This window comes from Pinus tabuliformis, chromosome 1_2, assembly GCF_031772625.1.
Source record: "Pinus tabuliformis cultivar Carrire ecotype Pingquan chromosome 1_2, CPIR1, whole genome shotgun sequence".
In the NCBI taxonomy this organism is placed as follows: Eukaryota; Viridiplantae; Streptophyta; class Pinopsida; order Pinales; family Pinaceae; genus Pinus; species Pinus tabuliformis.
The window spans coordinates 604,197,995-604,270,083 of NC_142298.1; positions in this window are offsets into that span (position 1 = coordinate 604,197,995).

The window sequence follows — 72,089 nt, forward strand, 5'->3', positions numbered from 1 at the left end:
CCTATCCTTTCTAGAAGAATTGAGAGTTTTTCATATTCAAGAAAAAAAAGGGATTTTTTCATATTAAATAATATTGTTCAATGACTTGATTATTTGGGTTTGAAGGGAAGCCTTTTGTGCTTCCAATTTATGTATGTGATAAGTTTTTCTTGGTAGGAATTTGATGAAAATACAAACATTGGGCCATTTTCATTAATGAGAAAGGGAAGAAATAGTTCATACCACTCATTAAATTTGGCCACCTAAGAATCAAATGTATACCTTAGGTTCAAATTAAATGAATCAGAAGTAGTTGAGGGTTTTGAACCTAAGGCCGATTTCTTAGCTCATCTTACTTCTATTGGATATGGTCGCCCTTTTTTTGGGAAATGTGTGAAGAACGTGGGGGGTATAATCACATTTTTCCTAATACTCCTCAGGAAGTTCATGAAGGTGTCAGTTCCTTACAGATTTTGGACAAAGAATATAGAAAACATAGACATTATGTTACAAGTATTAATTTGAATCCACAACAATATCAGATAAGTAATTCTACATCACATGGTGGAAGTAAATCTAGAAATAAGGAACCAAGGAAAAATGTTGTAGTGTTGGAGAGGGTGGTGATGGTAAACACCCTAAACATAATTTGGAAAATACTCATGCTACTACAATAAATTCAAAAAGAAATAGGGACAATACTCAATTAAGAACTGAATGTTCACCAAAATAAATGAATGTACAAGTAATGAAAATTGATGATATTGATGAAGTTGTTGAAATACTAGAGTGATGAAAAACAATTTCCTAAAATCTTATTTATTATAGAGGATTTGGCTCAAGAAGAGGCCCCATTTATTTTAAAGAGGAATCATTCATATTACATGATGCAATGTATGATAAGAATTCTAAAAAAATACAAATTGAAAAGATGGATTTGAAGACCAAACAAGTTGTTAAGAAAACAAATTCAAAAATAGACATTAAAGGAATTAAACCTTTGAATTTCATCAAGAAATTGGAGATGCACTTTCTTATTCTATTTCTGAACAAGAAATAGAAAACACAATGTGCCTTGGCACATTCTTGTGACAAAGGAATGCCTCGACACCCTGATGATTGAGACCTACAATTAACTTGATGGTCGATGAATATTGATTCAAGGTAGATCCACACTTGACTGCCATATCTCTTCCTTCCTTTGTAGTACACTGTTGTGTGATTCTTAAACCTTAGAGCCTCGCTAACCAGTGCTAATGATATTGTACACTAAACATAACTAAGGCCTAAACCTTTAGCACCCAAAATCTAAACTAACTAAATCCCCCGAAGAAAATGTCATGACCAAGTGCTAACCATATCGATATATATGCGAACTGAAGATTTTTAGTGCATTTCCGTTTTTATATTAAGATGATATGACAGACAACACTAGATGACGATTTTTTTGTTGTCTGAAAACAACAACTTTGAAGGGTCAAACAAATGGGATATTAGTGGTCAACTGATATACAAACATTGGCATATCACCTAAATCCCCAAAAACTTGATATAGATTATATTCTACTAGAAACAACATTAAAACATGACAAAGTATCCCATCTTGACTTCTCATTAGTTAATGGTTGGAGGCTTGGGATAGTGGAACCTCGACGAAAATGAATATTTTAGGTTCAGGCTCCAATATGATTTTTCCTTCCTCATCATGTTCCGGAAATATTTTTTGAACTCCGAGCTTGTCACATATAACCTTCTTTAAGCATGAAACATGGAAAACTAGGTGCACTTGGGAAGATTCAGGAAGCTCCAATTTGTATTCCATAGTACCAATATTTTACAACACCTTTTAAGGACCACAATACTTTGGTGATAATTTATTATCTTTCCTAGCTTGCTTGAGGGAAATTTGTTTGTATGGTTGTAGCTGTAAAAATACCTAGTCGCCTACATCAAAACTTCTTTTGGTGCGATGTTGATTTTCCTATTGTTTAATTCAATTCTGCGCCAAAGTGAGGTTATCACTTAAGAGTTATATAGCTTGTTGTTGATGCTTGATATGATCTTCCACTACTTGAACCTTAGAATGATTATCCAACACTTTTGGAGATCTAGAGAAATAGATGATTTCATTGTTTGAACTTGTAGTGAAAATATTATGCCCCGTTGTTCTTTATTTAGAAGCTTTTCATGCTATTAGAGCTAATTATCTTTTCTATTTTCCCTACGATACCCCTTAATTCAACTTCCTTTCCTTCCTAAAAAAATTTCAAGAAAAAATCTTGAAAATTGAAAGCTATCATCCCCAAATATTGTAACCATTGGGCTTCTAGTACACCATCAGTACCACTCATTGGAATGGAAAGAATTAGACTATTGAAGACATATTCTCCCATGGATAGCTTGATATTATGGCACTTTCTAGAGCAATTTATGGTTCCTCCATTTGCAACCATTACATGACACTTTGGTGCTAGATATAGTAAGAAATTCAATTCCTTGGCTATATTACAATGAACAAAATTATGGGTACTACCTGAATCAATCAACACTATTACCATTTTCTTCTTGATATGTCCTTTTATATTGAGAGTTTGAGGAGTGGTAATTCCTATCAATGCATTACAATATATGGTCACATTCATTTCTTCTTTCTTTGGGGTTGGTTCATGGTGTATATCCCCTTCTTTTGACATTTCTTGCTCCTTTTCTTCCTCCTCTTCCCCATCTATGTAAATAAATTTCTTCTCATCACACTTATGACCTTTAGTGTATTCTATATCACAACTATAACAAAGCCATTTTTCTCTTTTTTCCTCCAATTGTAGTGGTGCCAACCTTGTAGGATGTGGAATACTAGGAGTAGCAACACTTCCATGTTTATAGTTGTGAATGGTAGACTTCCTTGTTGCCATAATTTTTCTTTCAACTTTTCTTGCCACCCTAAATGCCTTCTCCAATGAATCAGGTTCCCTAAGGCTAACCTCATATTGGATGTTAACATTTAAAGTCCCTATGAAGACTTTAATCCTATGCTTCTCTGGAATATCAATTACCCTTACATTCAATCTTTGGAAGTCCTCAATATGCTCTGCCATTGAACCCTTTTGTTTGAGATTTATCAATTAGTTAAAGAAGGTGTTTCTCTTTGTATCCTCATAATGTGCTATCATTTCCTCCATGAAAATTGACCAGGTGACAAGTGTTTTATGAGAAAAAATCCCTCTATACCATACAAACTGATTCGGTTCTAAATATAAAGATGCAATATGTACCTTTTGTGGCAGTTGCACATCATGTAGATCAAAATATTGCTCCATTTGTAGTATCCAAGTTACCGAATCCTTGCCATCAAACTTCCTCATATCTATTTTTGGAATATGGTGGGTCTTCAATCCAATATTAGATTCTATGAAATCATGATTAACATTTCTTTTGTTCTTATCATGAGTTTCCTCTACTACTTTTTCGCCATCAGGAAGCCTTTCTTGTAGCAACTTTGTCCCACCTTCCATGTCTTTCTTCAAATCTTCCATGTTGCCTTTAAATTTTTCTTCTAAACCATTAATCTTAGCTTTCACTCCATAGATAAATACATTTATCCTAGCTTCAAGCGCATTCTTCAAATCATCCATCCAATTTTGCTTACTAGGTATTTCAATTTTCTTGATTCGAGTCATTCTTTTTCTTACTTTTAGGAGCTCGATATTGAAACGATTGTAACTCTATCATTTCATATCTCTAAGTTCTAAAATTTTTTCCTATGGTAGCCCTCTGTGTCCTTTTTCTAACCCAACAATTCTGATCGAGATTGGATTCTCCAAGAAATCATTATACCTAATCTCCCACAATGGCTTGATTATAGATAGGTTCAGTAGAGAGAAATTGTACGAAATTCGACATGTCATTGTTTCCACCTTCATCCATGAAAACGATACCCAAAAAAATATAGTCTGTTCTCTTTCTCTCACATTTTACTAAATTTGAATCTGATGCTTAGAGAGAGTTATGATGATTTTCTCAAGATCACCTGTTTGAGATGGAATTTGGGACCCTGCAAAAACCATAACTTCCTTGGATCTTATCTCTAAAAATATAGTGAACCAAAATCTGAAATTTGTACACATTGTTCAATACGATTTCCTCTAAAATGGGTTTTAACTTCAGCTTCTTAAGTTTCGTAGAAAAAACGTTATAGCGAAACTTCCATGATGGCATGTTTGAGATGGAATTTTGGAGCCTCTACAAACCCTAACTTCCTCAGCTCATATATCTGAAACTATAACGAGAAAAAATATGCAATTTAGACATGAGATTCAGTAAACTTGTGAATCAAATGGGTTTTAGTTTAAGCTTCTGAAACTTTGTAGAAAAAAATTTATAGCGAAAATGCCACAATGATTGGTTTGAAATAGCAAAACCCTATAATCCAAAGCTCTGATTCCAAATGTTATGAAACCAACTCAAAAATAGAAGAAGAAATAGATCAACGACTTCACAATAAGCCTCTTCGAGGGGGAAACCTCCTCTACATTACACAAATGAATAATTCTTGGATGATACAAATGACAATACCTCCTTTCTATATATAGGAGTCTAAGGGGTCAGAATATAATCAAATTTGACATAACAATAATAATGTAAGGGAAAAATAATAACAATAGTGGACTTCAATGGGGCACAATAATACCAATATGGGGACTACATGGGCACAAAAATACAATAAGGGGGTTGAATTAATAACAATAAGGGGTCACACTAGTAGTATAGGGACCTAACAGAATACAAAGGAAAACATGACAAAATGATGAGACCTAAGAAGAATGTTTCATTGGAATTATTACCACACAATATAGCAGGGTCCTAAAGAGGGAAACCTATGGGACAACTACTAGACCAAGTGAAAACAATGGGACAATGACCCATTGCCACCTTAGTCAAAGTCCCCTTCTCTTTATGGACTTTCATCTATGGGAGGAATCTTGGTGAGAATGGAATCACTTAGAATGAGTAGATCAATTATTTAGGTGTGAAGTGATTCCACAAATCCCATTCAAGGAGAGACACCATAATGGCTTGATGCTTCAAGGAAGCTAACACACTCTCTAATAAAGTCTTGAGATACCAATACATAGGGTTTTGAATATGATGATCATAATAGGTATTCCTAAGGTCAGGTCTCTAAGAGTTGAGGTATGACCTATCAAAGAAGACCTATATGATGATTTAACTCTTCTAAAGGGGTCTTCCCTCTCTTTGAGAGACCTAATAAATACTTGCTCTCAACCTAGGGTTTTATGAATAATCATGGGAATAAATAATCCCAAGGTACTCACTAGGTCAAGGCAAGGGAAGAGAAATGGCTTCTTATGATTTATTCCAATGAATAATAAGCTCATACAACCCTCAAAGAAGTTACCAAGGTGAGAGAGAAAGACATAGGTTTTCCCTCTTGGAGTGGCACCTAGGGAAAGAGATTTTATGGATGAAACTTGGGTGGATGCCCACCAAACTTGGAGCTTAGGTAGCTTAGACCCTAGGCTTGATGTGTGAACCCTCAAATTTCCAAAATATCACCTCACTAAAATTTTTCTACAAGCCCTATATTTCTACCCTACCTTTAGGGGACTAAAATTAAGGAAGAGAAAATATGGAGAAGAAAAGAGTTGATCAACAAAACTCTTGGACTAGTTCCTAGCCCTTTGTGCTATGGAGTCTTAGATGATTTAAAATTATCCAAAATTTGTTAGGATATTCCGACACATAGGAAATAGTGAAGTATAACTTGGTCTAGTATAGAGTTAGGTAAAGTGTGTTTCTTTACTATGTACATTTTGTAACTTACAATCTGACGGTCACGATATGTAGTGATCCGACAGTTCATTCTCTCCTCGGTATTACCGACACTTGATCCATGGCTTAACACCCGATTGGTCCATGATCTCTATTTAAAGAGCATGGAGGGTCATTTGTAGGTTAACCATCCATGAGAGAAGCTTATGTAAATTTTCATTCTTTTATTAATAAATTGTCTGAAGTGGCCACGTTGGCTCAGGCCGTGAACTGTTTCCCTCTTTGAGGGTTTTAACCACGTCAAAAGTACTGGTGTATTGATCTATGATCTATTTGTGAGCGGTGTCCTTTGGTGTTCTGTCTGAGGAACTTACCCTGTAAATTCCTACATGGTATCAAAGCTATTTGAGGGCCGCGTCCGTTGGTGATCCAAATCTCAAGCCGGTAGAACTGCATCCGACTGTCGTTTCCTAGATCTACTATTTCTGACTACTTTCGGGCCGAGAGAACTACTCTATTGTGTTGGGAGCATCTGTTCCAGTGAGGAACCCCTTTCATTTCACGCGAAAAGGTTTCCGGTAGCCCTAGCTACGTCATTTTTAAGATCTGGAGGTATACAGTGTTTATTTGCAGTTTACAGTTATTTTCTCTTTGTTTATTTTGGTTTCGGTTTATTTAGCCTTTTTTATTACTGGACCTATACCTTTCATTTCTGCGTATGCTCTTTGCCCCACGACTCTGTGTGATCTGGGCAAATCAGAAACAGAAAGGAAGGATTTTTCTCATGCGTACGCTCTTTTCCGCTGCGCCTTAGTGTGATCTCGGAAAATCAGAAACATTGAGGAAAATATTTATTTTCCGGCTAAAGCTAACTTCGAGCCACAAGGTTCGTTTTTTTTGTATGTCCGTGTTGGGTTTTGTGTTTTTTGTTTTGTAGGGAAAAATAGCTTTCTCAAAGTAAGCACGCAACCCAAAGCTTCAACCCCCCCCCCCCCCTCTCTCTCTCTCTCAAACATTTTGTATAGCTCACTTGGTCCGAAGCTAATTTATGAGAGTAGAGGTCTTGAGTTCAAGTCTCCTTTTTTTGGCGGCGGATTTTTCATTTCCACACATTCCCGCACTTCGTTGGCATCTTCATCAAATTTTATTCAAAAAGCCATAACTTCTTCATCCGGAAGCCATTTTCCGAACCGTTTTTTTGGAACAGCCTAATTTTTCAAGATCTTTCCATTGCAACACTTAGTTTCAGCATCTATAGCTTTAGCTTCTATTAAAATGGAAAGTCCATGCCAAGTTATTCTTGACAGCACCAACTACTTCCAATGGTGGTCCTACATTGTGGATTTACTTTGAAGTAAAGGTCTCTATAGAATAGCCTCAGGCCAAGAAACCAAACCGAAAGATAAAGATAAGGCAGCTAAATGGGAAAATAGGCAAGATCAAGCACGTGGGTTGATAGGGATGTCTATTTCTCCAGATCTTAGATTCCATATTGCAGAACTTGATACTCCTGATGAAGCATTGAAACATATTACTAAATTTTTTGGAATAAAAAATGAACTTAGAGCCCATCAACTTGAAAATGAGTTGCTTACATTGGACCCCAATAATTTTTCTTACATTGAAGATTTTTTGTCCAGGTTCAAGACCCTTAGACTTCTCTTGGAAGGTGTTAAGGTTAAGAAAGAAGATAGTAACCTTATCTATTCCATTCTTACTAAGTTGGGACCAGCCTACTCTGTGTTTGTTTCCACCTTCCATTTTACAAGAGAAGCCTTCATTTCTCAAGGACAAGACTACAAGTCCCCTTCCTTTGATTCTTTTTGTGATTCTTTAATAAGAGAACAAGAAAAAATCTTACACCTTCGTCTTCTTAATCTTGGAAACTCTTCCAAGAAAGCATTAGCCGCCCAACAACAACCAAATCCAAAGAATCCTAAGAAGTTGTATCCTAAAAGGAATGGTCCTAAATCAAACAAGGGTCCTAAGCAATCTCAGACTCAAAATGAAAAATCATTTCAACAAAATGATAACACAAATAATAACAAAGGGAAGAAGACTGATAGACATTGAAACTTTTGTAATCGAGATGGCCACTTAGAATCCAAATGCTTTAAGAAGATGGAAGCCTTGGAAGTAGCAATGAAGAAGCATAACATCCATTTGGAGCACTCTTCAACTTCAACTTCATCTTCAGGAATAGCACTTTCTGCATGTGGCTGTCAAGTATCTCGGTCTGGCTATGCACTAAATGTATCTTCTTCTTCTCATTCTCATGAGTGGCTCATTGATTCTGGAGCTTCTTATCACATGGCCAAAAACAAAGCCATGTTTTCTTCTTTAAATGATTGTAACACCAAAAATATATATGTTGGTGATGATAGATCTCTTAGTGTTGTAGGGACTGGAACTGTTCATATAGACAATGGTCAGTTTAATGATGTATTATGTGTTCCAACCTTATCCTGCAACCTTCTATCTGTATATCAGATAACTCATTAAGGTGAAGGTAAAATCGTTGAATTTTCACCTCAAAATGTTGTAATTAAGGACCTAAGATATCCTAGACAGATTTTAGCTACTGGCATTGCTGATGATTCTAAAAGGTTGTATAAGTTTCACAACTTTGGGTCATCAAATCTTCCCTCAGTACTTGTTGCTCATAATGATGAAGTGAGCAAAATTTGGCATGAGCGATTTGGTCACTTAAACTATCGCTCTCTTAAGAATCCATGTAAAGAAAATATGGTGACAGGTCTTCCAATGGTATCTTGCAGAGATGGTATTTGTTCCGGATGTGTACTCAGAAAACATCATTGGGACAGTTTTGAAAAACGTGCCTCTTGGCATGCCTTAGCCCCTTTACAGCTTGTGCATAGTGATTTATGTGGTCCACTTCCAGTTGTTTCATTCTCTGGCTACAAGTATTTCTTAACTTTCAATGATGATTTCTCCAGACACACTTGGGTATACTTCTTAAAACTCAAGAGTGAAGTATTTAACATGTTCTTCGCCTTTAAGGCATTTGTTGAAAAACAATCTGAACATCAAATTCTTAAGCTAAGATCTGATAATGGCGGAGAATATGTTAACAAAAAATTCATCAACTTTTGCACTGAGAATGGAATTCAAATGCAACATACTGTTCCATATACTCCACAACAAAATGGTGTAGCTGAAAGGAAGAATCACACCTTAAAGGAAATGGCTAATTGTATGCTTCAATCTAAAGGACTTAGTCTTAATTATTGGGTAGAAGCAATTAACTGTGCAAATTACACAATAAATCACACTCCTACTAAGGTTTTAAAGAATATCACTCGAAAAGAAGCATGGAGCTCAATTAAACTAGATGTAAGTCACTTTCGTGTTTTTGGAAGTGAAGCATGGGCCCATATTCCAGATGAGAAACATAAAGCTTTCGAACCTAAGAGTGAAAAATGTATTTTTGTTGGATATTTTGAAGATGTCAAAGGATATAGAATTATTCCACTTAAGTCCAAAAATGTTATCATTAGAAGAGATGTAAAGTTTGCTGAAAATATATCGGCCTACGAGCCTAGTTTAGCAGATGTGCCACCTCTCCCTATCTCTTCTACTTTTGAAAATATTTCTTCTTCAGATGATGAAAGCGAGGATGAAAATCCTTCCCCACCTTCTCAGGATCCTCCTTCAGCTCCTCAGCTTCCAAAATGGGTCCGTGCTACTCGGGATGCAGCAGGTGATCTTGTCGGTGATCCTACATATCAGCGACGTACACGTTCTCAGTTTGATAGAGCCTCTTCTTTACTGGCTCAAGCTTCAGTAAATTATGATCCTGACACCTTTGCAGAAGCTTCAAGCCATCTAGATTGGGAAGCAGTTATGAATGAAGAATATCATTCATTATTGGCAAATGATACATGGGATCTTGTTCCTCTACCAAAAGGACGAAAACTTGTTAGATGCAAATGGGTTTACAGAACCAAGTATGGACCAGATGGGAAAGTTGATAAACATAAAGCTCGTCTTGTTTCTAAGGCTTTTTCACAAGTTGAAGGAATTGACTACACTGAAACCTTCTCCCCTGTTGCCAAAATGAACTCTATCCGCCTTGTTCTTTCCCATGCTGCCTCTTTCAAATGGGAAGTCCATCAGATGGATGTTAAATTTTCCTTCTTGCATGGGGACTTGCATGAAGAAATCTATATGGAACAACCTATTGGCTTTATACAAACAGACTCCAGCCTTGTATGTCAGCTTAAGAAATCCCTTTATGGTTTCAAGCAAGCTCCTCGAGCTTGGTATGCCAAAATGGATAACTTTCTTTTAGAAAATGGCTTTTCTAGGTGTCATTCTAACAATACTGTCTACACCAAGAAAGTGGGCAAGTCTCTTATCATTCTTGTTCTTTATGTTGATGATCTTATCCTGACTGGTAGTGATCCCAACCTTATAAACCATGTGAAGTCTAGCCCTAAAAGGAAGTTTGAAATGACAGATTTAGGACACTTGCATTATTTTCTTGGTCTTCAAGTCTTGCAATCCAAAGAAGGTATTTCCCTTTCCCAGTCCAAGTATGCCTGTGATATTCTACGCCATTTTCACATGGAAGACTGTAAGCCAACCCCTTCTCCCTTTCAGTCTGGAGTCAAACTTTCAGTCACTTGTACTTCTCCTGAAATTGATGCTACCTTATACCATCAACTTGTAGGAAAACTTTTGTATCTAACCCATACTCGTCCTGACCTTTCCTTTGCTATTGGCCTTGTTGCTCGGTTTATGCAAAACCCACGTGAAAGTCATTGGAAAGCAGCTAAAAGAATACTTCGTTATGTTTGAGGTACAGTTCAATTTGGGATTCATTACAGTGCCAAAGCATCTCCTCTATTGGTTGGTTTCACTGATTCCGATTGGGCTGGTGACCCTGATGATCGGGAGTCTACTGCAGGTTATGTGTTCACTCTTCGTTCAGGACCTATTACATGGGCTTGCAAGAAACAAGGTGCCATTTCTCTTTCTTCAGCAGAAGTAGAGTATCGTGGTGCTGTAGAAGCCAGTAAGGAAGCCTTGTGGCTTCGTCAGATCCTGTCAAGAGTTTGGCTTTCAACAGCAGCATCCGACTACACTTTGGTGTGATAATCAAAGTGCCATTCAACTATGCAAAGATCCAGTTCAACATTAGCGCAGAAACACATTGAACTGCACATGCACTTCATCAGAAAGCTCATCCACGACCATGTTCTTGAAGTGCAATATTTTTCAATAGATGATCAAGTTGTAGACATCTTTACAAAGGCTCTCACAGAGGCGAAGTTCACTAAACTTCGATTTATGGTTGGAGTTCAAGAAGTTGTCACTAAGGGGGGATAGGCTCTAGTGCCTCCTTCCTTCTCCTATTGTGTCATATTTGTAAATCCTTCAATCCTATCCCAAGTTGTTCTTAAGGGGGGATGTTAGGATATTCCGACACATAGGAAATAGTTAAGTATAACTTGGTCTAGTATAGAGTTAGGTAAAGTGTGTTTCTTTACTATGTACATTTTGTAACTTACAATCCGAGGGTCACGATATGTAGTGATCCGATGGTTCATTCTCTCCTCGGTATTACCAACACTTGATCTGTGGCTTAACACCCGATTGGTCCATGATCTCTATTTAAAGAGCATGGAGGGTCATTTGTAGGTTAACCGTCCATGAGAGAAGCTTATGTAAATTTTCATTCTTTTATTAATAAATTGCCTGAAGTGGCCGCATTGGCTCAGGCTGTGGACTGTGTTAGACAGCAATTTGTCACCGTCCCTGTTACCACTTCTCCCGCACATTGGAGGACTTATTCTGGGACCTGTGAGAAGTGACATATCTTGAAAACACTTGCATTGTATCCCCTTGAGTATGTACTTCATATGCCCTGAAGACACCTTCTGCAAAATACCCATAAAAATAGCCCTTTTTCCATTGGCGCGGTTCCACTGTGTATCACTCGCGCCAATGGGGGAAATCCTCCAAAGAGGGCGCGCCAGCTGGCGCTTTGTCTCAGAGTCACACTCGCGCCAGCCCAGTTGGGTAAAGTTTTTAACAAACAAACTTACGAAGGTTCTTCCTAACCTATTCATGAACTGATTCCATCTTGAGTTAGTTCAGTTTGGCTTCGAATCTCCATAGGAGGGAAGTAGTTCTCCACCTCTCATGGAAGCTTCTTAGTGATAAAGCCAATCCCATGAATCTTGTGGATGACCCTAACTCCTTCTCCTCTATCTACAAAGCTTGTCCTTTTGCCTTTGACAAGTTAGTCTCCAAGTTCCAAATTCCAAGTCTCAAAGTCTGAGAATTGCCAAGTTCATGCTACAAGGAGCCTTATTCATTCCCACCAGGCTAAATCTTAAGTGAGGAGATTCTTATCCAAGTGACCAAGGAGAGAGAGGCTTGTTCCCCATTCCCAACAAGCTTTGCAAGGCATGTGCTGCTGATCACCCAGCCAAAGGAGGATTTGACGTCAGAACTATGGTTGTATTCTTCTTTGTTTATCAATAATAGACGACTATCATTATGGTTCCACTCTTATTGTCTTTTGTAATGATGATTGAGTTATATCCTTTCTGACTGATATATAGTTGCATCTATTGGATTTTATGCTTATGTTTGTGTTGTTCTTTGCATGTGCAGGTGTCCATTCACGAGGATCGTGGGGATTGTGACTAGCCGGAGCAAAGGAATGGGAGCGATGACTCTTCTACAAATACTAGCATTGGAATCCAGGTAGGCCCTCATCATCGGTCTTTGATTAGAAATTAGGAACTTGTGTGTTAGCATTGTTTGATTGTTGCTAGACCCCATTTGGTCTAGTAGGGATCGCATTTGTGGAGGTAAATCCCCTCTACGGATAGAGGCGATCCCTACTAGCCCAAATGGGGTCTAGCAATAATCAAACAACGCTAACACGCAGGTTCCTAATTGCAAATCAAAGACCGATGATGAGGGCCTACCTAGATTCCAACGCTAGTATTTGTAGAAGAGTTGCCGCTCCCATTCCTTTGCTCCAACTGGTCACAATCCCCACGATCCTCGTGAACGGACACCTGCACATGCAAAGAACGACACAAACACAAGCATAAAATCCAATAGATGCAACTATATATCAATCAGAAAGGATATAACTCAATCATCATTACAAAAGACAATAAGAGTGGAACCATAATGATAGTCATCTATTATTGATAAACAAAGAAGAATACAACCATAGTTCTGACGTCAAATCCTCCTTTGGCTGGGTGATCAGCAGCACATGCCTTGCAAAGCTTGTTGGGAATGGGGAACAAGCCTCTCTCTCCTTTGTCACTTGGATAAGAATCTCCTCACTTAAGATTTAGCCTCATGGGAATGAATACGGCTCCTTGTAGCATGAACTTGGCAATTCTCAGACTTTGAGACTTGGAATTTGGAACTTGGAGACTAACTTGTCAAAGGAAAAAGGACAAGCTTTTATAGATAGAGGAGAAGGAGTTAGGGTCATCCACAAGATTCATGGGATTGGCTTTATCACTAAGAAGCTTCCATGAGAGGTGGAGAACTACTTCCCTCCTATGGAGATTCGAAGCCAAACTGAACTAACTCAAGATGGAATCAGTTCATGAATAGGTTAGGAAGAACCTTCGTAAGTTTGTTTGTTAAAAAATTTACCCAACTGGGCTGGCGCGATTGCGACTCTGAGACAGAGCGCCAGCTGGCACGCCCTCTTTGGAGGATTTACCCCATTGGCGCGAGTGATACACAGTGGAACCGCGCCAATGGAAAAAGGGCTATTTTTATGGGTATTTTGCAAAAGGTGTCTTCAGGGCATATGAAGTACATACTCAAGGGGATACAATGCAAGTGTTTTCAGGATATGTCACTTCTCACAGGTCCCGAAATAAGTCCTCCAATCTGAGGGTTTTAACCACGTCAAAAGTACTGGTGTATTGATCTGTGATCTATTTGTGAGCAGTGTCCTTTGGTGTTCTGTCTGAGGAACTTACCCTGTAAATTCCTACAAAATTGTCCTTAAGGAAGATAAAGATTGATGCCTTGGAAACCAACCTTTAACATTTTTCCACTCAATATTTATGGAGTTTCATGGAATAAATACAAAATATTATCCACTAGGAACATTCATCATTTGTCAAGTAATGAGTAACTTATGCAATTTCCAACCAAATAGCTTTCCAAAATGATATTCAATAAATTAGGGCACAAGAGCATTAACTAGTTGCAACAATTCCATACATTAGACATTATTTAAAAAAGTATCCAACAAGAAGTGCCTACATGATGAGAATGTCATCTATCCAACCACAAATCATGAAGTAGCTACAAAGAAGACCAAAACTTTCAGCTCCAAATGTCAAAATTCATCTAAGAGTCTCCAATAGCATCCAAAGAAAAAGTGTGAATTTATTTACAAGAGAAAGATCCAAGTGATGATGACAAGTTCTCACAAATGAGACTTGTCCCTATTTATATGAGTCTCTCCTAATTCGATTTATCCTAATGATCCCCCAAAATCCTAATATGATGTGTTAATAACAAGTCTTGGTTATAAGCCAACCAAGTAGTTACCACAACTTATGAAAAATCCATACATATGTGAGTTGAAATGATGAAATCATGGTGAATAAGGGTTTTTGGAGGGCCTCATTGAGTCCTCTAAGATCCATGATGAGAGAGAGGGCTCCAATAAAGATAAATTAAGGGATGGCCCCTAACTTTTAATGCAAGTCATCATTTAGTGCCCCATATTTGTTTTGGCGCACAAATGCTAATCTCATGGGTCTCCTGATGAAAGATAAGCCTATAGACTACTCCAAATGAGGGCTCTGATGATGGAACCTACCCTCCAATGTCTCAAGGGTGAGACAAACCTCCTTTGGGCCTTGGATCAGCTACCATGATCATGCTAAGTCGGTTGGGTCACGTTGTTCCAAGTACATCATCTCGCGAATAATGTGAGGCAATAAACAAACTATTGAAGGTGTTGAGGGTTCCCGTGGCATGAAATAATGCTCAAACACGTGATGTAGATCTTATGGATCTAAACACATCTCATACAAATTTCAATATGATCCTTTGGTGGGATTCATCCCCAATTAAGCTGCCCAACCCATGAGTGACCCATGATGAAACCACCTGCCAATTATATATAATATCTCATGTGCTTCCTCACCTTCATGTAAAATAATTCATTAGTGAATCTAAGTGAACAAATCTTGTTAATCAAGGGCACAAATGAGACTTCATAATGGCATTCCCTTCCAAATTTGGGGCCTTGAGCATGTAATAGTGTTACCTCCCTAGGTAGGAGTTGCTAATAAACAACCCTTTGATATGTTCCTAGACCCGAAGGGGAAAGAGAGGTCCAAGGTATGCCCTTAAAGTGATAAGGATCATGTGAATAATGATGAGGTGGATAGGAAGAAAAGGGTCTCAAGGAAAAATTCCAAGGGTTCAAGGGTGGTAATGATGAGGGATGTTCATATGTTTAGGTGTATAGATGTAGGAAGGGGAAATCATGGTACATGAGTTACCGTGGCCTTGGATTTTCCACCCTTCCTCACTTTCCTTTTGCCTTTTCTTGATTTATCTTTTGTGTTACTAATTGGGGCTCCATGAGATGAGAGCGTCATTAGATAAACCTTGAGGTCTAAAATGGGCCTCCTAAGGAATATTATAAAATAATAGTGGAAATAAAATAAGATTAGATTACATCATCAAATTTTAGAAGTAAAAAAAGAAAAAAACTATTTTTTCAACTCTTATTTTCAACCCATCACCCTATCGTTTTACTCAAATTTCAAGTAGGAACACTCATTGGATATAGAATTCAATACCTCATCCAATGAGTACCCATTTTGCATACTTTCAATGGACCCTGCTACGTGAAAAATGAGAAATACACGAAAAATGTGATTCCAATGACGTTTTTCATGTATCGCTCATTTTTCGAGTAGTAGGCTCCACCAAAAGTATGCAACATGGGTACTCTTTGAATGAGGAATTGAATTTCTCATCTAATGAGTGCTGATCAAAATTTGAGTAAAATCAGGGGAGATAAGTTGAAATTATGAGTTGAAAAAGTAGTTTTTCTTTTAATCCTTTTAATTTTTTACTCCAAAAAAGTTGAATCGTCATCCATGGTTGAAATCATCATCTTGAACCCTTTTGGTACTTATAAAGTTGATTATTGTTGTACATTTTTGTTTTGAGTTCCATTTTTTACCTCAAGATTTCTCTAATGGATGTGTATGATATAAGCAGTTATTACCACCATAAGGTAGGACAATTCATCGCTCACGAGGGGTTGGGGCATGCATGGGTTCCTTAATGATGTGGAGGTACTCATGGGGCCCTAGAAACTAGGGTGATGGCCATAATGAAGGGTAAAAGCTCATGTTTTTCTTTTTCCCGCGCACTCATATAATACCCGACCATATTTTTCATTTTATAATATTATTTTCCTTTATTTCTCGCATGTGGTCATGATATGGTTTTAACCTTTTTTTTAAGTTACATCAACCTCTGAGGCAACATTTCCAAGATAAAACCAAACAAGTGGAAAAAGGGAGGGGGTGTATTAGAGCCTTGTGGACCTAATGGTCATGTGGACTCGGAGAGGGAATATGATGAAATAGGGTTGTAATGTGTGGAGGGGGGATGAAAATTGTGAAATGGGAAAATGGTATGTACGTGCTACCAAAATTAGGGTTTTCTAAGTAGGTAACTTCCTAATGCCATAATCATATAGGGGAGATCCCATGGCACTAGAATTCAAGATTAACCCCCCATTTAAGGTGAGGGAACAAAACTGCAGTCAAAACCCTTCCTTCTTCCAAGTCACCAAGTAATCCATACCCAATATTCTCGAGTAAAAAAACATAAGCACCTAATTGCATAATAAAAAACATACCTTTAGGATTGGATGAACCACCTTCAAACACATTCTCTCGAAATATGGGCGAGTGGAAATATGACTTTCTCAAGGAGACAAGATCAAGTGGCACAATATATCAACCACAATGGTGACTATTAGGGGTTGCTAGTTGTCAATTGAAGATAAACCTATGAGAAAAAAATTTCTATGGAGTCGCCCACTTTTGGTGGGTAACAAGAACCAAGAAAACGATGAAATCATGAAAACATTAGATAATGATGTGATGGAGCCACATGTATGCCATGTGTCACTCAATCGGTATGCCAAATAGGCATAGGTGTTTGATACATGGCACATGTCAACAAGGGATGACATCATGGTAATGATATATGATGATGTGGTAATGTCACGAGTATAACATGTGTCACCCATATTTGATGATTTGGCATGTTAGGTAGGCATATCTGAATGACACATGGCACACATCAACAATTCCATCTGATAGGGACATGCTAGTAGAGGAAATTTTCCAATTGATGATTAGGATTCATGGGATGAGGTGGTAAGATATGATGCCACATCAACATATCAGAATACCTGTAATATCCCCTAGTTGATTTTCCATGTAAATAAAATAATATGAAGGTCATGGGACATGTATTCTAAGTTGAATAGTGGGAAAAACACTATAGTGGGCATCAATTGTGGCTTATTTATGGCTATGGAAATTGGAAAAGGAAAATAGGCAATAAATGGCAATATAATATAAGAAATAAAGGAAAATAGGAGAAAAGGAAGGTGAATAGACACAAGTTTGTATGCAAGGAAAACTGGAGAAAAAAGTGAAGGAAAATGAAGAAAAAATGAGATATCAATAATGAAAAGGCAATCAAAGAAATAGTTGATGGATTTTGTCAATTTAGAATTTGGCTCTCATACACTCTTTCACACTTAGAGAATTTTTGGAGATCCTTGGAGCACTCTAACATTAATTTTCATTTGGGGAAAGAAAGCAAGGAATGTAAGGAAGCACAAGGAGACAACTGGATCAATAGCTACAATGTGCTTACATTGTAGGTAACAGGTTACATGTGTGATCTCCTTGATTTTTTTTGGATGCATGGTATATGCATGTGCTTCCAAGTTTTTTTTTCCATTGGCATGGATATTTTCTTGTATTAAAATTGGTTTCAACCCTACTTTATCATTTCCTGGATAGCCATGGTGTAGTGGGTTTATTATTTGGTTTTATGATTGGTTCTCTAGTTTCCTATGGTTATAGGTTGGAAAAAATTCTCTAGATCCTAGAAACAACTTGGGTTTCCTAGAGGTTGTGGGTTGAGTTACTAGTTCCTAGAGCCTGTGGGGTGGCACAAACACTTTGGAGCCCTGAGGCAGCTTAGGTTCCCTTGAGGCTATGGGTTGAGTTACTTTTTCCTAGAGCCCTTAACATCTTGGGTAGAGACGATTCTGGTTAATGCTAATGATTTCAGATTGTATAGGTGAAATCACTATGGTTGAGGGTTGAGGCGGTTTGGCCTCTGGAAGCCCTAGTTGGTTTTGTTTTGGTTTAACCCTTATGATCCCACATTCATGCTTGGGATATGGCACAGAGTTGATTGGATAAAAGAGAGATTTGGTTCAACCCAATATATGGTAGGGTGGTACGTGGAATACCCTAACTTGGTTGGAATTTTCATATGTTAATATGAGTTATTTTCCTATTGTGATCTATGAGAACTTGTACTAGTTATTATGGTAATCTTATGGTTGATTTGTTATATTTTCTAATCTCATTATATGTTGTTTATATGAATGGTTTTTATGGTGTGCCCTTACTATGGATATCTCTCATGATTTGATAAGTTGTTGGGTGGTTGATGAATGCATGGGCTAACAAGTGTTGTTGCAACTCGCTTGAGATGGCATAGATCCTTCTTGGTGATTTTTAGATGAATTTCACAAGTTTATGATCGAATATGCATTCATAACCTATAGCTTATATGTTTACCATGTGCTTGACGAAATGTCTCTCTTGCATTAGGCATGTATTTTTTTAGATCTTGGTCAAGTTTGATTTTTTAGCATTTTTATCATTATTGTCATGATTCTATAAAGTTACAAGTAGTTATGGGCAGTGGTCTAGATGCTATCCCAAAGAGGTTGCATAGATATCGTAACCGCATGCACTGAACTAAGTAATTTGGGTCATAACCATTGGAAGCAAAGCCTATGCATGCGGTTATAACCTCCCAACCACATGCATGCATTCTTATCGGTGTGGTTGGGGATTTTCTCTTGTGAAAAAGAGTTCTAGCACAAGGATTGATCATCTATGGTGGCTTTTAGACTCCTAAGTGGTTTGTACTTGCTTAGGGATGACTATAAGTTGTCGGTTAGTCGGCCCCACTTCCATAACTGGAACTTAGAGGTTAGTTCATATCATCGTGAAATCATCTCATGATTACCCTAGACAACTTTTAAAAATAGGTAAATGTGGGAGGATGCATTACATAGTGGTATCAGAGCCAAGTTGCAGTCCTGGACCTCGAGGTAAATATGATTGTTATGCATGCATGGTATACAATGCATTATGATGGTTATGATTATTATGCTTATGGTCATTATTGTAGTTTTGTGTCATCATGCATGATGTCGAGATCTTGATATGTTAATGTGTTTATGTCATTATATATATATATATATATATATATATATATATATATATATATATTTTATATATATATATATATATATATATATATATATATATATATGTATATATATATGTATATGTATGTATGTATGTATATATATATCGTTCTAATCTAGATTGATTTTTGTTGATATGATAGCCTCACCTGAACTTCATTAAGGTATGATTTCGATTGTCCCTATTTGGTTTATCTAACGCGATATGTTTTCAGGAGATAGAATATCATAGACGAAGAGAAAAAATGTGGACTACATTTCACATGATTCCCATTATAGGCATGATGTGAATTCAATGGAATGGAACATGTAAGTTGAGCAGCAAGGAGAAGAGTGTTCTCCTAATATAGCAGATACACTGAGAAGTTTGAAGGAAAAAATCAAAATTCGTAAGGCAGATAATAGCAAGTTAACTGAGGCATGAGAAAGGCTTTCCAAAGCTTAATAAAAGAAAGAAGAGGTTAATGTAGTCATCCTTCAGAGCCTTTCATATTTGCAGAAGTAGGGTTATTTGAGGATCAGTCATGGACAAGAAGAAAATACTAATGAGACATATGGTAGCAAGTCTCGATCAGGATACAAGTTAGACAGGGATGATACAATCAGAGGTGGAAGATATCTGGATACACTTGACAGGCAGGATAGCACTAATGTATTTTATTTCAACTCTGGTTCTAAGAGATATCATCGTAATTACCGCCAACATCCTTATAGGAGAAGTGAGAAGAAGTATTTTCCATAATAATTCAAGAAATTCAAGCCTCCTACATTTGATGGGTATGTGAAGAAGGCAGAAGCTGCGGAAGCATGACTTCTTGGGATGGAGACATTCTTTGAATTGCATGATTATTCATAGAATATGAAATCCAAGATAGTGATATTTAGTCTCAAGGGAAAATCAGATATCTGGTGGGATGATGTGAATTGTGTTAGAGGCATTTGTATAGAGGAGCTTAGTTGGCATGAGTTTAAAAGAATCTTCAGGAGGAAGCACTTGTATGAGAGATATTATAATGGGAAGGTCAAGGAGTTCTATGAATTAAATATGGGTTCCATGACAGATGAAGAGTACATGACCAAGATCTTGGAGTTATTGAGGTATGTGCCCTACCTCAAGGATGAGAAGACAAAGGTCCAAAGGTTCATCAATGGATTTCCATTAGAATTTAAAGATCGGATTGAGTATGATGAGCCTAGGTATTTGGAGGAAGTCATCGGGAAGTTGAATCATTGTTATGAGCAGTGAAAGAAAGTATGATCCTAAGAGGGATTGAAAAGGTAATGAGAAGACTAAAGGAAAGTGGGAAAAGAAGCGGGGAAGACCTCAGGATGTAGGTGATAAGGAGAATGTAGCATCGTACAAGAAGTTTAATGTAGTTGAAAGAGGACATGGATTTCAGCTTGAGGAGAAGAATAAGGGAAATGGTAGGAAGCATTTAAGTTGTTAGACTTGTGGGGGAGAGCATCATAGGAGTGAATTCCCATCACACCAGGGTGGCAACCCTCATATTTACAGTGCTCGAGAGGCTCATATAGTTGCGGATGTTGGTCAGAGCATTCCTCGGATTTATTAAGCACTGGATAATAGGTAGGTTGATAATCAAGCATCCTTTATTAAGATGGAAGGTAAGCTTTGTGATCAATTTGTTTCCATTTTATTTACCCTAGATATAATTATAGTTATATTAGTCCTAACTTGGTGGATAAGTGTTTCTTGAATAAAGAAGTGCATGAAAAATCTTGGTTGGTGTAGTTGGCTATAGGGACGAAGAGAAGAGTTCATCATTGAGTGAGATCTTATGAATTTGAGCTTAATGGTATGCCCACATCATCACATCTAAATGTGTTTCCTTTGGGTTTATATGGTATGCTTTTGGGTATGGATTTGTTTATCATTCAAAGGACCAAGGTAGACTGCTATGATAATGATATTGAGTTCCTGGATGATAATGGAGAAAGGAGAATCTTGCAGGGAAAGAAGAAGCCTACATCAATAACGATGGTTACAACCATGGAAGTTAAGAGTAGTTGCAGGAAAGTATGTGTATTTTTTGTAGTTCATATTTCTAGTGACAAAGGGAAGGATGTTGAGGATGACGAGGTCATGAAGAGGTGTCATGTTTTGTAGAATTTTTAGGATGTGTTTCTTGTATATATTTTAGAGTTTCCTCCTCATAGGGAAGGGGAATTTTTTATTGAGTTGATGCTGAGAGCAACATTAGCATCTAAATCACCTTATAGGATGAGCACTCCAAAGTTGGAGGAATTAAAGTTCTAGCTTAAGTAAATGCTTGATAGTGGATACCTAAGGCCAAGTGCATCGCCTTGGGGTGCACTAGTATTTTTTGTAAGGAAAAGGGAAAGTACTCCCTTATTGTGCATTTATTAAAGAGATTTGAGTAAAGTGATGATCAATAATAGGTATCCATTGTCATGGATTGATGATTTTTTTTATCAGTTGAAGGGAGTTGTAGTGTTTTCAAAGATTGATCTGAGATCAGGATATCATCAAGTGTGCATCAAAGAATAAGACATCTATAAGACTGCATTTTGTATGAGGAATGGACATTATGAGTTCGTGGTGGTTCCTTTTGGTATTAATAATTCTCCATCCACTTTCATGTGTTTGATTAACAGTGTCTTGCATCCTTACTTGGACAATTTTGTGATAGTGTTTATTGATGATATATTGATAACTCTAAGAATGACGAAAATCTTGTAGAGCACCAGGCAATAATGTTGATATTATTGAGAGAGAATCAATTGTACGCGAATCTCAACAAGTGTAGTTTCTTTCAGTCTCAGATTCATTACTTTGGATATGTTGTTTCCAAGGAATTCATATCATTGGACCAGAAAATATTAAATCTGTCATGGAGTGAACATATCCTAGGAATATGGATGGGGTCAGATCATTCATGGGACTAGTAGGTTATTATAGGCAGTTCATCAGGAACTTCTCACAAATTGGATATCTTATTACTTCTTTTCCGAGGAAAGGGAGAAATTTTTAATGGATTGAGGATAGTGAAGCTAGTTCTGAATAGTTGAAGCATTCTCTTACAAATTCTCTAGTTTTCAAGATTGCAAATCCTTATAAGGAGTTTGTGGTTTGTAGAGATGCTTGCAAGGAAGGACTTGGTGGAGTCTAGATGAAGGAAAGGTAGGTGGTATCTTATGAGTCATGGAATTCGAATGAGCAGGAGCGGAACTATGTGACTCATGATCTTGAGTTGGCAGTTTTCACTCATGCATTGAATATGTGGAGATATTATCTTCTTGGTGATAGGTTCGTCTTGAGGAGTGATCACAGTTGCCTGAGGTACTTGTTTGACCAACCCAATGTAAATTCGATGAAAGCTAGATGGTTGGTTACCCTGAGTGAGTTTGAATTTGAGATCTAATACATCAAGGGTAAGGAGAACAACGTTACAAATTCTCTTAGTAGGAGAGTGTAGGTGAATCATATTTCAGCTATGAGCTCTCATGGGATAGACTTACAGGAGTGGATATTTCATGTTTGGCATCATGATGAGAGGTATCATTAGCTGAAGGAAATATTGCAACAACAAAGTGAAGGTGATATGGATGAGGAGTATCACCTCACAACATATAGCTTTGTGAGATTCAAGAACAAGATTTATGTGCCAGATAACAATGAGCTCAAGAATCTTAACTTAAAGGAGTTTCATGTCAAATTATATTTAGGCCACTGGGTGTATCATAAGACTCTCACATCTGTTAAGAAGTTATATCATTGTCCAAACTTGAAGAAATAGGTCGTTGAGTTTGTTGTAAAGTTCTTGGACTATCTACGGATGAAAACAAAGTGTAAGCATTCAGCTGGTTTATTACATCCTATTTCGATTCCAAATTGGAAATGGGAGGTCATTTCCATGGACTTCATTATAGACTTTCCGAGGGCATAAAGATAGCATGATTCCATCATGGTTGTGGTTAACAGGTTGAGTAAGATAGCTCACTTCATTGCAGTGAAGTCTACAAATTCAGCTAGTGAGGTAGCTCAGATCTTCATCAGGGAGATAACGAGATTTTATGGTGTTCTCAAGAAGATCATATTAGACAGAGATGCCAAGTTCACTTCCAAGGTTTGGAAGGAGTTGCTTGCAGGCTTGTGGACAAAGTTAGCTTTTAGTACAACTTATCATCCCCAGAAATATGGATAGACAAAGAGGGTTAATAGGATTCTCAAGGACATGTTAAGGATGTTTGTCATGCATCAACACCAAAAGTGGGAGGAGTATCTTCAATTGGTATAGTTTGCATATAATAATGGGTATTAGGAGTCCTTAAATATGCATCCATTTTAGGCTCTTTATGGGTGGAGTTGCAATACTCCTATTAGCTGGAGTGATCTAGTGAACAGAATGTTTATTGGACTAGATATGTTGGTTCAGATGGAGCAGGAAATGCAGGTTATTAAGAGGAATATAAAGGTAGCACATGACAAGCATAAGAGTTATGTGGATTAGCATAGACAATTCAAGGAGATTTATGTTTGGGAGCATGTGTATTTATGCATCAAGCCCAAGAGGAGCTCCTTGAAGATTTGGTCATGTGCCAAGATGGCACCTAAATATTTTGGGCCTTTTGATATCCTTGAGAGGATTGGACCATTGGCCTACTAACTTGCAATGCCACCAACAATGGAATTCCATGATGTTTTCCATGTCTCAATTCTTAAGAAGTATGTCCAAGATATTGATCATGTGATTCATTCCTTTGTATTGCAAGTGGAACCTAAGGGAGAGTTCCATATAGAACCTTAGTTAATTTTGCAATGGAAACAACTCATGTTGTAGAACCAAGCAATACAACAAGTTAATGTGCATTGGAAGCACTTCCATCTCAATGAAGCTACATGAGAGATGGATGATCAATGTAGAAATTTTGAATAATAAACACATATTCAATGGAGATTATCCTAATCATGTACTATTGTGGAATACATACACAATGCATAAGCTCCTCTATGTTGATCATCAATTTAGCAGCATCAATAACAATAAAACATCAATAGCATGCACACATTAACACAATATGTATCTCGGGGAAAGCTTATAGCTGAAAACCCCACACTATCTATATATTAATGATTGAGAACATGTAACATTACATAGTCAATACTCATCACAAGTGTCCAGCACTATCTCCACCTGTTACACACAAACCATCGCAGACTCAAACAAATCACAAGTTCAAATCTGCTCCACTGCTTTGCCTGCCTCTATTGTATAAACCTGCTGAGAATCACTCAAATTGGAAATCACGTGAGCACAGGATATTCTGCTGGGTAAATCAACACAATACTCATTGGCATACTCAATACATTGCTTGTGCAAATCCTCATGCACAACTATAGTCACAACTGGTAGAAATCTCATCCTCTAACACCTGTCCCTGTTGAACTGTACATGCACTGACATGCAACTGAGTTAACTGATGTATTATTTAGTTTTTTTATGAGTTAATAATTAGTTTAACAACTCATCATTAGTCTATTTACAGTTAGACTAATTACAACTAGTTTAACCAAGTCAAACTAAACACAACTCCATCAACTCCACAATCAACTCCACCAAACTCAACTGCTTGAGTTCTAACTGAAGTCCAGCATGCAACAACTCAACTGACCCACAAAGAAAGCGTATTTCCTTTTGACAACTGCATGTGCCACCTCTGTAGCTCAAACTAAAGTGCTCCAAGAGAATAAGATAAAGTTTTTAGTCTAAATATTATTATGAGACAATAATATTTGACTTTTCTATTTTTGACTAGCAGTCTAAAAATAGACTCTGAGTGCCACGGATCTCTGCTTCCTGTTGTACCAAGAAACTGTTGTCGACCCAATAATGAATACCCCTCCTGACGTGCTCTTTCTGTCCGTTGGGCTCCCTGCCCAATCTACATCCGTGAAGCCACATAGCTTCACCTCATGCTCCTGTCTATACCACAATCCATATCCCAATGTGCCTCTCAAATAACGCAATACATGCTTGCTCGCCTTCCAGAAGAGCTTGGTAGGCTTAACCATAGCTTGTGAAAGCTAGTTAACTGCATAGCATATATCGGGTCGTGTATTGACCAGATACATAAGCGACCCCACCAACTGTCGATAAACAGTGGCATTCACTTCTTCTGCCAAAGTGGCATCCTCCTTCCTCCAACCTCCAGGAAGAGGAGTATCAACAGGCTTGCGGCCATGCATGTTGAACTTCTCCAGTATCTCCCGAGCATACTTACCCTGAGAAACAAATAGTCCACCACTGCGCTGCCAAATTTCCAATCCCAGGAAATAATGAAGGAAGCCTAAGTCCTTCATTTCAAACTCCTTAGCAAGATCATCCTTGCATGAAAGTATCAACAACTCATCACCCGTTAGAATCAAATCATCTACATACAATACAATGATGAGCAACTTACCCTCCACCGCAATCTGGTATAGATTAGGATCCGCCTCACTCTTGGAGAATCCAAGTCTGGTGAAATAGCTGTCTATCCGTGTGTACCAAGCATGTGGTGCTTGTTATAACCCATACAACGCTCTCTTGAGTCTGCACACATGCGACTCGCTGATGAAGATCTCAAAACCTTCGGGCTGCTCAATGTACACCTCCTCCTCAATGACTCTATTGAGGAACACAGTCTTCACATCCATTTGATGAATGTTCCATCCCATCTGCACTGAGAGAGCAAGAATCGTCCGTATGGAAGAATACCTTGCGACAAGTGCAAAGGTATCCTCATAATCGATCCCCTCTATCTGTGAGAAGCCTAGGGCAACAAATCTTGCCTTGTACTTCTCCACACTCTCGTCAGCCACCTGCTTAACTTTGTAGATCCATCTCGAAACCACCACTGATTTCCCTTCCGGTCTAGGAACAATCTCCCATGCACTGTTTCTGACAATAGAATCATACTCTTCCACCATGGCGTCTACCCATGCGGAATCCTCCACAGCTTCCTCAAAAGAGGATGGCTCAGTCACAACACACTTGCTCATAAAAGCCATGTATCTAGTGTACCGATGATCTGACTGTCTCTGCCTGCGTTGGGCTGTAGGTAGTCCTACAGCTTTCTCTGCATCTTGAGCCATTCGCTCAGCTTCTGTCAAGCGCTTTCACCCTTTGATGGTTGGTGCTGCATGAGTGGTCTCTTCCACTCCATGAACCTCGTCCTGTGGCTAATCCACGTCCTAAAGCTCATCCTTAGGAACTAATAGCTCCTCATCTACATGTAAGTGTAGCTCCTTCTCAAGCGAACACTTCATGGATTTCTCCTCCTGAAATTTTATATCCCATCACACAACAGTCTTACCACTGTCTGGAAAATACACACGATAGTTGTGGGGCGTATTAGTGTACCCCACAAATATCCCAACCTTTGCGGTCGGCTCCAACTTCTTCCTGGCATCCTTCATCACATGCATGTAAACATTAGCACCAAAAATCCTCAAATGAGAAAGATCAGGCTTCTTACCAGAATAAGCCTCCTCGGGTGTACTCATGCCAAGTATCTTGTGAGGACAACGGTTCTGTACATAAACTGTTGTATTGCATGCTTCCGCCCATAAGTGAAGGGGTAGGTCCTGATCATGCAACATCGCCCGTGTAGCACCCATGATCATTCTTTTCTTCCGCTCAGCAACCCCGTTCTGATGTGGGTTATGGGGAGCTATGAGCTCTCTTCAAATCCCTTCTGCTTTACAAAACTTCGTTAGAGATGTATTCACCACCATTATCGCTCCTAAGAGCCTTCACCTTCTTCCTCGACTCCTTCTCGACCAGTGCTTTGAATTCACAAAACTTTGAATATGTCTCACTCTTCTTCTGCATGAAGAAGATCCAGCACTTACGAGAGAAATCATAAAAAAAATCACATAATACCTGTGTTTTATTGTCGAAGCAACTGAGAAAGGTCCACACACATTTGTGTGAATTCTCTCAGGGATCGTCGTGGCATGACTATCCTTCTTGTCAAAGGTGGCTTTCACAAACTTTCACAAAGTACACCCCTTGCACTAATCTGACTTTACAAGAGTGCCTGTAGGAAGCCCTGTAGTGATCTGCTGCAGTATCCTCAAGGCTCCATGGTGAAGGTGACCCAACCTCCTGTGCCACAACTTGCCATCATCCCGACTCACCAATCCTTCTGCCTTGCATGCCATTGGTGCGCATCCATCTACATGCAACTGATAAAGGTTCCTCACTCGAACCCCTATCTTCCGGGTTTCACCAGTTGTCTTGCTGCGCAGGAAAGCCTTTCCCTCGCTGAAAACAACATCATACCCCTTGTCTTCTAGCATCGCCACAAAGATAAGATTATTCTTCAATCCTGGTACATGCATCACTTCCTTCAATACGAAGGGTTTACTAGACTCCCTCTCAAAGGAAATGGTACTGATACCGGTCGCACTGTATCTACCATCATCGCCCATCTCGATGTGCACTCCAAGATCTTTGTCCTCCAAATTAGAAAACAAATCTCGATCTCCCGTCATGTGAAAAGACACACCATTGTCCAAGAACCACACCAAATCCCATCACACTTGAAACTAAGCATACGATCAATGAAAAATCAAGCTCAAACTCTGAGGCTAGAGCCTCTCCCGCTGCAGATCCAGCAGCTTGCTTGTTCTTCTTCTTCTGCGGACAATTAGTGGCATAGTGTCTGTGCTGGTGACAGTGAAAACACTTCACCTTAGACATGTCCTGCTTCTTGCCTTTCACACCAGACTAAGAAGCTTTCTTTCTCTTCCCATTCTTTGCTTTGGCAGCCAAAGTGCAATTTTCTTCATCAACTCCCTTTGATGAAGATCTGTCCCTGGTACTCCGCCTGATCTCCTCCTGCACAAGATCTGACCACAGTCTTTCCCATCCTGGAAATTTCTCCCGACCATTGACAGAGTCCTGATAGGAATGCCAACTCTTCGGAAGACCAAGGAGAGCCAAGCTCACCAAGTCCTCATCATCGACAGTAACCCCCACACTTCCCAACTCGTCTCGACACTGAGTGAACTTCGTGAGATACTTGGGCATACTGTCACCCTTCTCGCATTTGATGTTTCTGAGTTTATCTTTGAGCGCCAGCTTCCTCTAATCGCTCTTTCTTTGGAATATATCTATTAAAGCCTTCCACATCAAATATGGAGAAGTCTTTCCATGCAGGCTGGACACAATGTGATCCTTCATGCCCTCCAACAGAATCCTTCGACATTTTATGGTCTTCTTTTGCCAAGCATCATCCTGAGTAGCATCAGTAGGCTTTGGGACATTCGTCTCTATGAACTCCTTTAGCCCGTTATCATCCAATACTGCCTCCATCCTATCCTTCCATGCAATATAGCTTGAGCTGCCCTCAAGAGCATACTCCAATCGCAATCCGTTGAAAGACATTGCCTCGTTAACACCAAGAAAACACTGCTACAAATTCGAATTCCACTAGCTCCAAACTCAACCACCTCAGATCTAAGATTCGTGAGAACAAAATATTTCTTGTACAGAGATTGACTATATGGGCTTTTACCGGATATCTCACCTTCCCAAGGAAGGATGAATCTAGAGTCTACCTGGCCCGATTACAGACTCTGCCTGAAGAAATAAGATGTAAACACTTCCTGAATAGTAGATCTGATGATCAACAGCTCTGATACCATAAGCTCCTCTACGTTGATCATCAATTTAGCAGCATCAATAACAATAAAACATCAATAGCATGCAAACATTAACACAGTATGTATCTCCGGGAAAGCTTACAGCTGAAAACCCCACACTATCTGTATATTAATGATTGAGAACATGTAACATTACATATTCAATACTCATCACAAGTATCCAGCACTATCTCCACATGTTACACACAAACCAGCTCAGACTCAAACAAGTCACAAGTTCAAATCTGCTCCACTGCTTTGCTTGCTTCTATTGCATAAACCTGCTGAGAATCACTCACACTGGAAATCACATGAGCACAGGCTATTCTACTGGGCAAATCAATGCAATACTCATTGGCATACTCAATACATTGCTTGTGCAAATCCTCATTCACAACTATAATCACAACTGATAGCAATCTCATCCTCTACACCTGTCCATGTTGAACTGTACATGCATTGACATGCAACTGAGTTAACTGATGTATTCTTTAGTTTCTTTATGAGTTAATAATTAGTTTAGCAACTCATCATTAGTCTATTTACAGTTAGACTAATTACAACTAGTTTAACCAAGTCAAACTGAACACAACTCCATCAACACCACAATCAACTCCACCAAAATCAACTGCTTGAGTTCTAATTGAAGTCCTGCATGCAACAACTCAACTGACCCACAAAGAAAGCGTATTTCCTTCTGACAGCTACATGTGCCACCTCTGTAGCTCAAACTAAAGTGGTCCAAGAGAATAAGATAAAGTTTATAGTCTAAATATTATTATGAGACAATGATATTTGACTTTTCTATTTTTGACTAGCAGTCTAAAAATAGACTGTAATCACTCCTGCTGTGATAAAAAAATAGAAGTCCATCTATTTTTTCCCAGCATGACCAATCATCCATAAACAACATTCTGCACTCATAGACCTTGATCCATATGTCTGAAAATAGACATAGTCTAAAAATAGACTTTGCGCCATAATTTGCCTGTGGGCCCACTTAGTGAAGGCGACTCCTTTCCACTAAGCTCCATCATCTTGTTGCAATCTCAACAATCAAAAGAGGGTCTTGTATCCTTCCTTGTTTACAATAAGGGGGTTGCACTAATAACAATAAGGGGCTACACTAGTAGTATAGGGACCTAACGTAAAAGGATGCTCCAAAAATAATCGAAGTGTGCAAGAGTGTATGAGAGCTTGTTGAAGCCCCGAAAATCGGGTCTACAACAAGGGGGATACCCACCTGGTCTGGACCTTGGTTAGCAGCTCCTTTTCCCTTTGGTATAGTGGGTCCGATTGGGGATATGGGACCTGTTTCCCAATTTATGTGTGTGTGTGTGTGAAGAATTGATATTTCCCTTCTAAAAGTTCCTAAGCGAGATGCTCTAATTCTAACTCTAATCTAATAACATGCAAATTGTATTCTAATAAGCAAAAATATCTAAGTCTACACTAACACGGGGTGTAATCCTTCCGTTATGCAATCTAAAATGATTTCAAATAACAATTGGTAATAAAGATCATTCAACTGTTATGAGAAAAGAATTCAATGAAGATGAACCACTCCGTATAAAAAGTTAGACGAAACAGTTGCGGAAAACATATCACATAATAAGGTACTCATACATTAAGCATAAATAAATAGCTATCACCATACAAAAGTGCCAAATGATAACTCAAACATTTACGCATCAATATATAAACAACTAAACTTGAATATCACTTTAACACAAAGGCGGAAATAGTTAAGATATAGAAGTACCATTTATAACTAGTTCTACTCATGAGCTTCAAGCGATAATGATTTATCTCTTCGTAATTCAACATCCACCAAGAGTACAAAAGTGCAACATCGGTAGCAGATACTAAATACAAATATTAATAAATCTTGTTCCATTCATTCATCAAAACCTCCTGAGAGGCTACAAAAGTGCATGTTCTGGGGATACGTTTTTGACAAATTTCAGGACCCTTCTCTAAATGCATGAGAAGGGTTTAAATACTACTAATTAAATCTAAAAATAACTTATTACAAAAATGTAGGATGCAGTTTAAATGACCATCCTCATTTTAGGCAAAAATAAAACAAAATTAAAACTAAAACTGAATCTAAAATTGAAACTACTAACTAATTATTTCTATATCTGCTCCTTGAAATCTCACGCGTTCAGCATTTGTTTGAGAAGAGTCGGCTGGCCGACTTCCCATTTTAGCTGTGCTACGAAAACATAATCGGCAAGAGCTGGCACCATCTTCTCGGTAGAATTGATGATACACTTGAGAGTCATCCACTGGCTGTGTGGTTTTACCAAGTATGCCCAGTAAGAATCCCAATTCAACCTGGTTAACCTTTGGATTGATTCTTCCTTTTCTTGAGCCTTCTGTCTCCAGTCTGTTTGCAATTGTTGTTCATATGTACATATGATATTAAAGATGTTTCGGACAATCACTACTGGTTTTAGGATTCAAGTTTTACTTTTTTACCTCTAGCGTTGCTTTCTTTCAAATTTCTGGGCTTATAGGTGACTGAGCAATTAGAAGTTTTCCTTTTCAAGAAATTTTTCCCAGTGATGTATGATTAGTGCTAGGCACTAATCACACATTGGAAACTACCTCCGTTTCTTGATCCGGGCTTCCTTGGTGCATTTTTCATCCTTTGCATGTTTTCTTTTAGCAGATATAAAGATCAAATTTTGTGAAAATAATGATTCCATAAGCTCTTGACCTTGAGTCTTAAGCTGTCTGTTTCTGATATCAGCACTGTCCAGTATCCATTTAACCATGTCTTTGTATGGAAGAATTTTGGGCCTTGCTGCTATCCTGTGTAAGAACGAACAAGCTAGGTCTATAATGGATGCCTCAGAAGAACTATGTGAGCCTACAGTAGCCTCAACCTCCATTACTCTGGGATTCTCTTCCTCAAGTAGATTATACATGCCTTTCCAAGTAGCAATACCAGCATCTGTATTACAGGTAGTGTCTGTATACAAGGGTGCCATTTCTTTGTGTTTGGAACTCAGGCTTTGCCTTTCTTTCCCATGATATCCTGCGTACTGCTTTGTATATTTCTCTGTTCTTCGTTCCTGCAATTCACAGGTAAAGTGAGAATAATGATAAGGAAAGGTGACGAGAAGGTTTTAAATGCCGAAGACATATAAAATATACCACCTTACGTGAAATAGCTCCTTGATAAGCACAAAACCATACTCCATTAATGACTGGAAACTAACTCATTAATTAGCATTAAAGCACATAACCAGGTCTCGGTTTATGGAAAATACTTTTTTTTGAACGACGAGCCCGAAAGATTTGCGTGAAGCAATTTTGAGATTTGCTTCGCAATATCACAAATCGCAACAGCACAGAATCGCAAAAACACAGAATCACAACATCGCAAAGTTGCCAGCTTGCTATATTGCATTATCGCATTGCCACTCCATCGAAAAATCGCAATATCGCAAGATCGCAGGAGCGTGGCATATGACAATTTTTGTTAATCTGTTTTCTACGAAATGTGATTTGCGATATGCGTCATCGCATATCGGTAGTTTAAAGTTTTTCAGCGTAAGTGGTCTTTGATGCATGCGATGCGATAAATGTTTTCTTAATGTGTAGTTTCGCATCGTGATCTCGCAAACTTAAACTTTGGCTTGGAAGGAGGTATCCATTATCTTTTTGCGATGCGATATTTCCTAAGGAATAATTCTACTTTATCATAAAACTTAGGCTTTTTTTATTTTTCAAGGATATTGTCATAAGTTTATGATGGTAAGTTTTATTGAAAAAGGAAATTCAAGCACTAATTGATTTTTAAATTTTTTACTAAGGGTCCCCACTTATTTAGTATTAGTAATAAAACCAAATAAGAAGGGGGGTTGTTGCTGGCCACAACAACTGGCGATTCACTTGGAAGAACCAGTTATCTCTGCTTTTCTTTTGGATTTTCTAAACTTCCAAAATAGAAAATTAAACTTTATTATAGAAAGACAAAGTACATTATGCTTTTACCTGTCAATGATATTTTGTTTCTTCTATTTTCAACTTTGATTATTTACTCCCTCAAGCTAGTCCTTGTATCTACATCAATCATTACTTGGTTTATAAAGATAAAAACAAAGCCTTCTCTATAAATCAGTTTTGAATATGCTCATTTGTCGTAGGTAGAGCCTCTGCTGCTAGCAGGTGTTTACATCCTCGACAGGGTTACCTGTTACCCAACAATGATCATGTATTCTACTTAGAGAAATCTACAACTTTCAAAGAGAAATCCATATCCACACTTATTGATTTTCATTTTCATTTTACCTTTAAAGAACAATGTCTTGGTTTGGTAGCCAATTTATGACATAGTCATTCACTGATTTATAGCTTTGCTGAACAAGCTGGCTCGTGATGAGACCCCTTGTCTTTTGATTGCAACAATCTTGAGTCATTGCCCTATAGTGGTATGCAGTATTGGAAAAGTTAGCAAGCTATAATATCTATGATCATGATAAGTCGGCTCGTGATGAGACTTCTTATTCTTTAAGTTAAAGTGTATCTTTGGATCATTCTTTGAACATTGTAGTTTCCTAGGTGGGGAGGAAGTCATTGTTTCCTTAAGACAACTTTGGACGACAATAGTAGCGTTTTTGGAAAGAGCTTTTCTACAGAGAATTTTCATTTTTGTTATTGATACCTTTCATTGGATTGATACAAAACAATTTCTTACTAAAGGTCGTTTTTCATCAAAATTTACAAAGTCGAAATTAGCATCATTTCTAGGTGTAGAGTCTTTAATTGTATCTTTCAATAATAACAACTAATTTTCTAAAAGAATTCTATTTATACAAGTGAAAAAGCAAAATCTAAAAGAGAATTTGTGTCTTTTTCATGAATTCTGAATGCAACTGGTTTTATCATGAAACTAAAACAACTACTCTACAAAATAGAAGAATGATCTCCTATGGAAAATATTTTTTGAGGATCTATCCGTTAACAGGTAAAGAATCTCTTTTTCCTGTTAAATCCTATAACATAAAAGTAGATGGACCTATGAATTCTACGATTTGAAAAGGGCCAAGCCACATTCTTTGAAATTTTGTATGTTTCCCTTTTTCCTCATGAGCCTTGTCCCATTTTAGAACTAAATCTCCCATCTGAAAATCTTTTCTGGATATCATGTTTGAATCAAAAGAAGCCTTCACTAATGCTTGATGATGAGCGTGAGATATTTTGGCTTGTTCTTGTTGTTCTTCTAACTTAATTATATCCAGCTTCCTTATTTGTAAGGAGGAAGTTGGTGCTTCATCGGTGTATTGAACTAAGGCTAAAGAGGGAATTGCCAATGAGTTGGAAGAACCACTTCTTTCCCATAAACTAAATTGAAGGGGGAAGTGCCGATGGAGGCTTTCTGCATTATCTGGTCTGCTCATAAAGCATATATTAAAGACTTGTGCCAATTTTTATGATTTTGGTCAATGGTTCGATTAATAATTCTGATTAAGTTCGCCTAATCCATTCCCCTGTGGGTAATAATTAGCAGAGTATTTAAGCTTGAAACCCCTTTTGAGTGCAAATTCATTCATTGCATTACCAGAAAAATATGATGCATTATCAAACATTAAAGCAGAAGGCAACCCAAACCTGGTGATTATGAACAGATCTGTGAATTCGATGATATGTTCAGCATTAGCCATCTTGAGTGGAACTGCTTCTACCCATTTAGTAAAGTAATTTGTTGCTGTAAGGATATATCTATGCTATTTAGAAGAGTGAGGAACGATCTCACCTATTATGTCCAATCCCCACTGATCGAAAGGTTGCTCAATGTTAACTGGTTGTAGTGGCAAGGATGGTTTCTTTTGTCTCCCAGTAGCGGTTTGACGGACTTGACATTTCCTCACATAGTTATCTAAGTCTTTGAATAATGTGGGCCAGTAATAGCCTGCCCGTAAGATTTTATGAGCAGTAGCGTCTCCAGTATAGTGTCCACCTGCTGGCCCATCGTGGAGTTCCCACAAGACTTTTTCAGCTTCAGATTTCTCAAGACATCTAAGGAGAACAGAATCATAATTTATTCTAAAAAGAACATCATTCACGAGCTGATATTGTTTGGCTTTCAACCTTAGAGCTCTTTTCTCGGTATGATCGAGGTTTGAAGGAGTGCATCCATTCTTTAAATAATAAATGATATCAACGTATAATGACTCAACATCGTTTAGGCTTACCTTGTACATTCATATCTTTGAGGATGGAAATTCGAACATAAGCGATGCTCCGGCCAGCATTTTGCAAAAGCCTTGACCTTTTACAATCCTTTTTGGTTTTATTTCTACGTCATATTCCTATAAGGTAGTAACCCAATTGGCTCTTTTCTCACCCACATCCTTCTGTACTAGAATATTTCTTACCGCTAGAAACGGTACTATGATTTTTGTATGTGTTTTGAGTAAAAAGGTTTGAAATATTTAATTGCTTTGAAAACAGCATAAGCTTGTTTCTCCACATCTGAATAATTCAACTCAGCCCCTTGTAAATTGGAACTAAAAAAAGCAATTGGGGCTTCTGCCTTTTCTTGATTTGCTTGAGTGAGTATCACAGCATATGATCTATCAGAGGCAAATGTATATAAAACAAAAGGATTGGAAAATTTTGGAGTTACTAAAGATGGAGCATTAACAATTGCTTGTATGATTAGATTGAATGCTTCATGTTCATCTTGGCCCCATTTAAAGTTTGAGTTCTTTTTTATCATTGCTTGTAAAGGAGACACGATTCTTGAAAAATCTGGGACGAATCTCTTTACAAAATTAATCTGGCCAAGAAATATTGCATGGCTTTCTTGTTGTGAGGTAGGGGTATTGCAAAAATCTCCTTGATTCTATCAGGATCAATGTGAATTCCAGATTTTGACACTATGAATCCGAGAAGTTTTCCTTCACTTAATGCGGAAAAGGATTTTTTTGGGTTAAGTGAAATTCCATACCGTTGACAACATTGGAAGATTTGTTTTAAATCTCTAAGATGATTGTTTTGTTTCTTGGAATATATAGTTATATCATCCAAATAGATTACCACTGATTTATTAACTAAACCCTTGAATGTGATGTCCATGGCTCTTTGAAATGTGGCAACAGCGTGAATTAGAACGAATGGCATCTTTTGATATGCATATGTGCCCCATTTAGTCCTGAATGTGGTTTTTAATTGATCATTGTGATGTACCAATACTTGATTGTATCCTGAGAATCCATCCAAGAATGACATTAACTCTGACCCTGCAACTGCCTACAGTATTTGTTCCATGGGAGGCAAAGGAAATTATCCTTTTGGCAGGCTTTGTTAAGATTTCGAAAGTCAATGTAGATTCTAAAGTCTCCGTTTTTCTTTCCAACAGGGACCATATTGGAAACCCATTTGGAATGTCGAACGGGAAAAATGATTTTGGCTTTCAATAATTTATTGAGTTTAGATATAATCTGGTTTTCTAGATTGGGATGGATCTTCTCAACTTTTGTTGGACAGGTTTTTCATCGTCTATCATTGGAATAGTATGTTGGATGATGGAGGTGTCATACGTTTTGAGTTCATCGTAATTCCAAGCAAAGACACTTTTGTATTGTCTCAAGAGACAAATATATGCTAATTTTTCTTCAGGAGCTAGACCAAGGCCTAGATTGATATTTTGTGGTTTGGTATCAGTTCCTAGATTTAATAATTCATAGTTCAACGTTGAACTTTGGAGTTTTGAATTGGTATATCTTTTAAACCGATCTTTCAAATCATAAAGGTCTTCTAACTTGACTACTGACTTAGGTATAGCATTGTTAGTACTATCTTGTTGCAATTGTCGGTCATGTTGGTCTTTGTCAATTATTTGATTGGTGTAGGATCCTTCAGATGTGAGGAAACTCACGATATCAAGATCGCCGTTGAAAATCCTCCAATTGGTAATGTTATCAGGAATAGATGGTCTAAAAATTAATTCAATTGTAAATCGATCAGGGCTAAAATATTCTGAAGGAATGAGCTTGGAAGCTACGTTGGCTAAGAGGTCTGCACTAGCATTGTGGAGTCTGGGAATTGATGAAATATTAAATGATATAAAGTGTTCAGTCAGATCTTGAACTAAAGATTGGTAATGTTTTAAATGACCTGATAAACAATGTATAGTATTACGTACCTGTCTGATTACAATTTCAAAATCTCTGAAAACTTGAAGGTATTTGACGTCTAATCTGATTGCTTTGTATAACCCTTGGACTAAAGCCTTGTATTCTGCAGTATTGTTGGTGCAATCAAATTCGAGCCTGCAAGTTAACATAGTTTTATCTCCCTCTAGACTTATTAACACGCATCCTGCTCCTGCTCCTTTGTTAGACTTAGAACCGTCAAAAAATAATTTCCAAAATAAATATTTATTTATAGGACTATCTATAAAATTAATACATTTAGAACTATCTGTTTGAGAGAAATTTTCGACCTGAGATAAAACAGAATGTTCTAAGTAAGGTGAAGTATGAGCATTAAAATTTCCTAGGAAAGAATCTACTAAATAGTTGCCAATGATGTTATTGTTGTATGCTACTGGTTCATTTTCTCCCTCCAGTTCTGTTACTATTTATTTCAAATGTCTTTCCTACTCAACTTTTATTTGATTTGGTTTACCATTGTAAGGGAGCCACATGTGGGACCAGTCAGTTGCAAAGTATCCATAAAGTTTTTCTGACCAATCTCTACTAAGAATTAAGCCATAAAATTCCGAAATATCAGCAACTAAAATGTCGATAACTTGACATACCTTTGGGTTGGATGACAGCCTTATGGTAACCTGATTTAATTCACCAATCACTTCGACTTGCGATTGATCTAATTGGACTATGTGCACAACAAATTTTTGTGGTTGAACGTTCAATTTTGTACATATTGACTTTGGTAAAATATTCAATGAAGCTCCAGAATCCACTAAGCAATTATGCAATTTTTTATTGAAAATTTCATAGGTAAGAAGAAATGGGGGAGTATGGGATCTCGATCTTCCTCCAATTAAGGCAATATCGTGTGGATCAACTTTATTAATTGCATTAGCTAGAGGTCTTCCCATGTTATGGGAAGCTTGAGAGATTACAACAGCGGGCAAAGGTGCAACTGGCACAACATGTAATTCTTTCAAAAGTATCTTTTGCTGGTGTTTTAACTTGCTCAATTCGTAAAAAGTGATATTGGCCCTAGTCTTTTTCATGTCTTCTATGATATTATACTCCATTTCATCTGAAACGATCAGCGTTTTAGATGGAGTTGATGGGTCTGTTTGGACTGGGCTGGTTTGAGTCACTTTAGGTGTAGTTTTCTTGGCTGCGACTTTATCCTTAGTCATTGAGCTTGCGCTCTTTGGCTTAGGCGTAGGTTGAGGAGGATCAAGCTGGTTTCTACTGCAAGTACTAACCAGGGATGCCTCTTGATCCTCTCCGTCTAGGAGGATGAAATCCCACATACCTTGTAACTCTAAAACTTCTTCTTCATCAGTATGTTCTTCAGTGGCGATTTCCTCTTCTTCTTCTTCGAATTCGGCACTTGTAATAGTGTTAGGGGGTTTGGAATCAGTCGAAGGGTTTCTTTTAAAAGTCTGTATGGATCTTTAGAAGAAGTTTCTACCACTTGTTTCTTAATGTCGACCATCTCATTAGACATGGTCTTCAAATTGTAATCCTTCTAAATCAAATGGATCTTTCGATTGTTTTTTCTTGGGATCTTCCTTGAAAGTAACCTTCTTGGATTTTCGTTCTTCTATCGCGTTTATCTTTATAAGGCTGTAATACGTTTCTCCACTGCTATTGCTTATGTAATATTTTCGACTAAAGTTGTTTTGTTAGCCCTATCAACAAATATTACTATGTTTGATGGTAAAGCAGTGATGTACCATTCACTTCGCACTTCTTCGCTAGGCTTGGAAGCAGTAGGAATTTTGTTTAAGATTTTATTGAAATGTAAATTGAAATCTTTGATATGTTCTTTTGACTCGGCCCTAAGGCTAGACAGGTCATTGATCAGTGTCGCCATAGACCTATCATCACCAAGCTTAGTTAGGAATTGTTCTTGGAAAATTTCCCAACTAGCAATAGATCCATACGGTAATGAGAAATACCATGATCTGGTTGTTCCTTGCAGAGCATAAGGAAACAGTCGAACAACAATGTCTTCATTGGTAACTCCATTGAGATTTATGGATAGCATAAATTTATTTATATGTTCTTCTGCTAGCATGCATGCCTCAGGATTAAACTTCGATAGCCATTTTTCAGGATGGACTGGTAATTGACTCAAGGGCGCAGGCATTAAGACTGCACCCGGGTTATTCCATGGATATTGGGCCATCGTTGAACTACTAATAGAGGAAAGTGCAGAAAATGATCCCTGCGATCAAGAAGATGAGGATATTACGACTCCAGATGATTGAGAAGGAGATGTGGGAGTACCGGTAGATTGATGGACAATGATCTGAAGCGGAGGAGTAGATGGTTTACTTCACGGTGGAGAGGTTGAGATGGATGATGATGATGAAATGAGTCTCACTATTGGACCCTTTAGGAGATTTCCTTGCTCGTTTCCTTGTAGGTAGAGGTAACTCAGTTGGCCGTACGCCAAATTTTTCGCTCTTTAATTTGGTAAGAGGATGAGCAGGGTTATATTGTGAAGTCACACTGCCTTGAGATTTATCAGATCTTTGAGGTGATATAGAAAAATTGTTGAAGTTTGTGAATCAAAGATTCAACTTCAGGAAGTTTAATAGTAGATTGTTCTGAAATGTCAGGTTTGTAGCAGCGGCTGTTGCTCCTGTGACTTCTGGCTCTGGATTTAACGATTCTAAATGCAATGGAGAAGTCGAGGGAGATGGTGAGGACAATGGAAAATACTTTTTTTTGAACGAAGAGCCTGAAAGATTTGCGATGAAGCAGTTTTGTGATTTGCTTCGCAATATCGCAGATCGCAATAGCACAGAACCGCAACATCGCAAAGTTTCCAGCTTGATGTATCCCATTATCGCATTGCCGCTCCATCGCAAAATCACAATATCACAATATCGTAGGAGCGTGGCATATGACACTTCTTGTTAATCTGTTTTCTACGAAATGTGATTTGCGATATGCGCCATCGCATATCGGCAGTTTAAAGTTTTTCAACGTAAGCGATCTTTGATGCAAGCGATGCAATAAATGTTTTCTTAATGTGTAGTTTCGCATCGTGATCTCGCAAACTTAAACTTCGGCTTGCAAGGAGGTATCCATTATCTTTTTGCGATGCGATATTTCTTAAGGAATAATTCTACTTTATCATAAAACTTAGGCTTTTTTTATTTTTCAAGGATATTCTCATAACTTACTGATGGTAAGTTTTATTGAAAAAGGAAATTCAAGCACTAATTGATTTTTAAATTTTTTACTAAGGGTCCCCACTTATTTAGTATTAGTAATAAAACCAAATAAGAAGGGGGGTTGTTGCTGGCCACAACAGAGCTAAATGCTAAACTCACAAAATTCATTAATTGTTTCTCTGATTCCTTTTTATGTTTTATGTCCCCTTTTTTCTCCATTTTCCTTCATTTTTCTTCTAATTTTCCTTGCATGCAAATTTGTCTCTTCACCTTCCTTTTCTCCTATTTTCCTTTATTTCTTATATTAAATTTCCATTTATTGTCTCTTTTCCTTTGCCAATGCATTTGCCAATTTCCATAGCCATAAATAAACTACAAGTGATTCCCACTATTGTGTTTTTCCATCATTCCATTTGGAATATGTGTCCCATGACCTTGATTTCATTTTATTTACATGGAAAATCAACTAGGGGATATTAAAAACACCTTCCTCTGGGGGAACATCGTCCTCAGTGTCCAATGATGCTTACAACTAGTAAAACATGCTCCCCATGGATCTTTATAACACAACTTGATATAGTATTTACAACATATTGCTGATTGGAGCTTTATAGCACAACTCATTGTAGTTTTTTCAATAGACACACATAAACACAAATACAAATATATATATATATATATATATATATATATATATATATATATAGATATATATGTATATGTATATATATATAATATATATATATAATATATATATATAATATATATATATAATATATATATATATATATATATATATATATATATATATATATATATATATATATATATATATATATATATCCCCCCTCATCTAATCAATGGTGTACATCCAATGGAGGGATCGTTTATTCAGATTAAATGAGGGACCCTTACTCACTGACATCACTATCTAAATTCCCTAGGATAGAAGCCCTCTTCCATCACTTATTGGGAAATTGCTTCATTTCCTTGAACAATTTACCTTGGGCATTTCTCATTTTCCCCCTTTTCAAAATGTCAGGGTGATGTCATTTCCCTATCATTCTAACTTGCCTTGGAACATTTTCCCTATGCATTTTCTTGTTTCCCTCCTTCTAAAACCGCCAGGGTGATGAAACTTTGATGTAATATCGATGTCACACTCTCCACGTGTCCTTTTCTAAGAGTGCCATGTGTCACCTATTTTTGGGCTACTTGGCCCCTCCAAAATTCCAAATATGACTACCACATGGCATGCCACAATAGAAACATGTTTCTTATAAACCTATGTCATCTGCCACCTGTTGGGCCATACAATGGGTATAAGTTTACTCTTGATTACACTGTCTTTCTCCTTCTTTTTATGCATTTGTGCCCTGATATAGTAAGATGTTGATAAAACTTTGATGAGAAATGAATAAAATTTCTTTTGATACAGTTCGACTAAACAAAGTTAACTTTTGTTGTTTTTATGCAGAAATTGGCAAAGGGAACAGCTGCTATTCAAAAGATTGAACAAAAAATTCTAAACAGAGGAAAAGGAGTGCGTCTTATGTGGATGAATCAAGGAATAAATCAAGAGGATTAGCGAAAGTTGGAATGTTGTCTGATAATAGCATTTAGTTACGAATTCCTAGCAAAAGTTGGAATGTTGTCTGATAATAGCATTTAGTTACGAATTCCTCAGGATCTCCTGATCCTGAGGAATCACATTTATCTCTTTTAATTCTTGATTATAAAAGGGAACTTCTCACTCTTTTGAGTGTGTGGTAATTTAAATATATGAAGTCTAATATTGAAGAATATAACGCGTTGTAATGGCATTTGAATTTGATGATTAATACATGAATTGAGTTGTTGTTCACTCATGATATTCTGAAGTAGTTAAGCAGTATTCGCTAGTGGCTTGGGCTCAGTCACTGGTGGATTCCACTATTGTTCCCTGTGTTTTTACTTTTCCTTTACCGCAAGTTTAATTACTCTGCTTTACAGTTTTACAGACGATTTACTTTCATTGGTGTGGAATTCGTGTATGTATTTCATTACTTCTTAATTCTGCCAATCGATTTCATTTACTTATGTTGTGGATTGAATTAATCATTAGGAGAGAGTTATTTCCAGTTCATTAAAAGATAGAAGTGTTATTGATTGGATTGGATGCTTTATTCCTCCGCAGTAGTTTAGAATCAGCTAGAAGAGCTCTGTTATTGCTACAGTGCACTCAGTTGATGTGATTGCAATTAGAATCTCTTGATTAAGATTGAGTCTTGGTTCTGATTAAGGTTGAGTTTTGATGCTTAGATAGATTATTTTCCCTGAAGTTACAAGCTTGAGATTTATGATTTAATCCGTTTACTCTTGTATTGAATTTAATAAATTATCTCAAATCATTACTCTCCATAGATATATCATTTGCACATATTGTGTACACTCTTGGAACAGAAAGACGTACCCAGGTTGATGATTAATGTGAGGCAATTAGGAGTTTTTAAAGACACCTTATAGCACCCAACATTTTGGCGCTGTTGCCGGGGAGAGTGTTGCCATTTCATAGAAGAGTGATGTATGTTTGATAGTTGCTACTGGGAAAGAATTGGGTATTAAAAACGGAAGGTAAGAACCTGCGTACGAGTAAGTAAAGTGCTTGCTCCCTTGCCCGCTTTTCAGCACAATTGGGTAGGAATTGAAAGTAGAAATAGAAATTTGATGTTTATTTGCTGTGAAAGAATTGGGTATTAAAAACGGAAGGTAAGAACCTGCATATGAGTAAGTAAAGTGCTTGCTCCCTTGCCCACTTTTTAGCAAAAATTGCGTAGGAATTCAAGTAGAAATGAATATTTTTATTTTTGTATGAATGACTAAGAAGAAAAGAGCAGAAAAATATATAATTCCTCCATCCAAATCCGAAAAATCCAAGGGACCGGTGACCCTTGGACGATCAACCTTCATTGACGAAATCATAAGAAAAGCTGAGTCTCAGTCATCAGTAGGACCCCGAATCGTTTCCACAAGAAATCCTACTGTAACCCTTTAGGCTACAGGATCACCATCTGTAGCTAACGCTGAGATTCACAGCAGGACTAAAGGGTCTAAACAGAGTTTTTAGAACACTGAAAATTTGCAGTTTATCCCTTTACAAGAAGGGAATTCTTGCAACCTCCATGAAGGAGGAGGAGAAACAGGTAGTACTAAATTATCAGAACCCAAATCTCCTCAAATAGTGGTTGAATAGAGGACCCCCAGTATTCTGGACCAAGGAAGTGTTGTTAAAATCATTTTACAAGTCTCTTCTAGCCCCCCCAGGAACAAATCTCTAGCTCCGGAAATCCCTGAAGAGTATTGGCATATTTTTGACCAAATGGCCAATAATCAGCGACAGCCTCAAACCTCTACATTACAATATCCTATTGTTGACACAACTATCAATGCTCCCATGAAAGCCATCCCGTTATAGAATATTCCTACCTTTCATGGGCTAACTTCAGAGGATCCCGATGCATTCCTTTTTGAATTCAATGTTTTATGTAGGGGTTACGATTACACTACTGACCACTAGAAACTGAAGTTGTTTCCTTCTACTTTGAAGGGAGTAGCTCTGCGTTGGTTTATGGGGTTTTGTGGAGGTACCATTAATGACTAGGAACAAATGAAAACATCCTTTCTGAAAGAATACAAAGATTTTTTCCGAAGTAGAGAATTGAAGGATGAAATCTTTCAAATGGTAGCTAAGACTAACAAGACTCTTGAAGAATATGTAGAATGTTTTCAATATAATATGCAAATATCTCCTTATGCAAATCTACCCCGTGAAGTTCTCAAAACCATAATGATTAAAGGTATGAAAGACCAATGGGTAGAAACATTAAGCTTAATGGGGAAAGGGGATATTTATCAAGAGGATTTTGACAATATTGTACACTTGTGTATCAGGTGTTCCAGAGGTAGTACAAGGCTGAAACCAACCGGGCGCAATGCGATCACTAGAGATAATAGAACCTTAGAAGGAAGCATTACATGAGTTGAAATTGGTAAAATGCTCAAAGATTTGAAGACTGATATCTTGGGGACCCTAAAAACATAATTGGATATCATGCAAGCCAAACAGAAACAGGCCAAAGCAGAACAGAACCTAGCTATTTTTTGTCCACGATGTAGGAAGAAACACCATCATAGAGAATGTCTGCTAGATATGATACAGACATGCGCCATTTGCACTAAGGATCATGCTACAGAAAGTTGTCCATCGCTTCCTGGGTTAAAAGTAGTCTTCAAGGAAGCCGAAGAGGAAGTGGAACCAATATATCTGATGAACCAACACCGTCAATGGCAAGCACGACCGACAGGTATGCCTACAGACCCTTCTTCATTCTTTCCTTCCTCACAATATAATTCTCAGCAGTATCCAGGGACAACATGGTAGAACCAACCACCCTTCTCTAATTGGCCACCTCAAGCCTTTTTTATGCCATCATGGCCCAATCAATCAAATTGGTCAAATTCCTCTTATCCTCCACCATTCTAGCAGAGTAACCCCTATCCCTCACAATGGTCCCCTTCTACCTCGCAAAATCAGAACTGGCAACCAAATTGGCAACGATTAGTAAACCAGCCTACTGGAACAGTTCCTCCATCTCAACCAACCTTACCAGCACCTTACACATTGCAGCAAAATCCTCAATCTAATATACAACCACAACTCCCAGCCCAACCAAATCCAAATCCTAACAATAGACCCATCTAGTTAGTACAAATTATTGAGAGTCTAGACCCTGAAGTTGAGTCGAGAGAATGTAATGAACTTAAGTTAAGATCTGGATGCATAATTACCCCAGATGAGGATAAAAATCTACAACCTGAAACCAAAGAGACATATCCGGATAAGCCTTCGACTGTAGATAGCCAGCAAACAATGCAGGGAGAAGATACAGTCAGGTAGAAGGATCTCAAGAAAATATTTATTCTTCTCCCCCATTCCCAGAAATATTGATAATACCTCGACCAATTGAATATCCTGATTTTGATCTTCTAGGTGAACTCAAGAATATCTGTATAAAAATACCCCTCCTCCAGGCTATTCAAGACATTCTAATATATGCTAAAACTATTAAATAATTGTGTATAAAGAAGTCTGTGAGGAAAACAAAAATAACCCCAACTGTCCATGTTGTCGGGACTTTGTCTAATTTATTACTAGGCAAAGAGACACCTGTAAAATATGAAGACCTAGGAAACCCCATTGTCACAGTCCAAATAAATGGCCACTCTTTTCCCAATGCTTTAGTCGATTTAGGGGCAGCCATTAACATTCTCACAACAACAACTTGTGAAATGCTTGGCATCACAGCCTTGGAACCAACAACTACCTTGTTGGAACTTGCTGACCACTCAGTCATTAAGCCAGAAGGAACATTACTAGATGTGATGGTTTCTGTAGACACTTGGGAATATCCGGCAGATTTTTTGATTATTAACCCTAGGAACTAGCTAGATGGACATCCCTTAATATTAGGAAGGCCTTGGCTAGCAACAGCTGATGCTTATATCAGCTGTTGGACAAGCAGTATGACCATAACCCGAGGAAATGATGTAAAGAATCTAGTCTTATACCCTCCCGCTTAGCCAAGCCTAACCATTGTAAAAACTTGGAAACAACCTGTAACATATTTAACATAAAATATTCATTCACCATTGACTATGGCAGATGCCCTTGAATTCAAAAACCAAACAGAAGACGATGTCATTAATACTTTTATCAATCACCCTGCTACGGTGTCTAATTTGAGATGTCACATGATTAAAGCAGTCCTTGACAATGAGATTGAAGAAGATTCCCTGAGAGATATCAATGACCAACCAATACCAACAACCACTATCTATAATAGAAAGCCTATTGAAATCGAGCAAGGGAAGATCCTAAACATCAACAGTAATCTGAGTAGTGACCAGCAACAAAAACTTATCCAAGTCCTTAGGAAATACAAAGGGTCTTTTGCAGCTTTTTCATGGGACAACCCATACATGAAAGGGATTGACCCTCAATTATGCATGCACCACATCTACACTGAAAAGGATGCAAGACCCATTCGACAACCATAGCGTAGATTAAATCCTCATCTAAAGGATATTGTGAAAGAAGAACTTCAAAAATTATTAGATGTGAATTTTATTTATCCTATATCTGACAGTAAATAGGTTTCCCCATTAGTCGTTGTCCCCAAAAAGAATGGAAAATGGAGGATATCCGTTGACTACAGAGAACTCAACAAAGCAACACAAAAAGACCATTTTCCCCTTCTATTTATCAATTAGGTCTTAGATACACTGGCAAGGAAGAAATTCTTCTCTTTCCTGGATGGCTTCAATGGCTACAACCAAATTCAGATTGCCCCTAAAGACTAGGATAAAACTACTTTTGCCTACCCGTGGGGAACATTTTCTTACAAAATATTTCCTTTTGGATTATGCAATGCACCTGCTACATTCCAAAGAGGCATACTCAGTATTGTCGCATACTTGATAAATGAAGGATTGGAGGTGTGCATGGATGATTTTACACCCTACGGGGATGACTTTGATTAGGCATTATAGACATTGGAGAAAGTCCTAAAATGGTGTATTGCTACTAGGCTATGCTTAAGTCATGAGAAATGTCATATGATGATGACAGAGGGCCTGATTCTGGGTCATTACATTTCAACAGCTGGAATTCAAGTAGATCCAGCAAAGATACAAGTAATCCTCTTATTAGCTACTCCCTGCACTCAAACAGAGGTACGTAGTTTTTTGGGATTTGTTGGATATTATCGTAGATTTATAAAGAATTTTTCATAGATTGCTGCACCTTTATATGTCTTGACAGGGAATGTTGATTTTATATGGACTGATAAATGTGACACTGCCTTCACAGATCTTAAACGGTTAGTATCGACAGCACCAGTATTACGAGGGCTGAACTGGGATATACCTTTCCAGATTTCATCAGATGCATCAGATACAGCTATTGGAGTTGTTCTTGGCCAAGAAGAAGACAAGAAACCCTACACTATATATTACATCAACAAAAACCTAACTCCTACTGAGTTGAACTATACAGTCACAGAAAAAGAGTTTCTAGCTGTTATTTATGCTATAAACAAATTTAGACACTATATAACTGGATATCCTGTCTTTCTGTATACTGATCACTCTACTATTAAATATTTAGCCAACAAACCTATCACAAATGGAAGAGTGACACATTGGTTACTACTTTTGCAAGAATTTGACATAACTATAAGGGATCGACCAGGGAAGGAGAACCTTGTGGCAAACTTCCTCTCTCGATTACCAAGAACAGATGATACAGTGGAGGTGGAGGATCAGTTCTCAGATGAAAATTTGTTTTTTGTGTCCATAAAAATACCATGGTATGCAGATGTGGCAAATTACTTAGCAGTGGGAAAATTGCCCAAACATCTGACATCCAGAGAAAGGAAATTGATTGTGCAGCGCAACACTCATTTCTCCTGGATTGGAGGATATCTTTTCCACACAGGGGCTGACATGCACATCCACAGGTGCATCAAGGAGGATGAAATTTATGATATCTTAAAAGCTTGCCATGAAGGACCTTGCGGTGGACACTTTGCAAACCGCAGAATTGGACATAAAATTCTACGAATGGGCTACTATTGGCCCACTATTTTTAAGGATGCTAAGAAATTTGTTCAGGCATGCGATAGTTGCCAAAGGATGGGCCACCCTGGGCAATCTGATGAAATGCCCCTGCATCCACAGCTGGTGATAGAACCTTTTGAGCGTTGGGCATTAGATTTCATTGGGCCGATCAAACCATCATCCAACCAGAAATCATATATATTGGTTGCAACAGAATATGTAACTAAGTGGGTGGAAGTAGTAGCGTTACCAAGAGCAACAGAGCAAACTGTTATTATCTTTCTTTTCAAAAATTTTGTGCGGTATGGTTTACCTAGAGAAGTGATTACTGATGGGGGCCCACAATTCGTGGGTCACAAGATTGTTTCTACACTGAAAAATCATCACATTACACATAGAATTACCTCTTCATATCACTCGCAGGAGAACGGGTAGGTAGAGAGCACCAACAAAGTTATCTAAGCTATTCTAACGAATAGAGTCTCATCGCATAGCCGAGACTGGACTGCTTGACTGCCAAAGGCCTTGTGGGTGTATCGCACAACTTGGAGAAACACTACTAGATACTCTCCATATCAACTAGTATTTGGTAAGGAACCCATTTCCCCATAGAATCTGAAATGAAAACACTAAGTACAGCGTAGGAGGTAGGACTAGACTTAACAGAAGCCTAGGCTAACAGGTTACAACAAATGAACGAATTAGATGAAATTCGACTATTGGCTCTACAACATACTACACTTATTCAACAAAAAAGAGCCAAATGGCACAATGCCCTTATTAAGAAAAAGACATTTCATGAGGGCAACTAGGCACTTCTATATGATTCCAGGTTCCAAGACTTCCTGGGAAAACTACAGACTAGATGGCTAGGCCCTTACGAAATAAAGAAAGTACATGACAATGGCACCCTTACGTTGGCCACCATTGATGGGTCTGGTTCTTCTTTTAAAGAAAATGGGCATCGGGTATGCCTCTACCAAAAACCACTGACCAAAGAGTCTTTCTACTAGCAGATACGTGAGGACCCCACCTTGCAAGTTTTAGCTGAAGAGGGCAATCCCTCGGTAGCTTCATGATGATAAAAGTTATTTCTTCATTGTAAAATATGTAAATATGATTGCTAATTTGATTTTCTTTTCTTTCTTTTTCTTTTTTTTTCTTTTTCTGTTGTTCAAACTTTTGAACAGCTGTTGTTAAAACTTTTGAACAACACTTCTTTTGCGTGTTTTTGTCGTTCAAACTTTTGAATAGTTGTTGCTCAAACTTTTGAACAGCTGTTGTTCAAACTTTTGAACAACACTTTTTTTTGCTTGTTTTTGTTGTTCAAACTTTTGAATAGCTATTGTTCAAACTTTTGAACAACACTTTTCTTGCGTGTTCTCCTATTCGAACTTTTGAACAACACTCTTTCCGTGTTTTGCTATTCAAACTTTTGAACAACACTTTTCTTGCATGTTTTGCTGTTCAAACTTTTGAACAACACTTTTTTTACATGTTTTTGTTGTTCAAACTTTTGAACAGCTGCTGTTCAAACTTTTGAACAACACTTTTCTTGCATGTTCTGCTATTCAAACTTTTGAACAACGCTTTTCTTCCATGTTTTGTTGTTCAAACTTTTGAACAGCACTTTTCTTGCGTGTTTTGTTATTCAAACTTTTGAACAGTTGTTGTTCAAACTTTTGAATAGCACTTTTCTTACGTGTTTTGCTGTTCAAACTTTTGAACAGCTGTTATTCAAACTTTTGAACAACACTTTTCTTGCGTGTTTTGTTGTTCAAACTTTTGAACAACACTTTTTTTGTATGTTTTGTTGTTCAAACTTTTGAACAACACTTTTTGTGTATTTAGTGCTGCTGTTCAAACTTTTGAACAACACTTTTTCTTGCGATTATTTTGTTGTATAATCTATTGAACAACACTTCTTTTCTTTTTTTGCATTATTTGTTGTTCAATCTATTGAACATCACTTCTTTTCCTTTTGTGTGATTGCTCTTAGCTTATCTCAGCCCCATTTTGTTTTCTTTTCATGGAATGAAGTACACTACTTTCATGAGGGCAAGAAGTATGGATCCTATTGAAGGGAGTTAATACTATTGACGTTATGATCTTTAACAGGACAACCTCTTGATGATAGATTCTTTTCAAGAAAAGGGACACAATTATTTATATACTACTCTACTGCATTATTTTCTGTTGTACCTAATACTGATGGATCATCTTGAATACCATGTTGGTTCTACTTCTCCTGGTTATAAACTTCTCTGTCTATAATAAATAAGACTATGGGTATATTTTTTCTATTGACATATTCAACTTTTTCCACCATCCCTGCTCTTAAGGAGTATTGAGCCTCCCTCTATTTATCATAAAAATATGTAATAATAGAAAAAATTTGTTTGCAGATGGAGGATAGGGGGTCTCATTAAGAGCCAACCTACCATGTTCATAAGGTTGTAGCAAAGTGGCATTCCCACTATGGCCACCACACCAGGGTTATGATCCATTGGACAGCTAGAATATCCTTGGAACAGGAGGTCTCATCATGAGCCAACCTGATCACTTTTGCTACATCCCAGTGAATGGCAGTGTGGTCATCTAGTTACCATGCCAGCACACTGATCTCTTCTGTAGAATAACAATGGAATTTTCCACTTATAAATTGAGGATCCTGGCTCATAAGGGTTAAAAAGCAACCCTGCTAAGGCTATGGACACCTGCTGGCAGCAGAGGCTCTGCTTATGGTATTGAAGTGATATTTTAACATCAATAATCATTATAATACCCTCTTCTTATTCTTTCTTTTTTTGGAGAAATTATTTCCTTAATTTTTTTTAGAACCTTTATGCATGAGATAATGTTTTTTTGATCAATCGTATCATTCCCAGCTAAGATACCATCAGCAGAGCATCTTTTTGGCATATTTCTGTCCTTTTTCGCATAACCTATCATCAACCCAAAGTGTCTTATCTTTTATTCATAACTACCTTTATACACTCCACTCTCATTATAACCATACCTCTTGTCGTCCCGTCATTGATATGCGTACTCTATCTCATTTACTATCGTACCCTTCACCCTCTTTCCTTGTCGTCAGAACAACACTTCCCTGTCTATTCGGTCGTAGGCAACCTCTCATTTGAAGGAGGGGGAGGACTCCCATTACACCCTTGCATGCGCTATATTTATTTTATTGGATTTCATATGTTGCTACGGTATCCCATGATTAAACGGCATGTGGCAATATGATAGTCCTCGAATTAATAATATTAATTCTCATGGAAATGTCGCTTAACATCATGAAACTTAGCCATTACATCTGCTTGTTGTTCTATCTCACCATTGTTGTTCTCTGCTGCATGTTTCTTGCTATTGTTGTTCTCTGCTGTGTTTTTCTTGCCTGTTAATCTTTTGAAATTGTAGGAAGAATTCAAGCATTATGGGTGGAAAATCAGTGCGTCAAGAACCTTTAGTATTGGAAATTTCAGACAGAGCCAGGGAGATTCTGGTGCACGCAGGATGGATGTCATACTTCACCAGGCTTCAGGCCCCTAACAGTGAAGTTTCTCTCGAATTCTTACAGCATTTATGGAATGGGCAATCCATGGTGAAAGGAAGAAGAATCATAGTATCAGAAGCTATGATAGCTGAAGTATCTGGGCTATCGGCGGAAGGAGTTGTATGGCCTAAAAAGCACGTAATGTTGCAAGATGCGATGGAGATTTTCAGAGATGCAAGCGAGGAATTAACCAAAAAAGGCAAGGGCATTCAACCGTCTTCTCTGGGAGAACCATGGCATGAGTTGGCAAGTGTTGTCCAGAGGTACATTACCTGTGATGGACAATGAGATGTGGTAAGACCACGACAACTCAAACTCTTAGCATTTTAAAACAAAAGCTCACTGTTAATCTGCCATCTTTCTTGAATTCATTGCTGCATGATACTGTTGATAGAATAAGACGGGCTAGGCACCCTGAAACTGTAGTTAGCCACCATGGTTTGATTAGACTAATTGTTAGCCATAATCTCGTTCAACAAAAATTAACTTGGGTTGGTCTCATAACGCCTCTAGAGATTAGTCAAGACCCTGCAATCTTGGAAATTAGCCAATAAAGCCCTGTTCCGAAGAGGAAAAGGACTGCTCATTCAAAAATTGAACCCCATAAGTGCAGGCGATCTACAAGGTTAAAACTAGCCCAGAGGATGTTTGTAAATCCTTAGGGTAGCGTCGAATGACCAGCGGAGCCATCCAGACCAATTAGTGTACAGGACTCTGAGTCAGAACCAGAGGAACAATGCAATTCTGAGCCATAACTTGAAGAAGAAGCCAATTTAGAACAAGAACCTAAGGAAGAACATAAGTCGAACTCAGAACAAGAGGGAGTACATCATTTTGATGATGAACTAGGAAATGAAGCAGATTCTCTTCAAACACCACCTATGAACCCCCAAGATGATATTTTGTAGGATTTTGAGGAAGGGATGGCACGGGTCCTAGAAAATTTGAATGCATACATGCAACCTAGAGGATCACTCAATCCTAACCTTATGGAAGCTCAATCCTCAGGAGATTCTGGTCATACAGAAATTCTTCCTTCTCCAAAAGTTGTAGACCAGGAAGAGGGAGCAAGCACAGAAATTATTCACGAATCCGATAACCAGTTTGGTGACACAGTTATATTGGAGCACACCCATGATGAGCACCAAGAACCCTTAGATACAGAGGGTATTGAAAAACCTATTATTACAAAGAAGGCACCTCAGAAAAGGCGAGTAGTTGAAACAAAACTAAAGAAGATGAGGAAGAAATACCAAAATCTCCAGAAGACAGTTAGAAGGCTACGTCGGAAATTGAATGAAACTGCAAATAGAGAAGCCCAGAGCACTACTCCTGAGGTAGTCACTGTGGCCACAAAAACATAAATATGTGAGGGAAGGGCAACTAAAACCTAGACCAAGCCTATTTTTACTCAAATGGTAGCCACCCAGACAAATTTTGATGCAAACTTACTGGATACAACTATTCAGACAGAGGGTTGGTCCTCCCATAATAAAAGAACTCAAATGGAGGGTTGGTCCTCCCATAATAAAAGAACTCAGACCGAGAGCATACCCTCTCACAGCACAAGCACCCAAACTGAAGAAAAATTCAAGGACACCCCTTCAAGCAATGATCCTATTCTTTGGAAGTTATAGGAGGAACTAGCACAAGCCTAGCTTGATTTAGAGCAATGCAGGAAGGAGACAGTTCCTTTGCAAAATTATCAGGAGTTGCAAAAGAAATTTAGACAATTGACTATAACAGAGGATGAAACTTTTGCTAGGTTTAGACAGGTGGAAGAAAGGCTGAAGAAGGTAAAGACTAAGCTGGACAAGGTCATGGATCAGATTGACACCATTTGCTCGCTATATTCGGATGTCTTATCTTGCAGGTCTCCTGCTACGAACTATGCCCTGTTTCTATTGGAAAGATACTTATTATTGAAGATTAAAGCCGTAAAGGCTGGCAAACCAATAGAATTAAAAACAACTGAAGAATTAAATAACATGGGGTAAAAGTTTAGTGACTTCTTTGTGAATTTTATTTACATAATTTTGTATTAGAAGAAGAGGTAGATAAGAATCCTAGCCATTTTGTTGGGGATGTTCAGTTTCAAGATTTTATTTCCTTCGTAGTTAATCAACTTAAGTGGTTTAAGGCCTATAACTCTTTCTAGAGAAAAGAACATGAAATGGATTTATGGGTAAGAAGCGAGCCTACTCACCCTTTGCAACTATTTATTAAACACAAAAGGCTTATGACACAGGAGGGTGTAATTAAGATTTTGGGACCTATACATAAGGAAATCGTGCAAATAGGAAGGGCATATTTCCTCTCCATTCAGGAAAGGTCCTTGATTGCATCCAAGATGAGATGGACAATCTCAACTAATAGTGTCAAGAAAAGAGAACCATTTAACTACAGGAACTTCAAAGCTGTTGTAGGCTGTTTGGTCACATACATCAATATTATCCTAAGAGGACCATATTGGTTGGGATTTCGATACAGGAGCCCTATTATTTGGTACCCTACGGAAGGATATTGTTCCGACTATGAGTTGCCTGAAGGACAAGAAGAAACAGCCTTTGCCAGTTTGATACAACAGCATGGTTTTAGGTCTGATAAAGAAACAGGTTTTCCAGCTTACTCTCTAACTGCACTACATAGGAACTACTTGTTTTTCATGAGGACATGAAACAAGGTAAGCAGGGGAGTATGTTGGGCCATACAATGGGTATAAGTGTAGAAATTTCACCTGTAGATCAAATCGATATATGCAATATCCTAAAGAATAATACTTGATCTAGTTCGACAAAACATTAAGCAGAAGCATAATCGATTTCATGAGCAACATCAAGCATAAACACATATAACTGATCAAGAGAAATAATCAACCATAACACGAGATATATCACTGGGGAAAGCACCAGCATAAAACCCCTATCTGTATTATCAATCAAGTGGAAATCCTCTTCTATTTACAAAAAGAATCAGCTCAAGAGCTATCATGTACTCTCTACAATCAAAATATGAAGATCATAGACTACCTAGGCCTTAATATATATGCCACAAGTCCTCCAATCACCTATAATACGAATTTCTCTTCGAAATAGATCCTTCTCCATGCAAGGAATACTTACTAGAAATATCCAAGAATATGATAGTACATTGTCCCTCATCTGAACTCAACTGGGTCTCTGTCTGAACTGACATGCATCAGTTGTCCATGAGGGAATGCTCAGTTATCTGAAATAATAGTTGTCACATGCATGCAAGCATTAACAAACTATATTTCATTAATTTAACAACTTGTTAAATTAATCTAATTGGACTTGACTAAGTAAAACTAAGTCAATTGATCCTCTCATTATAGAACTCATACTTGATTCCTCAATCAATGGAGAAAATCAAGGATAAATTCCTCAATCAGTGGGACAACTAATTGCATGTTCTCACAAAGACCTCAAGTTTAAGTTTCCATAATTAATTAACTCATGGAGATTAATTAATTAATATTTTAAACTACTGTTAAGACCAAATTCGTTTTTTTACTTTGTATAGTTAGACCAGGGACTGCTAAAAATAGGAAGGGACCCAGAAATGCTATTTTTAGAAGATTCTATTTTTAGCAGTTTCACCTCTCACCTAAGGTGGCCAAAATGCTCATTGGCCAAACTGCTATTTTTAAAAGTGCTATTTTTAGGAGTTATATTTTTAGCACATTCTAAATTTAGCATTTCTTGTTGCACACTTTTCAACACTCCCTCTCAACAAGAAAGGGATTATTAGCAACCCCGATCCTGTCTCTATGGAACTCAAACTTGCCCTTTGACAATGCCTTTGTCAAAATATCTGCATCCTGTTCCTTGGTTGAAATGTATAGCAACATCATGATCCTCTTGACCACACAATCCCGTAGATGATGATAGTGGATATCTATATGCTTGGACCTATCATGAAACACTAGATTCTCAGAGAGTTTAATGCAACTCTGATTATCACAATATATCACGGTAGGATCCATCATCTGACCAAACAATCCCACTAGAATCTTCTGCATCCAGATGGCCTCACATGCAGCCTGACTAGCAGCCATGTATTTAGCCTCCGCTGAGCTAAGTGCAACTGATCTTTGTTTCCTACTATACCAAGAAACTACAGCTGACCCAAGGTTGAAGATTCCTCCATAAGTGCTCTTCCTATCTGATGGAATACCTACCCAATCTGCATTCGTGAAGGCTTGGAGCTTCACTCCCTCTGTCTGCATGTACCATAATCCATACTATGTAGTGCCTCTAAGATATCTCAGCACATGCTTTGCTGCCTTCCAAAATAACTTGGTTGGCTGAACCATAGCTTGACTCATCTGGTTCACTGCAAAGCACAAATCTGGTCATGTGTTCACTAGATACATAAGTGAACCCACAAGCTGTTGATAAACAATAGCATCTACTACCTCACCTGAAGTAGCATCCTCCTTCCTCCAGTTCCCTGCTAGAGGAGTCTCCATGGGCTTGCACATCTCCATGTGGAAGCGCCTGAGTATCTCATTGGCATACTTGCCTTGAGACACAAATACTTCCCCATCTCTTTGTCACACCTCCATGCCTAGAAAGTAGTGCATGAGGCCCATGTCCTTCATCTCAAACTCTCTTGCAAGGTCCTCCTTGCAAGACTTGATCAACTTATCATCACCTATCAAAATTAGATCATCGACATACAGTACAATAATCAATAGCTTACCTTCTACCACGATGTGATATAGGTTCGCATCCGCTTCACTCTTGGTGAAGCCCAACCCAGTGAAATAGCTGTCGATCCCAGTATACCAAGCACGGGGTGCTTGCTTTGGCCCATACAATGCTCGCTTGAGCTGGCACACATGCGACTCACGATCGAAGGTCTCAAATCCCTTAGGCTACTCTATGTATACCTCTTCCTCAATTTCCCCATTGAGGAAAGTTGTCTTCACATCCATCTGATGGATCTTCCAACCCATCTATACTGATAGTGCTAGAATCGATCTGATCGATGAGTACCTTGCAACAGGAGAAAAGGTGTCATCATAGTCAATCCCCTCCACATGTGAGAAACCACGGGCAACAAACCTTGCCTTGTGTTTCTCAATACTGCCATCAGCTGCATGCTTTACCTTGTAAAGCCATCGGGAAGTAACCACTGACTTGTCCCCCGGTCTAGGGACAACATCCCACACACTGTTCCACATGATAGAATCATACTCCTCTACCATTGCATCTACCCAAACTGGTTGTTGCACTGCCTCCTCAAAAGAAAAAGGCTTGGTTGCTACACACTCCGCAACTAGGGCCATGTAGCCAGTGTATCTATCAGGAGATCTCCTCTGTCTGCACTGAGAGAATGGCTGCCCCACACTCTCTCTTGCATCCTGCATGAATCTGTCAGCTTCCCATGAGCGTTTCCGCCCATCTCTGGAAGACTCTCCAATAGTGGTGATCTAAACTACTGGAATCTCTGCATGTGGCTGATCCACATCATCAGGAGGCTCCTCCTCCTTAGGAACTAATAGTTCCTCATGATCACCATGCAACTTAAGCCCCCTCTCAAGTGACACTCACATGGCTCGCTGCTCATCAAACTTCAGATCCCTGTGCACTACGGTCCTCTGACTGGCAGGAAAAAACACACGATAGTTGTGAGGTGTATCTGTGTACCCCACAAGTATTCCCAACTCAGTTATTGGGTCTAGCTTCTTCTGAGCATCTTTGGTCACATGACAGAAGACTGGTGATCCAAAGATGCAGAAGTGACTCACATCTAGTCGCTTCCCTAAAAAAGCCTCTATATGTGTCTTGATCCCCAACATGTGATGATGACTTCTGTTCTAAAGATATACTATTTTATTGCATGCCTCAGCCCATAGATGAAATGGTAGGCCTTGGTCATGCAACATCGCTCGAGCTGCTCCCACACTAGACCTGTTATTCCTTTCAGCCACCCCATTCTGTTGTGGGTTATGAGGTGCCATAAGTTTCCTTCTGAAGCACAAAAGTCCTTAAACTACTAGGAAACATACTCTCCACCATTATCAGTCTGCAAGGCCTTTCTTTTCATCCCTGATTCTTTCTCTACCGAAGCTTTGAACTCACAAAGCTTCAAGAAGGTTTGATCCTTCTTTTGCATGAAGTAGATCCAAAGTCTACGAGAAAAATCATCAACAAAAATAGCATAGTACCTATGCTTGCCATGGAGGCTGTAGAGAAGGGACCGCATACATCTGAATGAACTCACTCCAGAACTTCTCCTACTCTACTATCCCGATCATGAAAGGAAGCTTTTGCATACTTACCCAAAGTGCAACCTTTGCATGTGCTCGTTTGCTCCAGCTTGCACTTGGGTAATCCGGTAGAAATTTGTTGCATGATCTTCAAGGCCCCATGATGCAAGTGGCCCAATATCCTATGCCATAACTCGCCAATATCTTGGCCATGCACCACCTCTGCTTTGGAACTCAATGCAGCACAGTCTTCTACCTGTAACTTATAGAGATTCTTAATTTGAATCCCTATCTATTTGGTCTGTCCAGTGCCAATATGCCTTAGGAAAACCTTTCCCAAACTAAAGACTACATCATAGCCTTTATCCTCAAGCATAGCAATAGACACAAGATTCTTTTTCAGCCCTGGTACATACATAACATTAGAAAGAGTGAGGGGAGAACCATGCTCCCTCTGAAACACAACTGTACCTTCACCTGAGACACAGTACTTTCCGTCATAGCCTATCTTGATCCGTATCTGGAGATCCTTCTCCTCCAAAGTGCTGAAAATATTCTTATCACTTGACATGTGGAAAGAGCCTCCTCTATCCAAGTACCAAACACATCCCATGATGGATGAAACCATGCATGCAATAAGTGGGAAATTCTTCTCAAACTGTGAAGCTAGTGCATCATCATCAAATTCCTTGGAGGAACCTTTCTTGGACTTCTTCTTTGGGAAATTAGTAGCATAATGGCCCAATTCATGACAATGAAAGCATCTCATCTTTGACTTGTCAAAATTCTTCCCTCCTTGAGAGGGCTTGGATTGGGATGCCTTCCCTTTCCCTTTCTTATCTTTAGATGCTAAAGCCAAGTTCTCTTCATCATCATGTTTTGATGAAGAAGCTCCATCCCTGGTGCTCCGTTTGATCTCCTCCTACATCAAATCTGACCATAGTCATTCCCAATCTAGCAGTTTGTGCCTTCCATTCACTGAGTCCTAGTAGCTATGCCAGCTCTTGGGAAGGACAAGGAGTGCTAGACTCACCATATCATCATCAGCAGTCACGACCCCTACACTTGCAAGCTCATCCCTGCAGGTAGTGAGCTTGTTCAGGAACGTAGAGACAGTGTCACCCTTTTCACACTTGATCTTGCGAAGTTTGTCCTTCAGTGCCATCTTCCTTTGATCACTGCTATTATTATATAAATCTTTCAATGTTTTCCACATTGCATGCAGAGTCTCCTTCCCATGGAGGCTCGAAATTATGTGATCTTGAACTCCCTCCAGGATGATTCTCCTAGCTCTAGCCACACACTTCTTCCATTCTGCCAATTGAGTAGCATCAGTAGGCTTAGGGACTTCTTGATCAATGAATTCCTTAAGGCTGTTATCTTCTAATACTGCCTCCATGCGATCCTTCCAAGATATGTAGTTTGACCTACCATCAAGGGCATACTCAAACCTCAAACCATAGAAAGCCATCGGTGATATAGATGTGATAAGAAATTGAGATCTATATCCCAAATAATAAACTTCGAATTTCTCTTGCTTGTATACTATTCTTCCTTGATCACCTGTGCTCCGATACCATGTACAAATTTCACCTGTAGATCAAACTGATATATGCAATGTCCTAAAGCATAATACTTGAGCTAGTTCTACAAAACATTAAGCGAAAGCATAATCGATTTCATGAGAAACATCAATCATAAACACATATAACTGATCAAGAGAAATAATCAACCATAACACAGGATATATCACTAAGGAAAGAACCATCATAAAACCCCTATCTGTATTATCAATAAAGTGGAAATCCTCTTCTGTTTACAAAAAGAATTAGCTCAAGAGCTATCCTGTAGTCTCTGCAATCAGAAGATGAAGATCATAGACTACCTAGGCCTCAATATAGAGGCCACAAGTCCTCCAATCTCCTATAATATGAATTTCTCTAGGAAATAGATCCTTCTCCATGCAAGGAATACTTACTAGAAATATCCAAGCATCTGATAGTACATTGTCCCTCATTTGAACTCAACTGGGTCTCTGTCTGAACTGACATGGATCAGTTATCCATGAGGGAATGCTTTGTCACATGCATGCAAGCATTAACAAACTATATTTCATTAATTTAACAACTTGTTAAATTAATATAACTGGACTTGACTAAGTAAAACTAAGTCAACTGATCCTCTCATTATAGAACTCATACTTGATTCCTCAATCAGTGGAGAAAATCAAGGATAAATTCCTCAATCAGTGGGACAACTAATTGAATGTTCTCATAAAGACTTCAAGTTTAATTTTCCATAATTAATTAACTCATGGAGATTAATTAATTAATATTTTAAACTGCTGTTAAGACCAAATTCGTTTTTTTACTTCATATAGTTAGACCAGGGACTGCTAAAAATAGGAAGGGACCTAGAAATGCTATTTTTAAAAGATTCTATTTTTAGCACATTCTAAATTTAGCATTTCTTTTTGCACACTTTTCAACAATAAGTTTACTCTTGATTACATTGTCTTTTTCCTTCTTTTTATGCATTTGTGCCCTGATATAGTAAGATGTTGATAAAACTTCAATGAGAAATGAATAAAATTGCTTTTCATACAGTTCGACTAAGCAAAGCTAACTTTCATTGTTTTTATGTAGAAATTGGCAAAGGGAATAGCTGTTGTTCAAAAGATTGAACAGCAAATGCTAAACAGAGGAAAAGGAGCCCACCTTATGCGGACGAATCAAGGAATAAATCAAGAGGATCAACACAAGTTGGAATGTTGTCTGATAATAGCATTTAGTTGTGAATTCCTCAGGATCTCCTAATCCTGAGGAATCACATTTATCTCTTTTACTTCTTGATTATAAAAGGGAACTTCTTGCCCTTTTGAGTGTGTGTTAATTTTAATATACGAAGTGTAATCTTGAAGAAGATAGTGCATTGTAATGACATTTGAATTTGATGATTAATACATGAATTGAGTTGCTGTTCACTCATGATATTCTGAACTAGTTAAGAAGTATTCACTAGCGGCTTGGGCTCGGTCACTGGTGGATTCTACTATTGTTCCCTGTGTTTTTACTTGTCCTTTACTGCAAGTTTAATGACTCTGCTTTACAGTTTTACATATGATTTACTTTCATTGGTGTGGAATTCGTGTATGTATTTCATTACTTCTTAATTCTACCAATTGATTTCATTTATTTATGTTATGGATTGAATTGATCATTATGAGAGAATTATTTCTGGTTCATTAAAAGATAGAAGTGTTATTGATTGGATCGGATGCTTTATTCCTCCGCAGTAGTTTAGAATCGGCTAGAAGAGCTCTGTTATTTCTATTGTGCACTCAGCTGATGTGATTGCAATTAGAATCTCTTGATTAAGATTGTGTCTTGGTTCTGATTGAGGTTGAGTTTTGATTCTTAGATAGATTATTTTCCCCTAAGTTACAAGCTTGAGATTTATGATTTAGTCTATTTACTCTTGTATTGAATTTAATAAATCATCTCAAATCATTACTCTCCATAGATATAGCATTTTCACATATTTTGTACACTGTTGGAACAGAAAGACATACCCAGGTTGATGATTAATGTGAGGCAATTAGGAGTTTTTAAAGACACCTTATCGCACTCAACACCACTGTAGACTGGATCCCATTAGCCTTGGCCCTTGGCGCAAACTCTAGTTTTTATTATAATTTTACTCATTGTTTACCAAGCTTTGAGCCTTCATTTGATGGCTCCTATTGCTCAAGGAAGCAGAGACCCATATTAACGCATGGACCCCCCTCCTATTTCTCACATGGCAGGGGGGGTTCCACTATCATGGTTCCCATTCATGATTCCAAGGCCCATCCAATAGCTGAAAAGTGCTTTTTCATTATGACTGTCACAATTCATGATGCCATAACTTCCCGTCCAAGAGTTATGATGTACTAATAACTTTGGCAATCTCGATTAAAACACGAACCATGCCCTTCTCCCCTTACCCGTGTATCAAAGGGGGGAGTCCACTATTGAATCTCCATCGTCCATTGATGTCTGGTCCTTTTTCATAGATTATATATATATATATATATATATATATATATATATATATATATAGAGAGAGAGAGAGAGAGAGAGAGAGAGAGAGAGAGAGAGAGAAGTATGTGCATAGTCATGGCCTTCTTCAAACTTAGTCATTTATGCTCCATCTCTTGAGCTTTGTTTATACACACACATATAGACACACACACACACACATATGAAAGTGGATGTCTCGATAGTAGTTGAACTCGGTTGCCCCTCTTAAGCTTAATGCATGCATATATAAATATATGCATACGAGGACATTACCGAGGACTCTCAGTGCTCGGCCCTAACTTATCTCTATTGAGGTTATCATAATACATAAATATATGTTAAACCCTCAAGGCCTTCCCTTTTGAAATTTAAACATCTTCACTATCTCTCCTCTGCTTACATGTGGTTCAGCCCATTTCAACTAACACGGTCATGGATATATGTATTTATATATATATAGAAATACATGCCTTCTATCAGCAAATTCATTGTATAAGGCCTACTATCACAACTCATTTCAATGCATGAATTTGAAAAACCAACAGATATTTATCCACCTCTTATACTCAGGAAATTATATTGGATTTAAGCTCAGAAATAAACACACAACAATAGCATTCCTTGATTTTACCATATACATTTCTAACAACACAATGATAATTCACACAATAAGTACATACATTGGGATTTAGATAAGAACTTATCTTGTAATGTAGAATCTAGCAACTGATATTGGGACTTCAAATCTCGACCCAACCTTAGATTGACCTACACTGCAACCTTTCTTGCATCCAACCACTCTCAAGCTAGATTTCATAGTTTGAGGAGGAGTGATCAAAGGAATAATACCATATTTCCAAATGATACAGGATCTCCAAAGGTCAATCCACCTCTACCCACCAACTAATCAGGAATTCAAATATTGTGAATAGGGATCCATTTCCCCCAGGTGTTCTCAATAGTTCTCTATTGCTAGACCATAGGGATTTTAACTCAGTCAGCATCAACATAAGGGTTCTTTACAAGCACATGGAGTCACAACTTGATTCCAGAAGAAGAGTTTCATTTTAACATGGGAAGGTTCATCAGTTGGATAAGCTACTTTAGGAGCATAGAAACCACTTCTCCAAATAGTTCATCAATAAGAGCAAGCACTAGTGTTGGCCGCCCTAAGGCTACACTCGGTGATTCATTAACCCCCCAAGTATCTGGGTGTTTCTGTCATGGCTAGTACGTTCATCAATCCACAAGATTCTCAGTGGGTTCATTAGTCCTAAGACAAGCCACTTCTAGTGGTTTCATTAATCCTTAGACAAGCCACTGCTATATGATTCTTAGCTCGCAAGCCCTCTTTGTTTCTTTAGTTAGTTTATCCCTAGAGCAAACTCGCTCCTTTTGAAATCTCTTTACATATTATTTTCTTGTTCCTCCTTTCATGGGGATTTTTTCCCCCCTTCGATGACTAATTCCAACACCTCATAAAACCGTGAATGCATGAATGAATTCTCTACCATTTCCCATTGTCTCTTTCTCTAGGCCCTCGATCATTCCATTGTAACCAGAGCGGTTGTGGGTGTGTTTTCCTGCAAGCACAACCCACTCTTTTCAATTAATTACTTTTCCTTTCTTCCTTCAACTAGAATTAATGTTTAATTTTCACATTAAGTCCCACTAGTTAGCCCATTCCTGGTATTAACAACCATATCTTCCAAAATCCCAAGCAACCTCCCTCTCTAAGCTCTGAAATCTATGTTCCATATCTCAACGAGTTTATATTTTTTATTTCAACAATGTTACAAATGTTTACAAGAGGGGCTTTACCCAAAGGGGCTATAACAAACCCCACCCTATTGGAGGAGCATTGTCTATTCGGTGTTCTAATTCGTAACGTAATAATAAAACATGATTAATGCCAAGCATAAATCACTGTGAGCTTTATAAGTACAACTCAGTTATAATCATGTCTTACATACATAGTTGCTTTCCCAACAACTAATTAGATAAAAATTCCTCAATTCAACCATTTTCAGTGGATCTTCATGCTTCTTGATGTGCCTTGTCCATCTTGGTGGCTCACATTTCTCCTAGAGTGTTGCCTACCTCCATGTCCAAAATTATTATCCATTGCACCTAGTGCTCCTTCAACAATAGTTTTGGCTCATTAATTTCTGGAGCACACCCAATGTAACCCTTGATCCCAATCCAGCATGCACATGACCATTTTAAAACCACACTACTATCTCAACATCCCCTACTTTGATTCCTAACCCTTCGGGCGATCCAGCTCCTCTTCCTTACCGTGGAAGATTCCTCATAGTCCAAGGAAATCCCTTGAATTAATATATTCATATAGGGCATGACATACTTCATGGAAATCAATGGGTATAATTGGGTGTAGTGTCCTCACAATAGCCCTATTATTGAGTTTTTTCAATCTATAGTAAATTGTTGTGTGTTCTGCCATCTTTAGGTTACCACTGCTTAAGATTCCAACCAAATTCATTCACCCAGATTAGGCACTCTGATGTCCTTCCTACATCATTGGCACATAGATTTTCATGAGACTCGTCTTAAAGAAATTACAATAAATTTAAATCATACCTCATTAGTAGATTCATCCATGAGGTGAACCTTGCAAGTTCATTTTACTTCCTATCACAACAAAACTAGTTATTCTAAAATATAAATCGTCATAAATCAGAACTTTAAATAAAGCTAAATTATTTTAATAACTCATAAATTCATTGATTCAAATGGATTGGCTGATACTCATCTTTGGTTTTATTTTTTTCTACTTTGATCCACACGTACTTAGTGATTTGCTAAGCCCAAATAGCACTCAACAATGCTCACATAGCTCCATGTAGTCTTCAACTCAGATGCACTGAAATGATTTCCAAACTTGGAAACATCCAGTGGTGAATATGCTCCATGCATTCTTCAGTATTCTTGTCTCTTCTCTTCTACTCACACAACACTACATTGATTTCCAGAACCAGTAAAACATCCATTCAGGGAGGTGCTCCTTGTGATATTCAATCTTCGACCTCTACGCACTAGATCAGTTTCCAAACTTGACAATCATCTAGTGGAATATAGACTCCAAATAATATCATTAGGCACTACCAATATCAATAGTCTTCTATTGATAAGAATATTCCCACTTCTCCCAAGCCCAAGCAACTCCCAATCCCAGGTGGCCTCCCTGTCCCACTAATAACACTAGCCTAGACAGTCCCATACCTGCCTATCCCAACAAATTTTACCACACATGCACATATATGCATTATACATCACATACACGTATACATATTACAAAACATCATGAAAATCCAAAGACCATACCATCTCTTCGCATCACTTCTCTAAGCCTAGGAAACCCCCAATCCTAGGTGGTCTACCTCTACACAATAATTGTTCATAGTCATCATTTTGTTATCATAATATAATCATGGGCATATGAAGGTCATAAGCACATGACAATAAAATAAATAACAACAATAATTTCCTCTAGATTCATGGATTCCTCACGTAACTGGGTAACTTAAACATGCCATCCTTACTTGCATTAAACTCATGACTCATGATTGATCATCCTTTCAAAAGAATGATCCCTGAGAGGACCCTGTCAAACACAATGGCATTTCATATATTCATTTATTGATTAAAAAGTCCATGATTATAACACATAATCACATATTCCCATTTATATGGACTTAACCATTCCACTTACCTATTTTTTCGTCCTTCTTGCCCTCTATTTCCTACACCGAATTCATCTAAGTCTTGTATTTTTCTATTGGGTTTCACTCAGCACTTCCTAGAGTTTCTTTACTCACCTTTTCACACCCAACAATGCCCACGACTCAAGGAATAAGGAAGACAGTAATAAAAGCAAATGAATGATCATAAAATATCATAAAAATAATACAAAATCATGGGCAAAATAGCATGGCCATGTAAAAAATCAATAGTTAAAACAAAAAATCAAGTATAAAACCAATCACAAAACAAAAAATACCTTAAACATCCAATAACTCAATCCCCATGAGTTATAGTATTCAATATTTCTTTCACCCATATATAAATGAATACGAAAAAATAAATTGAGTCTTTTTCCAAGATTTATGGCAATTTCAACACCACTCAAAATAGTGCATGGGGGAGGAAACCTTTCAAACATATATTTATACATATCAAGGAGATTGATGGGGTGCTCCCTACTCTTCTCCTGGATTACATGTTGTTGGCTCATGTGCCTAAGGCTCATATGAACTTCTCTCCTTTTTCTATTGCCAGTTAGGACAGTGTCTTTTCAGGTGCTCCACTCCATAATGCTGACAGGAAAGCAACTTCTTTTCCTTTTCAACCTTATGAGGACTCCTTCTAGCCTTGTCAGCATGGATTTTTCCACAAACCCAAAGGCCAATGCATCTTGAAACAACCTACATATGCATGACAAGTTCTATATTAGCATTTTCCTCAATCTTTCAATCTCTTTTTGCCTCTTGAGGAGTCTTCTAGTTTCTTACTTGTAACTCTCGAGATCACCCTTCAAGCTCCTGAAGGTTTTTTCTCTTCCATGGGAGATTCTATTCACTTGTTCATGTTGTACTCCACTTTCCATGCCCTTCCTTTTTCTACCACTAAGTATTCTTATTTGTTGTCACACATCCACTAAATTGTTAGTTGTAATAAATAAAATAAGCAATTACAGCATTTACCTTGTCATTCTAGTGCCAAGCATGATGCATTGCAGTTTTTCACACATCTTCAAGATTCTTATTAGTCACATGTATTAAACCAAGACAAAAATTAAACATATACATCAGCATGGCTTTGAAAAATATAGATTTACATACATGTATAAAGTTAGCATTTTTACCATCATGCCATCACAAATTTAAAAAGAAATCTTTTTACCAAGACCATCAACATTAATTTAAATCGAGCTCTTTATCTAGGCCATCATTACAAATTTTTAAAAATAAAATAAAATACAATATCAGCCTTTAAAAATTTTAAAATCATCCTTCTTTATCAATCAAAATTACCAACTTTTAAATATTAGCATTATTGCTAAGGTTAGCAATGGCCATTGAGGTCATCCTCTTTACTAAGGCCAACTACAATCATTAAATTAAACCTCTCTTCCAAGGCCAGAAATCATGGCATCTACAATCTCAAAATGGTTAGTAGAAAGCCATCTATCCCATAAGCATCTTCCATATTTATAATTTTATAATTATCACATTTAATATGAAATGCATTTGGATATGCATGCAATCTAAAATGAACATGTAACTATGCAATCACAAGGATACACCTAGCACCCACTTGCACAAAAAATCAGTCATCAAAACATGGCACTCTCTAATAGGGTCAAAAATTATCATTCCCCCATTCCACTAAGGCTCTTTTCCACATAAAATATAGACCATGGGATTCCTATGTCATCTATCATTGTGAATTGGGTCCCCCTAGCCTTACCCTAAGTGAAAACTCTAATTTTCCTTATAATTTTACTCGTTGTTTCCTGGGCTTTGGGCCTCCACCTGACGGCTCCTATGGATCAAGGTACCAATGGCCTAGATTTAAATGCAAACCCCCCCTCCCCTTGCTGAATTGGCAGGGGGGTCCACCACCATGGTTACCATTCGTGGTTCCGAGGTCCCATCCAATGGCTACAAAATGCTTGTTCATTCTAATGGTCATGATTTTCGGTGCCATAGGCACCCATCCAATGGTTGTAATGTACTAATAACTCTGATAGTCTCAATTAAAATGCACCCACCCCCATCCCCTTGTCAAAATGCCAAGCAGGGGGTCCACTATTGAATCTCCACCATCCATTGACATGTGGTCCTCCATTGTTGATTATATATATATATATATATATATATATATATATATATATATATGGAATAATTGTGGCCTTTCTCGACACTTAGTCATTTACACTCAATCTCCTAGGCTTCGTTTATATATATATACACATATATATTAGTAGGGACACCTCGAAAATTAGTCAAATCTAGGTATCCTTCCTAATATTAATTCACACATATATACATATATGCATACGAGGATTTCATCGAGGATTCTTAGTGCTTGACCCCAACCTATCTCTCTTCATCTTATCATCTGAATACGTAAATACATATTAAACCCTCAAGGCCTTCCCCTTTGGCATTTAAACAACTCCACTACCTCTCTTGTGCTTATAAGGGGTTCAACCAATTTAAGTTAACACAGTCATAGGTATATGTATACATATACATACATACATATACATACATATATATATATATATATATATATATATATATATATATATATATATATATATATATATATATATATATATATATATATATATATATATATATATATATATATATATCTATGCTTTCTACCAGGAAATTCATAGTATAAGACTTGCTATCAAAACTCATTTCAATGCATGACATTAATCAACCAATAGAGATTTATCCACCTCTTATACTCAAGAAATTATACTAGATTTAAGATTAGAAATAAAAACGGGAAAATGAAATTCTTTAGTTTCAACATATATATTTTTAATAGCACAATGAGAATTCACACAATAAGTACATACACAGGTATTTAGATAAGCACTTATCTTGTAATGTAGAATCTGGAAACTAAGATTGAGACTCCGACTCTCCACCCAACTATAGATTGACCTGCATTGTAACCTTTCTTACAACCAATCTCTCTCGAGCCAGATTCCAAAGCTTTATGAGGAGTGTTCAAAGGAATAAGACCAATGTTTCCAGCTGATACAGGGACTCCAAAGGTCAATCCACCTCTACCCACTAGCTAATTAGGAAGTCAAATACATTGAATAGGGATCCATTTCCCTCGAGTGTTCTCAACAATTCTCCACCTTTACACCATAGGGATTTTAACTTAGTCAACATCAACAGAGGGTTTTTAATAAGCACAAGGAGTCATAGGTCGATTACAGGAGAAGATTTTTATTTTAACATGGGAAGTTTCATCGGTTGAATAAGCTACTATAGGATCATACAAACCACTTCTCCAAGTACTTCATTAGTGAGATAAAAAACCAATGTTGGAATTCACAAGGCTACACCTAGTGGTTCATCAACCCCCCAAGAACTTGGGTGTTTCTCTCTTGGCTAGTAGGTTCATCAATCAAAAATCTTCCCAATGGGTCCATCAGTCCTAAGGAAAGCACCTTCCTGTGGATTCATCAGTCCACAGGCAAGTCAATGCTTTGTGATTCTCAACCAGCAAGCCCTCTTGGTTTCTTCAGTTGGGCTATCCCCAGAGAAAACTCTCTCTATGTATTATTTTCTTGTTCCTCTTTTCATGGAGAATTTTCTCCCCTTTTTTATGACTGACTCTAGCACCTCATAAATTAGTGAATGCATGAATCAATTTCTTATCATTACCCCCTGTCTATTTCTTCGGACCCTCCATCATTGCATTGCATCTAAGGTGCTTATGGGTGTGTTTTCATGCCAACACAACCCACTCTTTTCAATTAGTTTCTTGTCCTTTTTTCCTTTAGCGTGAATCAATGTGTAATTTTCCCATTAAGGCCCACTAGTCAACCCATGCCTGATATTAATAACCACATCTTCCAAATTCCCAAGCAACCTCCCTCCCCGAGCTTTTAAATTTGTGTCCCATATCTAAAATCATTTATATTTTATATTTCAACAATGTTACAAATATTTACAAGAGGGTATTATCCAAAATGGATTGTCAAAAATAGTTGAAGGGACTTGCCTTGCTGTGGTGGGACAAAATGCAAGCAGAGTGAAGGAATAAAAGAGAGAAGAACATTACCTTCTAGGACTAAATGGAAGAAAAAATTAATTAAAAGATAAATTTATGCCCCAGTATTATTAACTAAATCTCTTTAAAGAAATGAAAAACCCCAAGAAAAAAGTCAATGTCTATGAAAGAATATACTAAAGAATTTAATAAGATAATTATAAGGTTTTTCCATGTAGATGAATGCTTTCAAAAAACTATCTAGACATATTAATTTTTCAAGATATGAAATCCAAGATGAGCTAAGTATTTTTCCTCTAAGAATTGTTGAAGAAGCATATCGAGTAGCTCTTAAGGAGGAACAGAAATAAGCAAGGAAACAAAGCCAGATAGAAAAGGAGGGAAGTGCAATAGGAAGCATAGGACAATCAAGTAGAGGATATAAAAGAAAATGAGGAAGATTTAAACCCTACACATAAGAAGGAAGTCATTCATATAAGCTAAATAGTCATCAAGAGGAGGAGACTTAAGAGGGAGAAGTCCATATCAAAGAGGTAGAGGAAAAAACTTTGTTGTTAGATGTCACATATTTAATAAAATTGGTCATAAATATAATGAATGTGCAAATAAAACTTCAAAAAATATAGAAAGTTTCCACATTACATAGACAGATATAGAAAGTGTGAATTCTTTCGTGCATGGGAACACACCAGAAGTTGGAGAAATTTTTATAATAAAGAGATTCTTGTTGAAACCTGCCAAGGAGGTTAAGAAGCCTCTATAGAGATAAGCATTATTTAAAACCATCTGCAAATCAAAAGGTAAATATTGTAAAGTTTTTATTGATAGTGGAATTAGGTATAACTTGGTGTCTACAGAAAAGGTGGAAAAGTTAAATTTAAGGAGATCAATGCATCATACCCCATATAAAGTGTCATGGTTGTATATAGGACACCAGGTACTAGTAAGCAAACAATGTGAAGTAGAGTTGTATATTGGATGTTATGAATATAAATTACTTGGTGACATCATGCCCATGGATGTATGTGACATTATGTTAGTAAGACCCTGATAATATGACAGAAAATAAATGCACGATGAAAGGAGAAACACATACAGTTTTGAAAAGGATAGTAAGAAACACACATTGCTACCATTAAAGGACGAAGGTGCAATAGAGAAGATTAGTAGTCAAGTCTTAATTATGAGTGAGAATGGTCTTTTGAAATAGGAAGCTAAAGAGGAAACATGATATACATTTCCTAATAACAGAGAGATAGTTGTTGAGGTAACTGATTTTCGTTTAGAAAATCATATTTTGTTAAATGAGCATGATAATATGATGATTAATGAATTTTCTACTAAAGTGTCAATGAGACAATGATAGATCATCTAGTGATATCTATTATAGAAGTGAATTTTCAAAATAGATTGTGATGGAAGGAAATAGTGAAGAAATTGTGACATGTGAACAACAGGAAAATGAAGAGTATAAGTTTGTCTTAAGACAAAACGAGGGGTTTTTGTGTGAAAAAGCTCAAATATATGTTGAAAAGGTCGTGGAAGAGGAAGCATTTGTGGGTTCGAGAAAGGATGACCATAAGAAAGTGATAAAAGTACAATTTCATGCATATGAGGCACAAAATGAGATAGTGGAGCATACATATGTGGAAGAAAGGAAGGAAGGATGAATGAATGAATAAGAAAATAACTTTCTTTCAAGATGTCCTGGTAGCTATATACATGGAAATGATTTTAGTGACTGAGGATGGAATTTAGAATCCTAATGAACAAATTATTTTCTTTAACATGTTTGCCTCATGTGTAGGTGAAATCAAAGAAGACACGAATAGATTGAAGATAAAGATAAATACATAAATCATAAAAATAATTTAGTTATATAGACAATATTATTATGGTTTTCCCAATTTCAAGAAGAAACCAAGTTTCCATATCAAAGTACTAGAGTACAATTGAGAAGAAAACTAGGTTTGCATCTAGCAAATAAACCTTAGGATCTAGGAGGAAAATGTTTAAAAAAAAAAAAATTACCAATGCACCTGAGTTATTTCATACTCTTGAGTCAATGAAACAGAAAATGAAGAATGTTTTTCTTCGAGAGTCTGATGCAAGATCATATTGCATTATTAAAACATATATGTATTTAATTTTTCCTAAGTATTAATTTTTTTAGAAAAACCTAGATTGTTTAAAATTCTAGAAATTATATGTAATCGCAAAAAATTGGAAAGTAGTTAAGATAACCTCCTAAGTTTGAGAGGATTCCTCTCAAATTCCCCCAAATTTATAGGAGACAAACTATCTCTTGAATTATCAAGATCTTTCCTTCCTCAAGAATAATAGATGTAATGTGTTTGTTGAGGAAGCAAGAGAGATCCCAAACTTAATAATAAAC